Here is a 62,906-nt window from a genome sequence, read left to right on the forward strand (position 1 = left end):
TGGAGAGAGTACATAGTACACAACATTTAGCCCTGACACACATCCAGGGTCATTACTACAGTTACCGTAGTTTGGTTCTTTGGTAAATATTATTAAAACAATCTTCTGATGTTTAGCAGTGTAGTTGAGCTCCAGCGGAGCAGCAGCTGAGCCATAAAGAAGCTTCATGGCTCCGTTCATGGCCCTCAGTTCCCTCATCTCACAAAGCAAACACACCAAAGAAGTTATTCCCAGTGCCATCCTCCAGTTGCTGCAACATATTTTCCTCCATTTTTGTCTTCAGCCGATCTCCTCTCCTCAGGTTGAACACAGCTCCCATGTAAATGGCAGAGAACCATTTACCATCAGCATCCGGGTCAGTGCTGCCTGTCTTCTGGCAGGCGGTCCGGGTCGAGTGCAGGATGGGTATATAGGTTTTCTCATCATCGTACCCATACGAACTGGACCTGCGCAGCACTGTGTGGCTCAGGTTCACCATGGGCTTGGAGGCGGTGACATCAGCCTCGCTGCTGCTGCAGCTGACTCGGAAAGTTACTTGGCTGTAAACGAAGTAGAGGCCGTTGTGAGGAATTACAATCTCATTATCCTTGAGTTCCAGACCACCTTGGGAGTGGGACTGGTCCACCTGGTTCCGCCATTCCACTGAGTCACTGATGTGCTCGTTGTGTTCTCCTGTTGAACAGATCAAGATGAAAGTCACCATGAATACAACAATGATTTTAATGTCACTCATCTCTAAGCCCATTTTCCTTTTGATTTGGAGTGATCTCACATTCTTTAGTTTTTATTAAACTATTTTTTAAAGTAAAGTAGTCACCAAGGGGCCTTAATGGACCCTGAAAGTTAAAGTTTAAATCTCCTCAAAAAGCCCTGAAACTTCCCTCTGAGCTACTAAATTGCCCCAAAACTGCCTCAAAGTCCATTTTTCTCTGAAGCAATAGACCTGAAAGGTCAGAAATGAAGAATCAATCTGTCATTTTTTCCCACAACACATTGTTCATCCTAGCAGGAATTTAATATATATTTTACCTTCTAAATGAATGGCTGCTCTTATGTTTGAAATCTGCCTCAGTTTGTGATGAAGATCTGTAAAAAAAAAGGGAAGATAGAGGTTACAAAATGTGCTCCTGTTCTGTTCCTGACTTTTAGACAATATTAGATGCTACAAATGTTGATTTGCACACAACAGAACTTTTGAAATGATCAGGCAAGAGCTACTCACCAAAAGTGTTTTCATCTGGTTCTGGACCCTGTTTAAGAGAAGAGAGGATGCAGAGTGAGTTACAGGACATCTGGGTTCTGGTGAGCTGGACCATCTTGGCTCCTCTGATCTAAGACCTACCTTGGCATGTGTGTTGAAGATAAGGACAGCAGCAGCAGCAGCAAGGCAGAGCATGAATGCCAGAAGGATCGCGGTTAGCCTGGAGCTTTTAAATGTTTTCTGTTCAGCTTCAGTGTGAGGCTCCAGCGTTACTTTACATTCACCTTCCATCTTTCCAAATGAGCTCTTTCTGTCACTCCAAGTCAAGCTGAGCTCTTGACAGCGTTAATGAAAGTTAGTTCTTCTTCTGCTGTTTATAAACTGACACTGTGAGTGGCCCATTTAAACAGTTTCCTCTTATGGGGAAACTCCAGTGATGTCACTCAAAAAGGACCCAGATACTCAGAGAATCTCCCAAACCGCACACTCCTACATGCCTCCATGACATATCATAGTAACACACACCTGCTGAAGGTGTTTAAACTCCTTTCATAATTCCATAGAAAAACCAATGCAGACTTACACACATTCTGTTGGTCATATGACTGAAATCCAAAGATAAAATATACAGAAACACGTTCAGCAATTCGTTTTAAATACAGATGTGTTTTCATACATACCCTTTGTTAAGGTGTTTGTTTCTACTGTCGAAAAACCATAAATAGCCGCCAACAATAACTCTGGGTGCATGACACTGCACATAAAACGGAAGAAGGAGGTTCAGCTAATGTGTCAGTTCAAATATGTGCAGTCGCCTACAACATATCACTTCCTGTTTGTCTAAAAATAACATTTGAACATCTCCATATTCTCCATTATTATAGTCATCTTTAATAAATAGAAATAAATTAAAATAATACAAATAACTACAGAAGGACAAGTATGAAAATAAAAATCGGCAGAAATGTCAAAGCTCAGTCAGATTCGAGAGCTGGAGAGAAAATGGGTCTTTGTCATTTGCAATAATTTACAGTGTTCAGGTTAAAATTGTTGCAATGAAAAGCAACAGTGACATCAGCGAGTAACCATGAATATGATGTCAGCAGGAAGGAGTACATGGGGAGAGTTAGTCAGTTACCACTTGAATGAGGAACAATACTCATATGAATGTGTTCCTTTTAATCTAAACTAGGATTATCTGATCTTTCTGAGCTCTGCAACAATTTCAGTCAGTCTAAAACAAGGATGGGCAACCACTCCCTCCTCAAAGGTTGCAGTTCTGCAGGTTCAAGATGTTTCCCTGCTTCAACACACCCGATTTGAATTAAACTGCTCTCTTCAATACTTTATCAAGCTGTGCACCAAGCATGTTGACCTATTGATATGATTCAGGTGTCCTGCAGTAGGGAGCACGCAAAACCAGCAGGACTGGGACCCTTAAGAAACAACTTTGGCGATCCTTCGTTTAACCATATAGCATCTACCACCCTGTATTCACCACGCAACATCTACCACACTGCATACAACATTTTGCATCCACCACAATGTATCCACCACACTGCATCCACCATACTGCATCCACCATACTACATCCATCATACTGCATCCACCATACTGCATCCACCATACTACATCCATCATACTGGATCCATCATACTACATCCACCATACTGCATCCACCATACTGCATCCATCATACTGCATCCACCATATTGCATCCATCATACTGCATCCACCAAACTGCATCCACCACACTGCATCAACAATACTGCATCCACCATACTGCATCCATCATACTGCATCCACCACACTGCATCCATCTGACTGCATCCACCATACTGCATCCATCATACTACATCCACTATACTGCATCCACCATACTGCATCCACCATACTGCATCCATCATACTGCATCCACCATATTGCATCCATCATACTGCATCCACCATATTGCATCCACCATACTGCATCCACCAAACTGCATCCACCACACTGCATCAACAATACTGCATCCACCATACTGCATCCATCATACTGCATCCACCATACTGCATCCATCTGACTGCATCCACCATACTGCATGCACCAAACTGCATCCATCATACTACATCCACCATACTGCATCCACCATACTGCATCTATCATACTGCATCCACCATATTGCATCCCCCATACTGCATCCACCAAACTGCATCAACAATACTGCTTCCACCATACTGCATCCATCATACTGCATCCACCACACTGCATCCATCATACTACATCCACCATACTGCATCCACCATACTGCATCCACCATACTGCATCCACCATACTGCATCCATCATACTGCATCCATCATACTACATCCACCATACTGCATCCACCATACTGCATCCATCATACTGCATCCACTATGCTTCATCTTTCATCTGGCATCCACTGTGCTGCATCGACAATATTGTATCTTTCATGTGGCATCAACCATACTGCATCCATCATACTGCATCCATCATACTACATCCACCATACTGCATCCACCATACTGCATCCATCATACTGCATCCACCATATTGCATCCATCATACTGCATCCACCAAACTACATCCATCATACTGCATCAACAATACTGCATCCACCATACTGCATCCATCATACTGCATCCACCACACTGCATCCATCTGACTGCATCCACCATACTGCATCCACCAAACTGCATCCATCATACTACATCCACCATACTGCATCCACCATACTGCATCTATCATACTGCATCCACCATATTGCATCCATCATACTGCATCACCAAACTGCATCCACCACACTGCATCAACAATACTGCTTCCACCATACTGCATCCATCATACTGCATCCACCACACTGCATCCATCTGACTGCATCCACCATACTGCATCCATCATACTGCATCCACCATACTGCATCCACCATACTGCATCCATCATACTGCATCCATCATACTGCATCCACCATATTGCATCCATCATACTGCATCCACCATATTGCATCCACCATACTGCATCCACCAAACTGCATCCACCACACTGCATCAACAATACTGCATCCACCATACTGCATCCATCATACTGCATCCACCACACTGCATCCATCTGACTGCATCCACCATACTGCATCCACCAAACTGCATCCATCATACTACATCCACCATACTGCATCCACCATACTGCATCTATCATACTGCATCCACCATATTGCATCCATCATACTGCATCACCAAACTGCATCCACCACACTGCATCAACAATACTGCTTCCACCATACTGCATCCATCATACTGCATCCACCACACTGCATCCATCTGACTGCATCCACCATACTGCATCCATCATACTACATCCACCATACTGCATCCACCATACTACATCCATCATACTGCATCCACCATACTGCATCCACCATACTGCACCCATCATACTGCATCCATCATACTACATCCACCATACTGCATCCACCATACTGCATCCATCATATTGCATCCACTATGCTTCATCTTTCATCTGGCATCCACTGTGCTGCATCGACAATATTGTATCTTTCATGTGGCATCAACCATACTGCATCCATCATACTGCATCCATCCTACTACATCTACCATACTGCATCCACCATACTGCATCCATCATACTGCATCCACCAAACTGCATCCACCACACTGCATCAACAATACTGCAACCACCATACTGCATCCATCATACTGCATCCACCAAACTGCATCCACCACACTGCATCAACAATACTGCATCCATCATACTGCATCCATCATACTACATCCACCACACTGCATCCATCTGACTGCATCCACCATACTGCATCCATCATACTACATCCACCATACTGCATCCACCATACTGCATCCACCATATTGCATCCATCATACTGCATCCACCATATTGCATCCACCATACTGCATCCACCAAACTGCATCCACCACACTGCATCAACAATACTGCATCCACCATACTGCATCCATCATACTGCATCCACCACACTGCATCCATCTGACTGCATCCACCATACTGCATCCACCAAACTGCATCAATCATACTACATCCACCATACTGCATCCACCATACTGCATCTATCATACTGCATCCACCATATTGCATCCATCATACTGCATCACCAAACTGCATCCACCACACTGCATCAACAATACTGCTTCCACCATACTGCATCCATCATACTGCATCCACCACACTGCATCCATCTGACTGCATCCACCATACTGCGTCCATCATACTACATCCACCATACTGCATCCACCATACTACATCCATCATACTGCATCCACCATACTGCATCCACCATACTGCATCCATCATACTGCATCCATCATACTACATCCACCATACTGCATCCACCATACTGCATCCATCATACTGCATCCACTATGCTTCATCTTTCATCTGGCATCCACTGTGCTGCATCGACAATATTGTATCTTTCATGTGGCATCAACCATACTGCATCCACCATACTACATCCATCATACTGCATCCATCATACTACATCCACCATACTGCATCCACCATACTGCATCCATCATACTGCATCCACCATATTGCATCCATCATACTGCATCCACCACACTGCATCAACAATACTGCATCCACCATACTGCATCCACCATACTGCATCCATCATATCGTCCATCGGGCGGCAGTGGCTCAGGCGGTAGAGCAGATCGTCCAATGATCGGAAGGTCGGCGGTTCGATTCCCACTCCCGCAGTCATCTGTCGTTGTGTCCTTGGGCAAGACACTTAACCCTCCTTGCCTCCAGTGTTGGCATCGCTGGTGTATGAATGAGTGGACAAATGTTCGGTGATGGTCGGAGAGGCCGTGGGCGCAGACTGGCAGCCACGTTTCCGTCACCTTGCTCCAGGGCAGCTGTGGCTACACACATAGCTTACCATCACCAGGTATGAGAGAGGAGTGGATGAATAATGGATTCACAATGTAAAGCGCTTTGGGTGCCTTGAAAAGCGCTATATAAATCTAATCCATTATTATTATTATACTGCATCCACCATACAACATCCATCATACTGCATCCATCATACTACATCCACCATACTGCATCAACAATACTGCATCCACCATACTGCATCCATCATACTACATCCACCATACTGCGTCCACCATACTGCATCCACCATATTGCATCCATCATACTGCATCCACCACACTGCATCAACAATACTGCATCTACCATACTGCATCCACCATACTGCATCCATCATACTGCATCCATCATACTGCATCCACCATATTGCATCCATCATACTGCATCCACCACACTGCATCCACCACACTGCATCAACAATACTGCATCCACCATACTGCATCCACCATACTGCATCCACCACACTGCATCAACAATACTGCATCCACCATACTGCATCCATCATACTACATCCACCATACTGCGTCCACCATACTGCATCCACCACACTGCATCAACAATACTGCATCCACCATACTGCATCCATCATACTACATCCACCATACTGCGTCCACCATACTGCATCCACCATATTGCATCCATCATACTGCATCCACCACACTGCATCAACAATACTGCATCCACCATACTGCATCCACCATACTGCATCCATCATACTGCATCCATCATACTGCATCCACCATATTGCATCCATCATACTGCATCCACCACACTGCACCCACCACACTGCATCAACAATACTGCATCCACCATACTGCATCCACCATACTGCATCCACCACACTGCATCAACAATACTGCATCCACCATACTGCATCCATCATACTACATCCACCATACTGCGTCCACCATACTGCATCCACCATATTGCATCCATCATACTGCATCCACCACACTGCATCAACAATACTGCATCCACCATACTGCATCCATCATACTGCATCCATCATACTGCATCCATCATACTGCATCCATCATACTGCATCCACCATATTGCATCCATCATACTGCATCCACCACACTGCATCCACCACACTGCATCAACAATACTGCATCCACCATACTGCATCCATCATACTACATCCACCATACTGCATCCACCATACTGCATCCATCATACTGCATCCATCATACTGCATCCACCATACTGCATCCACCATACTACATCCATCATACTGCATCCACCATACTGCATCCACCATACTGCATCCATCATACTGCATCCACCATACTGCATCCACCATACTACATCCACCATATTGTATCCACTACAATGTATCCACCATGCAGACATGATAGTGTCTTCATGACAAACATAAAGTGGTTAGTTGTATGCATGGATGTGCACCTGCAGATAACAGTGTGCTTATACAATGCTTCAACAGTGGGGGTAAAACAAATGACTTAGAGAGCAGTCCAATCTGAGGTCAGGGGGACTTTTCATGATTTCTGTCTCTGCAGGTCAGAGGTTTTCTGTGAGAAAATATCTTCACAATTTTTAATTTCTCTATTTTATGCACAGGTCTTAAATGGGGCAGATTTCAGTAAATAGTAAAAAAGACTAATTTAGCTATTTATCTCAAAATGAAAACCTAACATTGCTGAATGCATGATAACAATTTGTAAGAGGTATTAGACTTCGTACTGGTTAAATAAAATTAACTGATAAATTTCAGTTTATCAATATAATAATGAGTGTTCCTCACACACCCGTGTAAGCCAAGGAGTTTCTCAAGGTTCTGTACTTGGACCTATTATTTCACAATGTATATGCTTTGTTTAGGTAATATTGTTAGAAAGGAAGGATGGCACAAATTACACAAATGGTACTCGGATATACTTCTCCATAAAGCCTATAGAAACCAATCGGTTTGTCAGATTACAAAGATGACTTAAAGACATGAAGACTTGGATGACTCAGAGATTTCTCCTTCTAATTTCAGACAAATGGAGGTACCTGACTTTGGACCTGAGAACCTCAAGAAGACACTGTTTATTTTCTCTTCGTTGACTCCCTCTTTATTCCAGAATAGAATTTAAAAATCCCCTCATATATAAAGCTCTGAGTGACCAAGCTCGATTTGATCTTAAAGATCTCAGAGCTTTACTCTCAGACTGCGGGTTTACTGGTGGTTCCTAGAGGTTCTCAAAGTAGAATGGGAAGCAGAACCGTCAGTTATCAGACCCCTCTTTGTGGAACCAGCTCCCAGTGGAACCACCTCCCTACCTTCAGATCATCTTCAAACTTTCCGTTCTGATTAATCTTATAGTAGGTCTGGCTTGATGACGTATATCTATCCCCTTAGTTCTGTTGCTATAGGCAGAGGCTGTTGGGGGACGTCCCATGACAGGGGCGGCATGGCTCAGTTGCCGTTTCGATCCTCCCCTGGTAAGGTCATGTTGAGGTGTCCCTGAGCAAGAACCCCTAATTGCTCCTGATGGGTTATGGTTCAGTGCCCTGCATGGCAGCTCTCGCCTTTGGTGTGTGAATGTGTGTGTCAATGGGTGAGTGAATGCAACATATATTGTAAAAAGCGCTTTTGGTAAAGGCGCTAAAAAAATACCATTTACCATAATTCACTGGGCTCCTCTCTGCTCTCTTTACTCGCCATGTATGGATTTATGACAATAATGACATTGTTAACTCATGTTTCCCTCCTCTGCTCTCAGTGCATGTCCATGGCTAAAAGTTATGGTGCCTGTTGACCCGTCTTTCCTGTCCTCTCCACCTCCACCTGATCCAGGCAGATGGCCATCCTTCCTGGTTCTGGTTCTGATGGAGTTTTTCCTCTCCCATGTCTCCTCATGCAGCTCGGGGTGGAGAATTGAATCAAAGACAAGATTTCATGCTGTTTGCCTTAGCTAGGTAATTATTTTATGACTATTATGATTGGTTTAGATGAACACAGTTATAAATTGAGCAAATGTGGATTTTTTAAGCTCGATCATAATGAATTGGTAAAAGTTCTTGAGTTTACTTTGTTGACAATTGGTGGCATACAAATAAAGCTGAATTTAATTTACTTTTGAAGCTGGAAGCTGAAATTCATGCAGAAAAAGCAGAAAAAGTACAAACCTGTAAAATTTTACCCATTATTTTAGAAGTGGCTGATTTTTGCCACCACAAGGTGACCTGGTATGGAGCAAGCTGAGAAGTGTGTGTGTGTGTGTGTGTGTGTGTGTGTGTGTGTGTGTGTGTGTGTGTGTGTGTGTGTGTGTGTGTGTGTGTGTGTGTGTAGATGTATAAAATATTTGGACTGCAGACCACATGAGGGACATTTTGTGAAAAAAAAAAACTTTTTCTTTTTCACATCCTTTTTTGGCTTGCTGTCAGGTAGACCCCCACCCTCTGCTGAAGTAAGTCCCCAGCTCTGGAAAATTTAGTCATCTTCACAGAATGACTAACATGCCCACTGAGACAAATATATAATAAATGTATGAGTAACAGAGTAACACTTCCCCGTTGGTAATACATTACAATGAGTGTTAAACACACTCACTCTGTTGTCTTTTTCAAGTGTGTTAGTGTGTGTCACTGCCAACTCAGTTTCATCCGTGGAGGTTAGAGCTGGTTTAGTGGTTTATGAGATTACCATGGATGAGGAGAGTCTGTGTCTACATGGTTGTTATCTGGTTTTGATCTGGATTTTAATGAAACAGAGTAATTGTAATGAAGAACTGAAATCTACTGATTACAGTGAGACACAATAACTGTACTAACACAAGTTGGACAGCTGAGGTTTTACTTTTGTAAAACTACTACTATGACATGTATGGTGGACTGGAGGCTTTCGTTCGTCTTTCTTTTGTATTTGTGTACAAGGTCAAATTTAAGATTTAATGATGCAATCTGATGATTTCAGTATTTTTCCAACACACATTTGTTCTGGTTCTCCACAACAAATGATCGGTGATAAGACGTAAAATATACGCCTGAGACCTCCAGACCTGAACCCAGACCTGAACCCAGACCTGAACCTAGACCTGAACCTGACAAACTGGAGTAAACCCAGACCATAGACTGCCCCTACAGGCTTGTACAGTGTTACTATGGTTGCATCCCTTCATCCTTCTCTAAAATTACCCTGATGCTCCATCACTCTGGACCAGGGTCAGTCTGTACTCATAGAACCACATGACCTTCTTCCATGGCTCCAGAGTCCAGTCTTTATGCTCCGTACCAAGTTGAAGCCTTAGTCTCACTGACTGGTGGTTTCTATGGCAACACTGATGTTCATTCTCCATCCCATGAGAGCACCGGTGTGTGGATGTGAACATGTTCTTAGTTGGGTTTTATAACTTGTTGCCTGCTGAAAGAAAACCGCCCATGCAGTAACTTTTCAATAGGAGGCTCCTGTGTTTGCTTAGTTAAAACCAGGTGGCGACTGTGTTTGTTTGTTTGTTTTGTTTGTTTGTTTGTTTGTTTGTTTGTTTGTTTGTTTGTTTTGTTTGTTTTGTTTGTTTGTTTGTTTGTTTGTTTGTTTGTTTGTTTGTTTGTTTGTTTGTTTGTTTGTTTGTTTGTTTGTTTGTTTGTTTTTGGTCAGGCAGTGTATCTCAACCACTTCACACCTGCTGTCACATATTTTGTGACAAACAACTTCTAACCTTCTTTTACTTTATTTCTCTTTATCAAACTAATTCATTTTATACATTTATTTATTTTATTTTTCACTCTCATTTATGTATTTATTTTTAGATTATTTATTTATCATCTATCTTTATCTATCAATGGTTATTCATTTATTTTATATTTAATTGTACTTATTTCTTTAAGTAAGAATAAAATGTACTTTATTCTTGTATTGGTCTTTTGTTTTGTTTTATCAGAGTTTTTCCTGTTTTAATTGTGTTTTATATAAATGTAAATAAATTCAGGTGTTAGCGGGTTAATGCCTTTCAACCTTCTTTTCTGTTCTTATGATTTTATTTGACTTTTTCTTTCTTCCTTTTCTACCAAACCCTTTTGGTAGAAAGAAGATTTTTGCAGATAGAAACTCGCAATAAAACTATAAACTAGTTCATAATCTACTCAGTCTGGTGTGAGACAGTATACTGTCCCAGACAAATAAACTATTAGAATAAAATAATATTTAATAAATAAAAAGAAAGCAAAACTGATGACCAGATCAAGAGAAAATATCTTTTCAAATGGACATAAATGTCCGTATCGATGCCTGAGGTTTAATGTGTTTTCAAAGCTGAGTTCCAGATACAAATCAAAATCAACAACATGTTTGTATTTAAACAAAATGACTTACAAAAACTACAAAAGACTTTAAAAAAAAAAAAAGCTATACACTGCGTCTAGCACCACATGACAGCACTGGTCCACCTGGTCCAACAGGACTCCAGCAGTCTGACTACCACTTCATGATGACGTCCATCTTATTTGAATTCATGCTTGTGTGGTTCTTACTCTCAAATGTAAGTCACTTTGGATAAAAGCGTCTGCTAAATGACTGTAGAATAGAATAGAATAGAATAGAATAGAATAGAATAGAATAGAATAGTATCACAAAATCACACGGCAGATGTAAAAGATAAATATTAACAAATCTACATCTGCATTAACAATGCCACCAATAGATAAATTAAGCAAACATTTAAAATGACCACTGCTCGTCCATATGTTGAGAGGATATGGTAGAAAATGATAAAATGTCCTGGATTACACAACGAGCAGGTCATTACTGATATTGCACATGCTGTGCAGTCACACTGACTCAGCTCATACGGAGCTGCTTGTGATTTCCAGCCTCTGATCCATCTGCTGCAGACGGATGAGCTGCTTGTTTTCCTGCAGCATCTCAGGGTCAGACATGCTGGTCCATCTCTGATTCCTCTCATTTTCTTCGGTTCAGCTCAGTCTGCTGGACGTAGTGTACCCTCTCAACTTTCAGCCCTGGTTCTCACTTTCCTCTGACCTCTTACAACCACTTCAGTTTTAAAATAGCTTGTCTGGTCACTGCACATAAGGAGGAATGTCTTATCATGGGAGGAATGAGCTGCGAGTCACCTTGGCTGATAAGAGCACCTGTTAGACCAGAAGCCAGTTCAGCATAGCTGGGAATGTTTCTGTGATGACATGACTTAACCAAACCTAACAACCACAACCAGGTTACCAGGTTATCCTCTTCAACCTGGTTAACCAACACAGGTGTGTTGACTCACTCAGTGTATCAGGAGGCAGAGCTGGCAGCAACAGAGACGGACCAATCACAAACATGGATCTGAATTTCCCCTCAGGAGGAGCAGCATACAGTCTAACCATCCCAAAATATCATACATTTACTTTATGGTACTTTTTCATCACTGATACGTTTTTCCGCTTAAAGGAAAGTCACATAATTGTTCAGTGTGCATTAATATCTTTATCATAATGGAAATATAAAATAGGAATAAAACTCATAAACATGAATGCTTGAAAGAAATTGTTATAAAATTATTATAAAAGATATTCTGTAAATCAAATAAAATAAATAAATGAAAATAAATATTTTTAAAATGATAAAATAATTATACTACAATAAATAATAAAAATTATTTATCAAAACTAAATAATATAAATTATTTAGATTTCCTAAAATGAATATAATAAAATATAATATATAACAGTAATAAAATAAATATAATCAAACATTGTGCTCAACAACCTGCATTAAACAAATAAAATGTTGAAACAACACCAGCAGCTGCATCATCATCATGGCATCTGATTGGCTACCGTGATCACGTGACACAGAAAACACAGAATACATCAGTAATCCAGAGTTTTAGTGTAAATGTGAAGTTTTATATAAACACCGTTGTTTCTTATATCTAGAAAAGTATTGAATGTGATATTTTGACCGGCGTACATCAAAGTATTGAGCGCAGACTGTTGATGAACCCATCCCTGCTGCCATCCTAAACAGATAGAATTCTGATTTGCTATTTCACAAGAATGAAGTGATGAAACTGTTCTGGGCTCCTGTAAGATGAAAGACCTGTATTTGCTCTGATAACTGATTTACGTCTGATGATGATCCTGCTGCTCTGAGTTGAGCAGAAGGTCAGCCTGTGTGTAGAAAAAGGGTCAGAAACCATTCAGTCACCAGTGTGTGAGGATGGATTTTTAGAAGCTCTGCCATAGCCCAAGTTTTAATAAAAAACACACATTTATCCTCTAAGAGTTTCAAATAGGACCATCATGCTTATCAGCAGAAATTTGGTTTGGTTGATCTTAATCTGACATTTCCAGATCCTCTATGTAATGTTCTGAAGCACATTTATCGTATTGCACCTGAACACAGCCTAAGCAAATACTGGATTGTGATTGGTAGTTGGTGTCCCGCACTCAAGAAAATGCATCACGGGATTTGTATGAAGCTTAAGGCCTTCTGTAAATGTAACCTGATTGCCTACGTTCCATTTAAAAGCTGATATCAAAACGTAGCACGTCCTGATCATTATTCCTGCACGTCTGCATAAAGGACAAACACGACACTCTGAATCTGTAGATGATGTTATTATGCTACATAGCAGACACATTTGGGCCTAATCTGGACTGCCTTTGGCACGCACAAGTGTCATGTGGGTCACACGTAGTCCAGATGTCAGTTGCTGGCCTGGGCCAGAAGTAGTACACAAATGAGGAGCTGTGCTGTACATAGGGTACATTCACTCCAGGAGGACTTTCATTGGGTTGGAAAGTCTGAGAAATGCCCCACCGTCCTTTGGTTTGACACTCAAGCAAACCAAACCTCCAACGTCATGCACTTGAAACAGCTGGTCACCAGCAGGCGACATTCCCTGACACAACCACTGCCAAAGAAGACAGAAGAAGCAAACCTGGCTCATTGATGGACCAGGCCCGAAAACATCTCGTTCAGCAACGTCAACAATGGAGCAACAGTATGAAGTCACCTTTAGTTTACAGCAATTTCCTTGTGGGCCACATCTGGTGGTCATGTGACTGAGTTTTGGCAGCCATACTCACAAGGACTCAACGCTTTGAGTCAAGGCCAAACGTGGGCCAAACAAAACTGCAGACTTGGGCCATAATTGGGCCGAACATTTCGACCTACCTGGTGATGGAAGATTAGACATTTTCACAGTTTTACACTCAGGAATATTTTTCTGACATTTATCCACAAGTTTTTTAAAGATAGAGATCCTTACTTCTGAGGGGGCTCTGCCTCTCTAAGGTGCTCTTTTTTACCTAATCATGTTACTGACCTGTTGATAATATATCTGATTAGCTATAACATGTTCCTCCAGATGTTTCTGTTTAAAACCATTTACTTTTCCAGACTTTACACAAATGTGTTGCTGCCATCAAATTCAAGATGAGCTGATAATTTCCATGAAATGGTAAAGTTTCTATCTTTTATGGTGGATAAAATGTTGGTTTGATATCTGCAGCTCATTGTACCACACTGTGAAACATCAGTGGTTCCACATAACGGAAATAATAAGATGTAACAAGCTTCTCATAGTTAATGGAACCTTCAGGTCTGCTGTCGGCCACAGAATCCGACCACATGGCTGCAATAGCTTGAACTACAACTACTCTTCCATAAAGTACATTTACATCAAAGCCAACCACATGAAAAGCAGGCAGAGGATGGTTTCAGGTTGTTGATGATGATGATAAAGGTTGTTTGAGGACAGTAGGGGAAACCCCATGATTACCCCAAGTAGTTTCTGTCATTCCTCTTTTTTAAAAAAAAAAATCTTCTTTTAAAGCTAAAAATGGCCTTTCACTTCTTTTTGTTTCTTCTTTCATACATAAAATTATCTGTTGTGGCTTTAGCTTTGAGAATTTACGTGTGGGATTAATAAACTCTTTTTCATTTCATTTTCACACCTGATGTCAGAGCTCTAAACACGTCCCATAAAATGCATATAAAGAACCTGACTCATCTGTTTTCCTGTGTTTTAATCTTATTCATAAAGGTGCATAAATATAAATCTTAGTCATGTCATATATTCTTATGAACCTGCTTGTAAAATGGAAAATATCTGTTGGCAGGAGCTGACGACCCCTCTCAGTGGAACCAGCTCTTCACCTTCAGATCATCTTCAAACTTTCCTTGCTGATAAACCTTCTAGCAGGTCTGGCTCGGGGGCCCTGATCCATCCCTTAGTCCTGCTGCTAGAGGCCGAGCTGCTGGGGGACGTCCCATGATGCACTGGGCTCCTCTCTGCTCTCCTGTCCATGTAGAAATATCTGACATGGTTTTGTTAATTGTGTTTTTCTTGTTCTTTCTCAGGAGGTATCCCTGGCTTAGAGTCATGCTGCTAGCTAATCCTCTTTCCTGTCCTCTCCATCCCCAACCGAGCTAGGCAGATGGACATCTGTCCTGGTTCTGGTTCTGGTGGAAGTTTTTCTCTCCACTGCTAGTTTTTAGATTCGACGGTCTTGTTTTCTTTCTTCCTGACAGATCACTGTTAATCTTGTTTCTATGAACTTAGATCCACTTTTTAAAAGTTCTTTTCTAACTTGTTGTGCAGCTCAGGATGGAGGATTGAATCAAAGAGGAGATTTGATTAGGTTTTAGGTTGATAGGTTTTGGGGAACAGCTAGGTGAAATGCTTGGTTACAATATCATTATTCATTCATTCTCTGAACCACTTGGTCCATTACGGGTCGCGGTGAGCTGGAGCCTATCCCAGCATTAACAGGTGAGAGGCAGGTACACCTGGACAGGTCACCAGTCCATCGCAGGGCCAACACACAGGGGACAAACAACTATTCACACACACACACACACTCCTAGGGAGAATTTAGAGTCATCAATTAACCTAACATGCATGTCTTTGGACGGTGGGAGGAAGCAGAAGTACCCGGAGAGAACCCATGCATACACGGGGAGAACATGCAAACTCCACACAGAAAGACCACCGCCCTCAAGGTTCGAACCTCCCCCCCAGCCGAGATTCGAACCGGCGGCCTTCTTGCTGTGAAGCTGCAGTGCCATCCACCACACCACCGTGCAGCCCGCACAGTATCATTAGTCATCCCAAAAAATGTAATTAAATCATATTTTACCATAAACATGTGTACAATAGCCAAACATTCCCATACAGAAGTAATGCTAGGCCACAAGTTAGTTATCTTCTTTCCAGACATTTGTAATCTGTGGCCATGACTTGAAAATGTGTGGCCATGTTATATCATCTCGTGGCCATGGGTTAACTTTTTCACTTGCTGTCAGTAGAAGGGCGACATGATGAACCTGTAAAAGGATTTACTGGACTTTGGTCAATTGTTGCTCTATAAATTAAGCTGCATTGAAAACTGAATAATGGGGAAATATTTATTCAGCTTTCACTCATTTGTCAATAAATACTGTTTTACTAATTTGATCTGGTTTTTTTGTTTGTTTGTTTGTTTGTTTTGTTTTTTGTTTTTTTTCTATCAACAGGAAAGGGAAAAAGTTTACAAGCTCTTTTGTTAATAAATAAAACCCACATCATATATCAGGAATACATTTTACATTCACAGTGACCCTGCTGACCTCAAGTAATAGAAATGAAAGCTCCAAATATTACACGTGTTTAACAAAGTCACAAGCACCAGGAGCCACATGAATCTGAGCTAATATGATGTGGTTTTTATGGGGAACAAAAGGAAACACCGGGATTGTGCAACTGAGGCTGAACCATGAGGCCACACCGGAGTCCTGTTTCATTTTCAGCTTTCTACCTGTCAGGGCGAAGCCAGCAGGGGCTCAGAGGGGGCATCCTCTCTGTAGTACTGTAGAGGTAGATGAAACCAAATAGAACGAAACTTGATATGAAAGTGGTGGTTTCCTGTCTCCTTTTCTGAAGTAAACCACTGAGCTGCGTCTTCATGCTTGTTCCTTTGCTACAACACTAGTACATTTTCCACATGGTTGGGTTTTTTTTTTTATTATTTCAGGGGTTCCAGCCACAGCTACAGGATTCCTACTCTGCTGGATGTAGGTGTATGAGAGTGTTGAACGGGCGATGTTGTCATTTGTAAACTTTAGAGCAGAAACTTGTGGGGTTGGTGTTAAAGTAGGAAATGACCAGGTGCAGAACAAGCCAGCGATGGGATGCCGGAATCTGTCCTATTTGACTAGGGATGGGCGTGTTGCTTCTCTGGAGTCAAAACTTTGATATCGGCCAGTCAAAATATCGGATTTAAAACTTTTTGGGGGTATGGAGATACCACTCTGCTGATATGTGCTGAGAGTTGAGAGTTTTAGGCCAAAAAAGCGTGCGAAGCCCAGCAACAGTGTGTTCCTTCTGAGTCACATGGTAGCCTCAGACACGTCAGAATCAGGCGTAATTTATGAATCCCAGACCGGGAATCTTCAGCCTGATGCTGTGATATCCTGATGATGCTGCTGTTAGTGATGACGAGGTTTCCCTTTGATATTTTTGTGGTTGAATACAGGTTATTGCACATTATGTTTTATTATATTTATCATATTACTATTACATTTTTTATATTTTCCATTTAACAAATGTGAATAATCTTATATTGATCTGTAGTTTAATTATGTTATCCTTTCAAAAAGATTTTTTTTTCTTATTTTTGTTTAATTTACTCATCAGTATAATTTATTAATGTTTTTAAAGCACGTTTTTGAGTTTATTTATATTTCATACTGCCTTTGCAATGGAGTTATTAATGTACACTGTACAATCGTGGTTTTTCTTAAAGTGCCAAGAAGTATTAATATCGATAGTGATGAAAAAGTACCATAAACTAATTTTGATATTGCCAAACATCATGTCTTCATGTGCACTAGTAGTACATGCGAAGCTCTGGTGCTGTACAGATCTGAATCGGGATGTTTATTCACGAAACAGCTTCTTCTTCACCTGTTTTTATACGTATATATGTACACATACATGATAAAATAGGGTAAATAGAACGTATTTTAATATTTTAATTTCACATTTAATTTTAGTTTATGAGACAAAAAAATCAACAATAAATGTTCATTATCAACTTATTTGCTGCCAAAATAAGTCAGACGTGGTGGTGGGTGTGCTGCATGACGCCACCTTTCAAACAGACTAAACCATCCCAACAACAAAAGCAAACAAATGTATAAACGTAAACGTAACACAGGAAGTAAAGCACATAACTCAGACTTATGTCTTCACAATCAAAAAAGGTTAAATTCCTGCTGAACATATTTCCCATGAGTCTCTGTGGTCTTTGAACCGTCTGACTGTCGAGTTGATCTAAATTAATAAATTAACTTTGGTAAACTTTATTTAATCATTTGTTACAAATGGAATCAGTTCATTTCAGCTGATTTTACAATTCTCTTGGTTTCAAGTTAACTGAATCAACAAAAGGACCCAAAGACTTATGTGTGACTCTTGTGGGAAAATGGTTTTGCTTCAATTACAAGCGAATATTCTTTTTATCTCTACACTGCTGTGTAGAGATGTCTGTATATTTTCAGACAGAGCTGATAAATGAAAATGATATTAAACTGTTCATGTTGACAGTGTGGTGTTTTGTTTGGAGGGACGTTCCTGCGGGGCCAGGCTGAAGAATACCTTTGTTTGCAGTGACACCATGTGGACATGTTAAACCACTGAAACATCAGCGCTTGTTCTAAAATTGAGCAGCAGGCAACAGAGACGTTATTAACATGTGGGAACAGCTGATTTAGCTTTCCAAAGCCCAAATAATGCACTGTTAGATTAATTAAATGTGTCATTAATGAAATAAAGCTAAGGATCTGTCTGGATCTCACCACAGAGATGGCCAAAAAATGTGCAGGATTTCAAGACATAAGGAGTAAACTGAAGGATGCAGGGGTAAGGCGTGGCATAATTCATCCATAATTACATTCAAATGGGAGTCTAAAAAGTTCACAGAGCACAGTGAGGCAGAAGTGTTTGCTAAGTGTGTATGATCAGTGCTGGATTGAACGTATGTGGCTACGATAAACAATAAGGAGAAGTGATAGCAGATAAACTGGACTATACAACACTGAGCTTAAAGTAACTTAACTAGCTGTAGGCAGGCAAGGTAAAAAGAAGTTTCACTTTGGATAAGCCTGTTACCATAAGTCTATGTTCTTGAATTTAAGACCACATAGCCACCATTCTGTTTAGGAGATGTTAACTGGTCATAAGCAGGTGTAGCTCCATCGATGTATTTTTTATTTCATCACAATGTTGAAGATATTATTGTGTATTAGTATGTGTATGTCTGTGATGTGTTCATGGTTGTCTGTTATATGTATACTAATGATAGCTGCAGGTAATATCATAAGCAAAAGTATGGTGATGGTTAAGTGTCAGATGGTGAAAAATATTTTTGAGGCACAAAGCAAGGGCTTTAAAATCACAAATATGAATATTTATAGTTTAAGGAATAAAATAAATGATACCTCAGAAAAATTGCAGAATCATAATGTGCAGATATTAACCATATAAAACACACTTAGATTCAACTATTAATAGTCCTGAGTCGAACACAGATGTTCTCATTTTTATAGGCACGGCAGAAACTTGCTATAGGGGGAACATAGGCATGTTCTGTTCAAAACAATATTCCAGTTAAAGTTAGAAGAGATCTTGCTGTTCCAGGAGTTGAATTTATAGGCTCCAGCTACAGTTTCCATGTGTAAGGCCTGTTCTTGTTGGATGATGTTATAGACCACTGAATGCCAACTTAATGTATTCAGCAACTCTTATTGATTTAATTTTTACTACTACTTCATCAATGACACGTTTAAGTAGTTATTGGTCAGTTTATTATTATTATTATTAGTATTAATAATAATTATTATTATTATTAATTAACATATATTATAATATAATGAATTGTTGTTATTATTATTAATAATAATAATAACAATAGTAATAATAATAATACATTTTATTTATAGGCGCATTTCTTGACACGCGCGGCTACCGTACCGATACAAACAAGGTACAAAATACAACATTTATCGTTGAATGTGTTTATTTTCCTAATTATACTAATGAGACATTTAATTCATTATTCCAGCTGTTTTTGGATTTCTTTGTGGCACTTCTCGCTCTTCATACCTTCCAGTCCAGTAGATGGTGGTAAATTCGTCTTTAAGCTGGTTTGTTAACCATAACAGAAGAAGTGACTCCGCACACAATGGAGCATCAGTGTAAATAACAGGCTCCCATTAATAAACTTAAAACTGGGCATTATATGGACGTTATCTCTCTGTGTTAGTGCAATGTGGAGGTCTGTAGTGTCCGGACTCCACCTGTTAGCTAACAGTTTGTAGCACTGAGGGGTTAGCCTGCTAGCTCAGGTAGCAGAACCGTTAGTCCGTTAGCTAAACACCGGCTGAGTCGGACCGGTTCGGTTTCTCCGCCTTATTTTCTGGCAGCCCTATCTGAACTATGGAGTTTCCTTTTGATATTAATCAGTTATTTACTGAGAGAATCTCCGTCTTGGACCAGAACCTTGTAGCAGGTTGGAAATCAGCTGTAAGGTGAGTTAAAGGATGCCGGTTTTACTGTTATTAGCATATTACATCTCACTAACATCCAGAATAAATCCAGCCAGCAGTTGATCGGATTCTCAAACTCAAACATCTCATTATTCAACACTGTGATGTCAGGATCAGACTGTTCCTGAGGAAAGACCTGCCGCTGAGTGCCATTTTAGTCCAGAGAGGAGTCTACAGAAAGCAGGACTCCCTCTACATCAACTGAACACACACACACATTGTTCTCTAGGGGCGTGAACGCAATGATTTCCAAATCTCATCATCCCATATTTTATTTCCAAAAGAAGATAAACGTACGAGATGTTAAAACTGAACATGTGAGCTGATGGCTGCAACGCATCTGTAAAAAAAAAAAAAAAAGAAGAAGAAAAGAAAAGTTCCAGGGTAACGTTCAGCACGGTGGAAAAAGTAGTTCCAGGATGATGTTCAGCATGGTGGAAAAAGTAGTTCCAGGATGATGTTCAGCATGGTGGAAAAAGTAGTTCCAGGATGATGTTCAGCACGGTGGAAAAAGTAGTTCCAGGATGATGTTCAGCACGGTGGAAAAAGTAGTTCCAGGGTGATGTTCAGCACGGTGGAAAAAGTAGTTCCAGGGTGGTGTTCAGCACGGTGGAAAAAGTAGTTCCAGGGTGAGGTTCAGCACGGTGGAAAAAGTAGTTCCAGGGTGATGTTCAGCACGGTGGAAAAAGTAGTTCCAGGGTGATGTTCAGCACGGTGGAAAAAGTAGTTCCAGGGTGGTGTTCAGCACGGTGGAAAAAGTAGTTCCAGGGTGATGTTCAGCACGGTGGAAAAAGTAGTTCCAGGGTGATGTTCAGCATGGTGTAAAAAGTAGTTCCAGGGTGATGTTCAGCATGGTGGAAAAAGTAGTTCCAGGGTGGTGTTCAGCACGGTAGAAAAAGTAGTTCCAGGGTGATGTTCAGCACGGTGTAAAAAGTAGTTCCAGGGTGGTGTTCAGCACGGTGTAAAAAGTAGTTCCAGGGTGGTGTTCAGCATGGTGTAAAAAGTAGTTCCAGGGTGATGTTCAGCATGGTGTAAAAAGTAGTTCCAGGGTGATGTTCAGCACGGTGTATCATCTCTTCTTCTAACATGTCTGGAAACATCTGGGAAGTGAGGAGACCAGTTGCTGGAGTTTTAGGAGAGGAATGTTGTCCCATTCTGGTCTGATGCAGGATTCTAGCTGCTCTACAGTCCTGGACCTCGGTTGCTGGATTCCTGCTTCCATGATGCTCCAGATGTTGTGTACTGGTGAAAGGTCTGGACTGCAGGCAGGCCAGTTCAGCATCCGGACTCTTCTCCTGTGAAGCCATGCTGCTGTGATGGATGCAGGATGTGGTTCAGCATCGTCTTGCTGAAATCTACAAGGTCTTCCCTGAAAGAGACGTTGTCTGGATGGAGCAGATGTTGCTCTAAAACCTCCATGTACTTTTCAGCATTGATGGAGCTTCACAGATGTGGAAGCTGCCCACACCATAGACACTAATGCAGCCCCATCCCATCAGAGATGCAGCTTTTCACCTGTCCACTGATAACAAGCTGGATGCTCCCTCTCCTCTTTAGTCTGCAGGACACGCCGTTCATGCAGAACTGTGTTCACTGCGATTTCTGGAAGTCTTCCTGAGTCCATGTAGTGGTTTCCAGTAGAGAATTGTGTCTAGTTTTAATACAGTGCTGCCTGAGGACCCCAAGATCAACATCATCCAGTCTTGTCCCATGCACACAGAGATTCCTTCTGTAGAATATTTGGATACTATTATACACTGTACATGGTGGGATCTACAAAGTCTTTACAAATTTATGTTGAGGAACATTTTTCTGGAATTGTTCCACAATTTCTAGGCCAACTTTGTCTCAGATTACATCTAAGAGACTCTGCCTCTCTGAAATGCTCCTTTTATACCCAGTCATGTTTCTGACCTGTTTCCACTTAACCTGATTAGTTGTCAAATGCTTCTCCAGTTGTCTTTTATTTGTACCAATTACTTTTCCAGCCTTTTTTCCCCTTGCTGCCATCAGATTCACTATCAGCTCATATTTTCCATTAAATGGTGAAAGTCTCAGTTTAAACATCTGATATGTTGTTAATGTTCTATGTTGTGTTTGAGAAATTTTTCCTAAACTTTCTAAATAAGAAGTGGGATTGTGTTGTGAATATTTTTGTTTTGTTTGTTTTGCTTTGTTTTTACCCATTGTCCTGTTGTAAAACACTGCAGCAGGGGTATCTGGAATAAATCAGTAAATAAAGAAATGATGTCGTCTATGGTCCATTGCTCTAATTAACTCTGTTATCCACTGCTCCCCGGATCCTGTTTGGTTCCGCTGTTCTGGATTTCAGGTCAGATCTTCAGGACCACGTAGCCACAGTTGTTGATGAACTTGGACGAGCTTCTGCAAAGGTGAGTGCGTTGATTTGTTCAGGACATTTATCCCTGATCACTTAGAGCCAGCAGTACCAGAGACAACAGATCTGCTCTGTGGCTAGTCGCTGTAGTTCTCTCCACTTTTTTTTTTATAATCTATACAAAGAATAAAGACAAATCTACATATAAAATGTAATGTTGATAATAATAGCTGACAGTCGACAGTTGTGAGCAGTAAACCAGAAAAATAAACATGTTACATCATATTTATTTAGCTTGATGTGTGTGTCGTCATCATGTTTTAGGATAGAAGGGTGCCAACAGCAGCAGCATGTAACAACCTCTCAGGGCTCGAAATACCACGTGCATGTGCACCTAAAATTGGAGTGGTGCACCTAATCTTCCACCATACATGTACCCTTGCAAGTATGAAGAAATACGGTAACTTATAGTAAAGCCAACTTAGCACCTTTGTTGCTATATTTAGTGAGTATTCAGACCCCTCCAATGATTTAAAAAAAAGAAAGGAAACAGACCGGAGCCGGAGTGGACCCCAACCACTACAGCACCACTGGTACGCAACTATTCCTGGAGCTTGATCATTTGACACGCTATAAAAGCACTCACTGGAGGCTGGTGTAGTCTTGAAATAAGTGCGCTAGCCATGTAACCATGAAACACACACTTTGGTAGGAGTGCTTATTTCAACACAACACCGGGCCTCTCGCAGTAGGAACACTTTTCTTGGAAAGCAGTGAGGAGGAACATTTGGTGGGGCCAGTTTGTTCAGGTTTAACTGGTGATGATCTCGTGTTCTAGGCTCAGCAGCTCTCAACTCCCATAACCAGTGCTTCCAAACTGCAGTCCCAGAAACATCAGCTATACCTGCTGAAGGATGGAGAGAGCAGCAGGTACATCTCAGGCTTCTCTCATGACACACAAACATCTTCCACTGAGTCCGGTGACTCCCGTTTCTTCTTGTGTCTTTTACAGAGGGCGTGGTGTAGCTGTGGGATTCCTTAAGGTCGGATACAAGAAGTTATTTCTGCTGGTGAGTCTGTTGTTTCCTTCACTCCTCTTCTCATTCATCTTCCGCGTGTTTGCATGACTGTGTGGACGACTTTCCTTCCAGGACCGACATGGAGTTCACATTGAGGCGGAGCCACTGTGTGTGTTGGACTTCTACGTTTCAGAAAACCTGCAGCGACATGGCTACGGGCTGGAGCTGTTTAAGTTTATGCTTCAGGTGAAGCTTGTTTTCCTTTGATGAAACCTAGAGTCAACTGGGAGTCTCCACGGGTAAACCTGGAACTGTAAACCTGTTTCAGGTGACTGTAAACCTGGAACTGTAAACCTATTCCAGTTTCCTCTAGGACCTTGCAACTCTTCCTAGAGTGCAGGAAAAACGTTCGTTAACTTAAAAATTAGTTAGTTTAAACCGGTCAGTCCACTAGCCTCAAACAGTTGTTTCTGATCTGTGCACACCTTCATTCACCTGCATGTGTGATAATCAGGTCTGTGTGGGAGCAGTAACACATTTCTTCTGCAGCTAAATCAGGCAAACACACAGAAGTACTGCTGGAATGTTCTGCCACACTTCCTATGTATAACAAAAATAAACTGACAAGTGGAGTGATTTGTTGCCTTGGAAACAGAGACTTATCACATCCATCCAGACATTTGACATGTGCGCTGTCATCAATGTCACTTTTTTCTTTCCTGACTCTAGCACAAGAACGTGGATCCGGTTCTGATGGCGTATGACAGACCCTCACCTAAATTCCTCTCCTTCCTGGCGAAGCATTACTGCCTGACCCAAAGCGTTCCTCAGGTACCATCTCACCATCACCGCATCCATATGAGCGGTTCTGTTCATCTGTTCTGGTTGTTCCTTCTCATGAGAACACAAACTGATGTGGATCTTTTTCCCATGTGACTTTCTGACTAGTTGACCAGTTTATATTTAGACACCACTTTTACTTCCATTCTGGGCATTTCAAAGGGTTGTCTCATGAATATTCATAAAGTGTATCCGGCATGGTAGTAATAAGATAATTTCACCTGAAGTCACACATGAAGTCGAGGAAACATGATCAACCCTAAACATTAACGCAGCACCATAAAACTGAGAACAGTCCAACTGAGTCCAACTACTTGTAGTCCAAAAATAATCCAATTAGTTCAATTTCTAATAACTGTTTTCATAAAAACTAGTTTTTAAAATTATTACCAAGCTAAGGACACCAAAGGATTGCATTAAATCTTCTTTATGATTCAACCCTCCATTATGAGCTGCACGAGGAGACAGTAGTGAGGAAAACCATCAGAACCAGGAAGGAAAACCTCCATCAGATCCAGAACCAGGGAGGAGAACGTCCATCAGAACCAGAACCAGGGAGGAAAATCTCCATCAGAACCAGAACCAGGAAGGAAAACCTCCATCAGAACCAGGGAGGGGAACTTCCATCAGAACCAGAACCAGGGAGGAAAACCTCCATCAGCACCAGAACCAAGGAGGAAAACTTCCATCAAAACCAGAACCAGGGAGGAAAACCTCCATCACAACCAGAACCAGGGAGGAGAACTTTCATCAGAACCAAGGAGGAGAACTTCCATCAAAACCAGAACCAGGGAGGAAAATCTCCATCAAAACCAGAACCAGGGAGGAGAACTTTCATCAGAACCAGAACCAAGGAGGAGAACTTCTATCAAAACCAGAACCAGAACCAGGGAGGAAAACTTTCATCAGAACCAGAACCAGGGAGGAGAACTTCCATCAGAACCAGATCCAAGGAGGAGAACTTCCATCAGAACCAGAACCAAGGAGGAGAACTTCCATCAGAACCAGATCCAAGGAGGAGAACTTCCATCAGAACCAGAACCAGGGAGGAGAACTTCCATCAGAACCAGAACAAGGGAGGAGAACTTCCATCAGAGCCAGAACCAGGGAGGAGAACTTCCATCAGAACCAGATCCAAGGAGAAGAACGTCCATCAAAACCAGAACCAGGGAGGAGAACTTCCATCAAAACCACAACCAGAGAGGAAAACCTCTATCAGAACCAGAACCAGGGAGGAAAACCTCCATCCGAACCAGAATCAGGAAGGAAAATCTCCATCAGATCCAGAACCAGGGAGGAGAACGTCCATCAGAACCAGAACCAGGGAGGAAAATCTCCATCAGAACCAGAACCAGGAAGGAAAACCTCCATCAGAACCAGGGAGGGGAACTTCCATCAGAACCAGAACCAGGGAGGAAAACCTCCATCAGCACCAGAACCAAGGAGGAAAACTTCCATCAAAACCAGAACCAGGGAGGAAAACCTCCATCACAACCAGAACCAGGGAGGAGAACTTTCATCAGAACCAAGGAGGAGAACTTCCATCAAAACCAGAACCAGGGAGGAAAATCTCCATCAAAACCAGAACCAGGGAGGAGAACTTTCATCAGAACCAGAACCAAGGAGGAGAACTTCTATCAAAACCAGAACCAGAACCAGGGAGGAAAACTTTCATCAGAACCAGAACCAGGGAGGAGAACTTCCATCAGAACCAGATCCAAGGAGGAGAACTTCCATCAGAACCAGAACCAAGGAGGAGAACTTCCATCAGAACCAGATCCAAGGAGGAGAACTTCCATCAGAACCAGAACCAGGGAGGAGAACTTCCATCAGAACCAGAACAAGGGAGGAGAACTTCCATCAGAGCCAGAACCAGGGAGGAGAACTTTCATCAGAACCAGATCCAAGGAGAAGAACGTCCATCAAAACCAGAACCAGGGAGGAGAACTTCCATCAAAACCACAACCAGAGAGGAAAACCTCTATCAGAACCAGAACCAGGGAGGAAAACCTCCATCCGAACCAGAATCAGGAAGGAAAATCTCCATCAGATCCAGAACCAGGGAGGAGAACGTCCATCAGAACCAGAACCAGGGAGGAAAATCTCCATCAGAACCAGAACCAGGAAGGAAAACCTCCATCAGAACCAGGGAGGGGAACTTCCATCAGAACCAGAACCAGGGAGGAAAACCTCCATCAGCACCAGAACCAAGGAGGAAAACTTCCATCAAAACCAGAACCAGGGAGGAAAACCTCCATCACAACCAGAACCAGGGAGGAGAACTTTCATCAGAACCAAGGAGGAGAACTTCCATCAAAACCAGAACCAGGGAGGAAAATCTCCATCAAAACCAGAACCAGGGAGGAGAACTTTCATCAGAACCAGAACCAAGGAGGAGAACTTCTATCAAAACCAGAACCAGAACCAGGGAGGAAAACTTTCATCAGAACCAGAACCAGGGAGGAGAACTTCCATCAGAACCAGATCCAAGGAGGAGAACTTCCATCAGAACCAAAACCAAGGAGGATAACTTCCATCAGAACCAGATCCAAGGAGGAGAACTTCCATCAGAACCAGAACCAGGGAGGAGAACTTCCATCAGAACCAGAACAAGGGAGGAGACCTTCCATCAGAGCCAGAACCAGGGAGGAGAACTTCCATCAGAACCAGATCCAAGGAGGAGAACGTCCATCAAAACCAGAACCAGGGAGGAGAACTTCCATCAGAACCAGATCCAAGGAGGAGAACTTCCATCAGAACCAGAACCAGGGAGGAGAACTTCCATCAGAACCAGAACCAAGGAGGAGAGATGTTCACCTGATCAGCTGACCGTCCTCTGCTTTATGAGGTCATGAGACTGCAGCAGTTTAAACTAATCTTGACAGCTGATAGACCCATGTTTCTGGTTCTGACTTGTATTGCCATCTTAGTGTCAGAACCGGGCACTTTCAGACATGATGCCATCTTTTCTGGAAAGGCAGACATTGGGAACAGATCTATAACTGCAGCTCCTTACCTGTGAACATGACGTATCCATGGAGATCATCAGCTGGGAAGAAAGCCAGAGAAGCCCTTCACAGTGGGTAAATATGTTGTGGGAAGCCATTGGTCGACCAGGTGAACTTTCTGAGATCACCAAAGAGACGACTATCTGTACTGTTATTATAACCATTTCTGGTTAACTTTTAACCCTAAAAACTCAATTTTCCCATTTTTGATCCACCTGTTTTTTGGGGGTTTTTTGGTTTTATGTAAAAATGTTCAACCCTTTTAATCCCAGTTAATTGTTATTTTGTTAATCAAATTATGAAGCTTAAATGATTTAAAATGAATGTTTTAATAGATATAGCAGCATAAAGGCCATTCAACACAACTAAACAGAATTTCGTAGTAATAACACAGATTAACAGTGACCAAGCCTTTTCTCATCTGCACATCATTGTCTCAGGCTTGGCTGTCAGGATAGATCTGTATACATGTGTGTGTACACTGTGTGCAGAATTATTAGGCAAATGAGTATTTTGATCACATCATCCTCTTTATGCATGTTGTTCTACTCCAACCGGTACAGGCTTGAAAGCCTACTACCAATTAAGCATATCAGGTGATGTGCATCTCTGTAATGAGAAGGGGTGTGGTGTAATGACATCAACACCCTGTATCAGGTGTGCATAATTATTAGGCAACTTCCATTATTTTGGCAAAATGGGTCAGAAGAGAGATTTGACGGACTCTGAAAAGTCAAAAATAGTGAGATGTCTTGCAGAGGGATGCAGCACTCTTAAAATTGCCAAGCTTTGAGGCGTGATCATCGAACAATCAAGCGTTTCATTCAAAATAGTCAACATGGTCGCAAGAAGCGTGTTGAAAAAACAAGGCGCAAAATAACTGCCCATGAACTGAGGAAAATCAAGCGTGAAGCTGCCAAGATGCCATTGGCCACCAGTTTTGCCATATTTCAGAGCTGCAACATCACTGGAGTGCCAAGAAGCACAAGGTGTGCAATACTCAGGGACATGGCCAAGGTAAGGAAGGCTGAAAAACGACCACCACTGAACAAGACACACAAGATAAAATGTCAAGACTGGGCCAAGAAATATCATAAGACTGATTTTTCTAAGGTTTTATGGACTGATGAAATGAGAGTGAGTCTTGGTGGGCCAGATGGATGGGCCCGTGGCTGGATCAGTACAGGGCAGAGAGCTCCACTCCGACTCAGACGCCAGCAAGGTGGAGGTGGGATACTGGTATGGGCTGGTATCATCAAAGATGAGCTTGTGGGACCTTTTCGGGTTGAAGATGAAGTCAAGCTCAACTCCCAGTCCTACTGCCAGTTTCTGGAAGACACCTTCTTCAAGCAGTGGTACAGGAAGAAGTCAGCATCGTTCACGAAGAACATGATTTTCATGCAGGACAATGCTCCATCACACGCATCCAAGTACTCCACTGGGTGGCTGGCCAGAAAAGGTCTAAAAGAAGAAAAAATAATGACATGGCCTCCTTGTTCACCTGATCTTAACCCCATAGAGAACCTGTGGTCCCTCATCAAATGTGAGATCTACAGGGAGGGAAAACAGTACACCTCTCTGAACAGGGTCTGGGAGGCTGTGGTTGCTGCTGCACGCAATGTTGATCGTGAACAGATCAAGACACTGACAGAATCTATGGATGGCAGGCTTTTGAGTGTCCTCGCAAAGAAAGGTGGTTATATTGGTCACTGATTTGTTTTGTTTTGTTTTTGAATGCCAGAAATGTATATTTGTAAATTTTGAGTTGTTATATTGGTTTCCCTGGTGAAAATAAATAAGTGAAATGGGTATAAATTTGGTTTTTGTTAAGTTGCCTAATAATTATGCACAGTAATAGTCACCTGCACACACAGATATCCTCCTAAGATACTAAAACTAAAAAGCCCCACTCCAACTTCCAAACATATTCAGCTTTGATATTTATGAGTCTTTTGTGTTCATTGCGAACATAGTTGTTGTTCTATAATAAAATTAATCCTCAAAAATACAACTTGCCTAATAATTCTGCACACCCTGTGTATATATATATATATATATATATAAATATATATATATATATATATATGTATATATATATATATATATATATATATATATATATATATATATATATATAAGCTATTTATATAAGCTATATAAATGAGCTGTTATTTGTGTAATATGTGTTTCATATTCCTCCTCCTCCTTGACCCGCCACCTTATCGTGGTGGAGGAGTTTGTGCATCCTGGCGATCCTAGCGGCTATGTTGTCGGGGGCTCATGCCCCTGGTAGGGTCACCCGTGGTAAACAGGTGTCTAGGGGACGGACCAGACGAAGTGCGGCTCAAATCACCCCTATGATGATGAGAAAGCAAGGACCAAGGTTTCCCTTGCCTGGACGCGAGGCCCCCCTCTGGAGCCAGGCCTGGAGGTGGGGCACAGAGGCGAGCGCCTGGTGGCCAGGCCTTTGCCCATGGGGCCCGGTCGGGCTCAGCCCGAAAGGGTGACATGGGCCTCCCCTCCCGTGGGCTCACCACCTGCAGGAGGGGCCATAGGTGGGTTGCGTGCATTGTGAGCTGGGTGGCTGCCAGAGGCAGGGACCCTGGCAACCTGATCCTCGGCTGCAAAAGCTAGCTATAGGGACGTGAAATGTCACCTCTCTGGCGGGGAAGGAGCCTGAGCTGGTGCGAGAGGTTGAACGGTTCCGGCTAGATATAGTTGGACTCACTTCGACGTACGGCTTGAGCTCAGGAACAACTGTCCTTGAGAGGGGTTGGACCTTCCGCCATTTTGGAGTTGCTCCCGGTGAGAGGTGCCGAGCAGGTGCGGGCATGCTCATTGCCCCCCAACTTGGCGCCTATATGTTGGGGTTTACCCCAGTGGATGAAAGGGTAGCCTTCCTCCGCCTTCGGGTGGGGGGACGGGTCCCCACTGTTGTTTGTGCTTATACACCAAATAGCAGTTCAGAGTACCCACCATTTTTGGAGTCCTTGGAGAGGGTGTTGGCGCACTCCTTCCAGGGACTCCCTCGTTTTGCTAGGGGACTTCAGTGCTCACGTGGGCAATGACAGCGAGACCTGGAGGGACTTGATGGAGCCTCCCTGATCTAAATCTGAGTGGTGTTTTGTTGTTGGACTTCTGTGCTCATCATGGACTGTCCATAACGAACACCCCGGTGAACAAAAGGGTAGCTTCATGAACGAACTCACATTTGTCACTTGGAATGTGCGTGGAGCTGGCACAGGGGAAAAGAGGTTAAACATTTTCAATCGTTTGCAAGAAATGAAAGCAGATATAATATTACTCCAAGAGACTCATTTATCAAACTCAACAATAGATCTTCTCTCAACAACCCAGTTTCCACACGTGTATTCAGCTTGTTATAATTCTAGGCAGAGAGGAGTAGCAACTCTTATTAATAGAAGGTTAAATTTTGATATAGATAATACAATCATAGATCCAGAAGGCAGATTTATAATAGTTACATTATCTATTAAGAATGTTAAGTTATGTATCGCAAATATATATGGTCCAAATGTAGATGATCCTCCTTCTTTCACTCCCTCTTCGCCTCTATGGTCACTCAGATAACACACTAATTGTAGGAGGTGATTTTAACATTATATTGGAGAAAAAAAGTACCACAGGAGCTCATCAAGTCTGGAAATCCTCAGAAACTGTAAAACAGTACATGAAGGATTTTGGTCTCTGTGATGCTTGGCGCTCTCACCATCCCACACTAAGAGAATACACCTTCTTCTCTTCAGTTCACCATTCCTATTCTAGATTAGATTATTTCTTAACTAGCAGCTCGCTGATGAATGACATGTCAGAAATCAAAATCCATCCTATTAGCAATAGTGATTACGCACCAGTATCATTCACTCTGAGAAGTAAGAGCAATAAACCAGCAACTAGAAACTGGAGATTTAATACGTCATTACTTAAAGATCCTGAGTTTATCAGCTACTTCAAAAGAGAATGGTCCTTATATCTAGAAAATAACGACTTGCCAGAAACTTCAGCAAGTGTTCTTTGGGAAGCAGGAAAAGCAGTAATGAGAGGGAAAATTATTTCCTTTTCTTCTCATAAGAAAAAGAAGGAAACTTTGAGAATTTCAGAGTTAGAACTCAAAATTAAATCCTTAGAGGAGCTTACCATGTCTCCCTAGAAGAACACATACTAAATGCTATAAGGAAAGCTAAACTTGAACTTAATGAAATAATAGATAAAAAGACGCTATTCTTGGTGCAAAGACTTCGCTTGGAGAATTTTGAGCATGGCAACAAATCCGGAAGGTTCTTGGCTAATCAGTTCAAAACAAATAAGGAGAAAACAACCATCTACTCTGTCAGAGATCCAGAAGGAAACATCAGCCACGACCCTGACAAGATAAATAACACTTTCAAAGAATTCTATAAAACATTATATACATCACAACTAACTACAACAGATGACAATATTGATAAATTTCTTAGTAACATTAATCTTCCACAATTAAAACATGAAGATAAAATGGTCTTGGATTCCCCCCTTTCAGTCGGCGAACTCCATGAAGCTCTCCAGCATATGCCCAACAATAAAGCCCCAGGTCCTGATGGTTACCCAGCAGAATTCTACAAAGAATTCTGGACAACGTTGGCACCCACTTTCTACAATATGATATTAGAAATAAAGGAAAAACAAAAAATACCTTCAAATATGAACCTAGCCAATATTACTCTACTAATAAAACCAGGTAAGGACCCGACACTTCCATCCAGTTACCGTCCAATTTCATTAATAAATGTAGATCTCAAAATAATTAGCAAAGCTTTGGCCAGAAGAATAGAAAAAATAACCCCTCTAATAATACATCCTGACCAAACAGGCTTTATTAAAGGTAGACATTCCTCTACTAACATGCGTAGATTAATTAACATCATAGATTATTCTACTCTGCATAATCTGGAATCCACAGTAATTTCTTTAGACGCAGAAAAAGCATTTGACCGAGTAAACTGGAAATTTTTATTTGCAACGTTAAACAAATTTGGGTTTGGGTCATCTTACATAGATTGGATAAAAATATTATATAACAACCCAAATGCATGTGTGAAGACCAATGATCAAACCTCTCCAAGCTTCTGTTTGCAGAGAGGCACCAGACAGGGCTGCCCGCTTTCTCCATCACTCTTTGCTATTTTTATTGAACCCCTAGCTGCTGCCATAAGACAAAATAAAGAGATTAAAGGAATCCATGCCAAAAAGATAGAACACAAGATAAGTCTTTATGCTGATGACGTATTACTTTTCCTCCAGAACTCACCAACATCTCTCCCCCAGACAATCACACTTATTAACACATTCTCATCAATATCTGAATACTCTATTAACTGGTCTAAGACTATTATTATGCCCATCAACTGTGACCTACAAAACATACCCAATACTACAATACAGTCTGGAAACATTAGATATCTAGGCATAAACATTTCCCCCAGGTTATCAGAACTAACAAAGCTAAATTATGTCCAGCTACTTAAAGCAATGGAGGATGATCTCTCACGGTGGAGGCGCTTACCCATATCACTCATGGGGAGGGTTGCCACAGTTAAAATGATGGTTCTATCTAAAGTAAACTACCTGTTTTCAATGATACCCACTAAACCATCCTCCAGTTGGTTTAAGTCACTGGACTCACATATATCTAAATTTTTATGGAAAAATAAGCCATCACGTATCAGTCTAAAAACTTTACAACAGACTAAAGATAGAGGCGGATTGGAGCTACCCGACTTTAATCATGTTTTCTTAGCTAACAAGCTGCAGTATGTCTCCAAATGGCTTAAACCTAGCAGTCTGGATGAAACATGGTTAGATGTAGAGCAAGCATTGTGTGAGGATGTGTTTATCTCTGATCTGCCATTCATCAGCTCAACCATCAAAACACATAAGTGTTTTAAAAGCATCAATATCAGTTCCTCCTTAGTGGCTTGGTGGGATTTTCTAAAAATAACCAAATCCTCACTTTTTCCATGTAAGTTTACACCCCTCTGGAACAACCCTGACATCCTGCAAAACAAAAAGCTTATCAATTTTACTCAATGGAAAAATAAAGGAATAAAACAGTATAATAGAAAATGGAAACTTCTTATCATTTAATATTCTCACTTCACAATATGGAATCAGTAGCAAAACATTTTTAGAATATCACCAGCTTAAAAATATTATATGTAAAAAATATACCATTAATCAATTAAACTTACAGCTACCTATTAGGGTGGCAGAATTCATGAATCTCAATGCCCCAAAGCTATTATCAAAAACATATAGACTATTATCTAAACTAGAAGACTCAATCTGTCTTCCAACTTCAAAATGGGAGGGTGACTTATCCAGTAACTTTAATAAAGATAAATGGTCACAAATATGTTTAAACACCTTTAAAATGACTAAAAATTCAAATATGCAACTAATACAATTCAAAATTCTGCATAGAACTCATTATACAGGACAAAGGATGTTCAGGATGGGTCTGTCACAATCAAACATCTGCACACACTGCAATGAAAACACACCAGATAACTACCTCCATGCCTTGTGGTCCTGCACACCTGTCCACAGGTTCTGGCTTCAGGTATGTGTGGACATGTCAACATGGTTTAAATGTAATATTCCTACAATCCCCGCACTATGTCTACTAGGTGACTTGGGTGACATTAATATGGCAATTAACTCTGCACACATGATACGCACAGCATTATGCATCGCAAAGAAAACTATCCTTGTAAACTGGAAAAACAAAAATAATCTGTGTATTCAGCAGTTTAGGAATCTCTTAGTTGACCACATCAGTAATGAGACAATGTCTGCCTCCTTAAAGAACTATTCGGCTGAATCTCATTCCTTCTGGTCCCCTGTGCTTAGTTCCATCACTTAGTGTAGGTGGAGGACTGTGACCTCGTTGCTATGGGGGTTTGAGAAAGGGCCAAGAGTGACTGGCGGTTGCGGGTTCTTTGTGGTTGCCCGTGATGCGGGACCGGGCTGCTCTGCGGTGGGGGTGGCTCTGAGTCTGGCCCCGTTGGGGGCTGTGGGGGCCAGCGGTTGGAGTCGCCTCGTGGCGGGGGGTGAGGCCACTGGTGGTGCCTGGGTTGGTGGGCGTCGGTCCTGAGCCGGGTGGCCGGGCTATTCTGGGGCGGGCTGAGCGGGGGTTCTGGGCTCTGGTGCCTGGGGGTGGTCCTCCTCCCTCCGGGGTGGTGGGCTCCGTATGTGCCTGGGGTCTGGGCCTGCCCAGATGTGCTGCCATGGTGTGGGTTGGTGCATGCCCTGGTGTCTGGTTGACACCCTGGGACCCAGGGTATGGCCCGGGGGCAGGGGGGGGTGTAGGGGTTTGAAGGAGGGCTGAGTGGGATTTGGGGGATTATAGGGGGAGGTGCTGGGGTGTGAGACAGGGATGCTTGTATGTTGTGTGTGTGTCTATACTTTGGATGTTTGTGTGAATGGGGGGGTATGTTTGTGTGCGTGCGTATGCATGTTTTAGGATGAGTGGGGGTGTGTCTGGGGAGTGAGAGTGGGAGGGTTGGATGCTGTGCGAGTGCTTATATTTTTTGGGTGGGGCTGAGAGGGCATATGTGAGTTATGAGTGTGCAAGGAAATAGGTGTGTGCATGTGTTTCTGTGTGTGGTTGGGGCGGGGTTAAGTGCACTTGTGGGGGGGGGCTTGGGCAGGCCTGGGGGTGGTGGGCCGTGGGTCTGCCGCTGTCCCCATCCTCTCATTCCCCGTTAGGGGTGTGGGAGGGTGGAACTTTCTGGGGTGGGTGGCGGCTCACTGGCTGCGGTCCCTGAATGGCCCGGTCGTGGGGGGCGGCCTCTCCTGGCCTGTCTTGCCCTGGGGGGCCTCCTGGGGAGCAGGGGTGCCTAATGCCACTAAAGGCTCATCATCCAGAGGGAAGTTTGCTTCTGTTTGCTCTGGACGTACATCCCCGGACCCCTCTTACTTCCCGCTCTCTCTGTCTCACACACACACACACGTAGGGAGTTGGGAGGCGTGGGGCCATGAGGGGTGGAACGGAGGAGACCATTCAGTGGTCTCCTTGGATGCACCCCGTGGCTGCTCGCCTCTCAGTTTTAATTGCACCAAGACACCAAAACACAAGAAACACAACTCACAAACAACACCTGGGGGGCATGGTATGTGGTGCATGGCGGGCGGGGCCACTTAGGTGGCCCGGCTCGCGGCTCATTGCAGTCACTGCCCCTCAATTTTAATTGCACACAACACACACTACATAAACAGTCAGGAGCGGGGAGGGAGAGGGTATTGGGGACCTCTTACGCCCCTGCTCCTCCTGTGTGTGGCTGGGGGGCGGGCGGGGGGGGGTTGCCCCGGGGCCGGGTCCCGGGATGGCTGCGCTGGTGGGCTGCTGGCTCTATGGGGGTTGGGGCCCGCTGTCCGCTGGTCCGCCTGGGGTGTCCCCCACGGGGCATGGTGGGAGGGTTGTGTGTGGCGTGATTGTGTGGTGGTGAGCGATTGTGGGTGCGGCACGGGGGAGGGTGTGAGTGTGGGGTTATATGGGGTGCAGGTTGAAGTAGATGGGGAGTGGGGGGAGGGGGCCGATAGCACCCTGGTTCCCGGGGTGTGCGGCTGGAACATCGGGGTGTGTGCTGGCCTACGCCGGGTGGCTGTCTGGGGGGGCCTGGTCCTCCTAGGCATGTTGCGGGCCCTCTGCCTTTGGGGGGTGGGGCGGCCGCCTCTGGGCTCCCGGGGTCCTGGGCCCTTCGCTTGGGCTGCCCTGGTGGGCCGGTCCCTGGCGGGGCCGGCGGCTGCTGATCTTGGCCCACTGGGGCCTGTGCCCCGGGACCGTGGGCTCTCCTCTGCCGCCCTTCGGGTGGGGCTGGAGTTGTCTTTGTGGTGGGGTGGCATGGGTTGGTGCTCCGGGTCTGCTGCTGAGGGCCCGGCCCAGGCCCAGGCCCTGGTCTGCCTCTGGCCTCCGTGGAGGCGAGGTCGCATTTGCATGATCTCACTCACCACTCTTCATCACTGATCACTCCTTGTTTCTCATGCTCTGCATGCTGACACAGTCACTGAGTTGTCTAGTGGGTTTTTAATATTAAGCGATAATTATTAAAGAAGGAAAGAGAGGAGAAAGGAAAAGAAAGGAAAAAAAAAGAAAAAAAAAAAAAAATTTGTATTTTTCCTGTGAGTTAGTATCTGGTTGCTGTTATGTCTTTTTGATTTGATTTGGTTATTATTTAAGAACTCTTAATGACTGGCAGCCCTGTTTTTTTTTTTTTTTTTCTGTGTGTGTGTTTCTGCTTTTGTAAAAGTTGTAGGAAATTTTCTGGTGTGTTCATGTACAGGTGTAGCAGTTTGTTGTCTGGTGATGGTGTGGATTGTAGGGTCGTTTTCCTTCTGTCTGTGATCTTTTTGTCTCCTTTCTTCTTTCCCTTTTGCTATTTTTTTGCTATTTTCCATCTTTTTCTGTCCCCTCCGGTCAGGTCCAGCAAGATTACATAGATTCCGTGATTCAAAGTAAATAAATAAATAAATTAATCACATTATCAAGAGGAGCCTTATCCATAGGCCTCCCCTTGGCAGAGCAAATTTGTTCAGCACGATACAGCAACCAGATTATCATTTTGCTGCTATGATGCTGGACAGGACAAGTTAAAAGAAAAAAAAAAAAAAGAAAAAAGAACAAAAGGGTAGCCTCCCTCTGCCTTCGGGTGGGGGGGCGGGTCTTAATTGTTGTTTGGGCTTATGCACCGAACAACAGTTCAAAAGTACCCAACCTTTTTGTGGTCCTTGGATGGGGTGTTGGAAAGCACTCCTTCTGGGGGCTCTCTCGTTCTGCTGGGGAACTTCAGTGTGCACGAGGGTAATGACAGCAAGACCTGGAGGGGCATGATTAGGAGGAAAGGCCCGCTGATCTGAATCAGAGTGGTGTTTTCTTATTGGAGTAATGTTCTCATCTTCTGTGCTGTGGAATGTCCATAACGAACAAGATGTTCAGACATAAGTGTGTCCACATGTGCACTTGGCACCAGGACACTGTAGTCCGCAGTTCGATGATCGACTTTGTAGTTGTGTCATCGGACTTGCGGCCGCATGTTCTGGATACGCGGGTGAGGAGAGGGGCGGAGCTGTCAACTGATCACCACCTGGTGGTGAGTTAGCTCAGATGGTGGGGAGGATGCCAGTCAGGCCAGGCAAACCCAAGCGTGTTGTGAGGGTCTGCTGGGAACGTCCCCTATCAGAAGGAGTTTCAACCATGTCCCGGGTGAGGCAGGGGACATTGAGTCCAAATGGGCTGTGTTCCGTGCCTCTATTGTTGAGGCGGCCAGCCGCAGCTGTGGCCACAAGGTCATCGGTGCCTGTCGTGGCGGTAACCCCCGAACTCGTTGGTAGACACCAGCATTAAGTGATGCCGTCAAGCTGAAGAAGGAGTCCTATCGGGCCTTTTTGGCCTGTGGGTCTCCAGAGGCAGCGGAGCGCAGCTTCGGCGGTCGCTAAGGCAAAAACTCAGGCATGGGAGGAGTTTGGAGAGGCCATGGAGAATGACTTCCGGACGGCTTCGAGGAGATTCTGGTTCACCATCCGGCAGCTCAGGAGGGGAAAGCAGTGCTCCGTCAACACTGTGTACAGTGGTGATGGGGGGCTGCTGACCTCGACTCGGGACGTTGTGAGGCGGTGGAGGGAATACTTAGAAGACCTTCTCAATCCCACCAACACTTCTTCCAATGAGGAAGTAGAGCCTCAGGACCCTGGTGTTGGCTCTCCCATCTCTGGGGCTGAGGTTGCTGAGGTGGTTAAAAAGCTCCTTGGTGGCAAGGCCTCGGTGGCAAGGCCCCGGGGGTGTGTAATGTGTGATTTTTAGAGGTTCGTGGTGGTCGGCAGATGAAACACACAAAGTCAGAGTGCTAGAATAAATGTGTCAGGTTTATTCCCCGCAGCTCATGACACTCATCATTACATCTCAATGGGTTCAGCCTTATAAGCATAGCATAGCTTGCCCTACCTTTGACACGGACTGGAGAGCCAACAATCCCGGTAGAGTGGCTTAGAAAACCCCGGCTGGGCGTTCGTACTTAACCCGCAGCAGACTCTACCGAGATGTGGGATTTCCCCGTCTTTATACTTATTTAGAAAAAACACAACATCGCATGAGAGAGAGGATGGCCGGTCCTTCCCACAGGCGAGGATGAGTCCTGAGATCCTGTCTTGTAAACATATTTACAAGACACCCTTTTCTCACCCTTCCAAAGATAGGCAGTTACACAGTTCCCAAAACAAGCAGAATAATATAACATGCAGGTGGTCACTTGGGAACAAGCAGTTATATAACACCAATAGTATACAGATGGTCATTTTAGGACACAAATTAGATATTCCCATATCATTCCACCTCTGGCCTAAAATGGCCTTAATTCATAAAACCTTCACCTTCCCAGATAACATCATCATCTTCAGTATGGCCAGGAGCATGTTGATACTCCTGGCAGATAGTATTGACCCAATGACACACGAAATCTAACAACTCCATTCGCGTGGCATATACATCATTGTGCACCCATCGATCTTGATTACTCCAGTGCATATAAGTGAACTGATCTACATCAGTATCTGTATCCACAGTTACATGATAACACATCGTTCCATAAGGTCCATCTTCTGCTAAAATATGTATGTGCATCATCTTAAGGCAGTGTGATATATGGTCCTAGACAATCGTTGTTTAATCCGGCGTATATAAAGACATGTTAATACATTGCATAGCGTCAACACACATAAAATAGCCACAAGAATCAATAATGGTGGAGCTACATATGTTCTAGCGGTGACAGACATTCCTGAAAAAATGTCCCACCAGTGATGAGCACTGTCCATCTCCACCATCCTTGCTGCATGCAAAACCTGTTCCCGGTTAACTAGAGTTGTTGCTAAGGCACGGGTAACATTGTTACATTGTACCAATTCCATAGGTGTAAACCTTTTAAACAACCTGAGAACGGTACAGTAGGCAACTGAGTATGGTTGTGAGTAGTAGCTACGCAAAGGGTGTTGGGGCCCACTTGCCATAGCATGTCGCTAGCTGGTTCTATAAACCATTCACACAGTGCCGTGTCTCCTGTAAAGCATGGATTTCTATACCCTTTAGATAAGAGGCAGGCTTGGCCTCGATCAGTAGTTTCACAGTCCGTCAGGTCATACGTGTGATTGGTTTGGGGACTAAACCATTCACCGTGAGTTCTCAAAAACATATACTTATTATGTACGATCAATGGTAATACCTGAAACTTACAGATGGTGATTACTTGAGTAACATTCCACTGTATCCAACTTACTGTACACATGGTCATATTACATCGAGTCTGTTCAGGTTTTATTTGTAACCATAAAGCATCAGATATATCAAACAATCGTCTCCATTCATTTGGGTTAGGTGTAGTTATTACCCGTACAAACCTCTCCTCCTGTAGTCGGGAATATATCACCTGTAAACCACACACAGTTGCATCAATAGCTTTGGTTACATTTATTAAAACATCGGCAGTGTCATTAAACAATCTAGTTTGCCATTTCAACTGTTGTTGTAAAATGATTGCAGTCTCTTTTTGGGGTCCTATAGGGACCGGCATCCAGTTCCCCAGGCGATGAACGGCCTGGCTAGCTTTATTTCCAGTGTTGGGCAACATTGTCCAAGTGATTTCTCCTGTTCGAACCACAGCGTGTGCTTTTTCCTGGCAGGTCGTCACCAGTGGAGCTGTATGATTTTTAATTACTAGTTCCTTTGGCAATGCGTCCACTGGGTAAATAAAAGGGTTAGTCCGATTATCTATGGTTGTAGCATTTCTTAACTGATAAATTGGCAATGTAACAGGCCTCATTGTTGTTGCGTTCCTCCAGCCCATTCGAAACTGAACCACTTCCTCCATCGACTGGTGGGGGGTCATCGCAGTGACAGTGAGGGCAGCTAGCAGCATGCCCCAGCAGGCAGCACCACCAAGTCTCAGGCGGGCCCTAGCGAGGATCCTTCTGCGTCCCCTCCTTATTGGATCTTCCGATCAACCTCCTCCACTCCCACTCAGACATCCACCAGGCACACCAGGCTGAAAGAGACACATGACTTCAGAAGAATATAGCACACAGCATTAGTCTTTTAAATCCAAATCCCCCTTGACCTCTAGTAGTAAACACCTGTGGTGTTGTTATTTCTTGCACCATTGTCATATTACATGGTTTTATTACCAGCTGAGCTATTTTGTCACCTTTAGTGACCACAAACGGTTCAGCAGCTATATTTACTTGTCAGGTCCAAAACCTGCTGAGCCGTGGCTCGCAGTGGAATTTAGCATCATTTTGTTTTTTCCACATTTTAACACTTTCGCACCATGACCATTTGAGTGAGTGGTGTCACTCCTTCTGCAAGGGGTCTGTTATTAATTTGTTTAACCACCTCTGGTAAATTGCGCTTCCAATTATCTAAACTATTATCACCTGAGGCTTTCCTCAGTGAGGATTTTAATAATCCATTTAGTCTTTCAATTAACTCATAACTCATCTACCTCTGCCAGAGCCACGATCACACAACTGGACTAAGTCAACCACTTACTGCAACCTATAACTGTCGCTCTGATACTATATATCATATAATTATACAATATTTGTATCCTTTGCACATCATTCAACATTCTGTATCATCTTTGCACATCCTTTATTTACATAGTCATCATCTTGCCACTGCACTTTATCTGCCAATCCACTCTGGATTTCTATCTTTATTTTATTTCTATTTTTATTCCACTTTTACTTCTATTTTTTATTCTGTCTAACCCTGCTGCTTGTGGGTGATATGGAATGTGATAAATCCATTCTACATGGTTTTCCCATAACGTTGCCTTTTGATTACTAAATTTACAGGGGTGAACTATCAATACTCCAGAATAAGTATCTACAGCAGTACATGCATATTTACAGTTCTGTGAGACTGGCAATGGTCCAGTAAAATCCATCTGCCAGATTTTCTAATTCTCTTATCATCCCTTGTACAGCAGAAGCAGGTCTGTCTACAGCATTTAACATTAATGTCAACACCAGGGGTCTGTAATGTGGAGGACTGGTTTCTATCAGCTGATCCCGTACTGATTTGGGCACATTCATATCAGCCCATGCATCAGCCGTTCCCAGAAACACTCCTGCCCTCATCATTAACTGAGCCATATCCTCAGTCTGGCGACGACGGGTCACTGGTTTTGCCTGATACCAGTCTAACCCTTCAGCCTCGTCCCAGACATCCTCATCCCACTTCATGGGATCCCAACTAGCATCCTCCCGTACCCGTGCAGCCACGGTACGGACTTTGGCAGGGTCAGTACGGCGGGGCGGTCTCCTCCGCATTTGCCACCGAGTCTGAGCCAATCCCACCAAAGCTTTGTTCAAACAGTGATTCAGTGCGTCTTTCTCTGCCTGCATTTTCATTACTTCTTGCCTGGCTAAAGACAGCTGTGTTTCCAACTGTTCTTTTTCATCAGTTAACTTTTTACACTTCTCCTGCGATCCACGCCATGCTGATGCACAAAACCACGCACGCCTCTGAACCCCCCCCAACGGGGATGTCGGAGGAACAACAATTTCTTTTAGCGCAGGCAATGCAGCCGCTAGAGAGCCGTCCTTTACAGCATCTCCCCACGGCTCGGGACGACCACCGCCGTCCCGCAGACAGAGCGCAACTTCACTCCATTCGCCAGTCCAACCTGGCACATCAGATTGCTCCACGGCGGGAGGCTTCTTATTATGTTTCATAAACATTTCTGCAGCCACCAAATAACATCAATTACAATGTATTAATTGTTCGTGACGCCAATAATGTAATATGTGATTTTAGAGGTTCGTGGTGGTCGGCAGATGAAACACACAAAGTCAGAGTGCTAGAATAAATGTGTCAGGTTTATTCCCCGCAGCTCATGACACTCATCATTACATCTCAATGGGTTCAGCCTTATAAGCATAGCATAGCTTGCCCTACCTTTGACACGGACTGGAGAGCCAACAGTCCCGGTAGAGTGGCTTAGAAAACCCCGGCTGGGCGTTCGTACGTAACCCGCAGCAGACTCTACCGAGATGTGGGATTTCCCCGTCTTTATACTTATTTAGAAAAAACACAACATCGCATGAGAGAGAGGATGGCCGGTCCTTCCCACAGGCGAGGATGAGTCCTGAGATCCTGTCTTGTAAACATATTTACAAGACACCCTTTTCTCACCCTTCCAAAGATAGGCAGTTACACAGTTCCCAAAACAAGCAGAATAATATAACATGCAGGTGGTCACTTGGGAACAAGCAGTTATATAACACCAATAGTATACAGATGGTCATTTTAGGACACAAATTAGATATTCCCATATCAGGGTGGATGAGGTCCGTCCAGAGTTCCTTAAGGCTCTAGATGCTGTAGGGCTGTCTTGGCTGACACTCCTCTGCAGCATCGCGTGGACATCGGGGACAGTTCCCCTGGACTGGCAGACTGGGGTGGTGGTCCCCCTCTTCGAAAAGGAGAGTGTGGAGGGTGTGCTCCAACTACAGGGGGATCACACTCCTCAGCCTCCCCGGTAAGGTCTATTCAGGAGTGCTGGAGAGGAGGCTTCCGTCGGATAGTCGAACCTCAGATTGAGGAGGAGCAGTGTGGTTTACGTCCTGGTCATGGAACAGTGGACCAGCTCTACACTCTTTTCAGGGTCTTTGTGGAGGCATGGGAGTTTGCCTACCCAATCTACATGTGCTTTGTGGACTTGGAGAAGGCATTCGACCGTGTCCCCTGGGGACTCCTGTGGGGGGTACTCCGGGAGTATGGAGTGCCGGACCCCCTTGTACGAGCTGTCTGGTCCCTGTACAACCGGTGTCAGAGCTTGGTCCGCATTGCCGGCAGTAAATCAGAATTGTTTCCAGTGCGGGTTGGACTCCGCCAAGGCTGCCCTTTGTCACCGATTCTGTTCATAACTTTTATGGACAGAATTTCTAGGCGCAGCCGAGGTGTTGAGGGGATCCGGTTCGGTGGCCTTAGGATTGGGTCTCTGCTCTTTGTGGATGAAGTGGTTCTGTTGGCTTTATCGGACCGTGATCTTCAGCTCTCACTGGAGCAATTCACAGCCGAGTGTGAAGCGACTGGGATGAGAATCAACACCTCCAAATCCGAGACCATGGTCCTCAGCTGGGAAAAGGGTGGAGTGCTCTCTCCAGTTCTGCAATAGGGTCCTGCCCCACGTGGAGGAGTTTACGTATCTTGGGGTCTTGTTCACGAGTGAGGGAAGGATGGAGCGGGAAATAGATAGGCGGATCGGTGGGGCGTCTGCAGTGATGCAGACTCTGCATCGGTCTGTCGTGGTGAAAAAGGAGCTGAGCCAAAAGGCAAAGCTCTTAATTTACCGGTCGATCTACGTTCCTACACTCACCTATGGTGACGAGATGTGGGTAGTGACCAAAAGAACAAGATCACGAGTACAAGCAGCCGAAATGAGTTTCCTCCGCAGGGTGGCTGGGCTCTCCCTTAGAGATAGGGTGAGAAGCTCGGTGATCTGGGAGGGGCTCAGAGTAGAGCCGCTGCTCCTCCACATCGAGAGGAGCCAGATGAGGTGGCTCGGGCATCTGGTTAGGATGCCTCCTGGACACCTCCCTGGTGAGGTGTTCTGGGCACGTCCCACCAGAAAGAGGCCCCGGGGAAGACCCAGGACATGCTGGAGGGACTACATCTCTCAGCTGGCCTGGGAACGCCTCGGGATTGCACCCGGATGAGCTGGTGAATGTGGCCGGGGAGAGGGAAGTCTGGGTTTTCCTGCTTAGGCAGCTGCCCCTTGACCCAGGTGGATGGATGGAAGGATGGATGGATGTGTTTTATACACAAGTTTATTTATTTACTTATTTTGTTCTTATATTTTTAGCATTTCTGACACAAGTTAGCATGGGCTCTAGTTTCCTTCATTGCAAGTAGATGAGAAAGTCGGTCAAGACACCTTGGGAATTAATCTAGTCTGTGCTCATGAGTCAACTTCTTTGCTGGATAACTGCAATGTTTTGCGTAGTCTTCACATTTTACCTCCGGAGGTTGCTGCTTGGTAGCAAAGCAGACCACAGGTGGTGTACGTAGGAGACGCACCAAAACCTTCAGATTTATAAAAGCATAAAAATGCACATCCCACACCTGACCATTTATAACCAAAATCAACTCTAAAGTGGTCACATGTAAGGGGGTGCCTTGCCCCGCCCACATGGTGGTTATAAATGGTCAGGTGGACACCCTAATGCATATTCATCACACATCGTTTCCATGATGGCTCGGGAAGGAAAAAGAAGGAAGAAGCAGATTTTTTTCGGAATGTGAGACTGAGATCCTGATGGACTGTGTTGAAAAACGTAAAAAGGTCGAGACAGTGTGGGCATTACTGGTGTCAGAAAGGCAGAATAGTGGCAGCAGGTGGAGATGCTGTCAATGTCGTGTCAAAAGGGAAGACACGCTAGAGGCATCGAGACATGCAGCTGGGTATCTCAGTCGGTAGAGCATCCGTCTGCCATGCGGGAGATCGAAGTTCGATTCCCACAGGGGTGAACAGTAACACCTTCCAGTTGAGGCCTTAGGCAAGACGCTGCAGCCCACAGTAGATCGTTCTGGAGAAAAGCTGCTAGATTGCAGCAGTGATGCCAGTAATGTAGTCTTTTGTTTTATTTATAAAATAAATATGTACAGATACACCTGAGACTGGTAGCAGTTTATTTAGTGCTGAATAATATTTCTTTATGGACGGGGTTGCAGCTGGTGGGCGGGGCTGCAGTTGTAGTTGGAGGCCAGAGACTCCACCCAGCACCACAGCAACCGTGTCCACAGAGGAAGTCCAGCAGGTGCAGAGGGACACCATCACTGCTATTAACCAGGTGGACTTGCAGGAGTTGCAGGAAATAAAGAGCGTGTGGACAGAAATTAGGACAACAATAAAAACATTGTGTAAGAATAAATGAATAAAAGAAAATCCTCCTCTTGTGTGTTTTAATTAGCGTAGCATCACTTTCAGACCTCCAGCCTCCAGTCTGGTCCCAATCTGCTGGGTCTTAGAATGAATGACCAAAGCTTACTTCTTGCATTGTCTTTTACTGGCCGAGTACATGTTGGATGCAGACTGTCCACATCATTATTTCCTTGATTTTATTCTGGACCGTTGGTGTGGCAGTTTCCCATTTTCTCAAATTTTGTGTATATGCCAGGGTCAGAGTTGCCATGGAGATAGGAACATTCTCCCGCCAAGTTTGGTTTTTATAAATTCGAACTATTAACTACAATTGGTGTACGCCGGTTTTTGATTCTTACGGCAGCTTGATAAATGAGGCCCCTGGTCTGTTGCCTCCACTATCGGTGAAAACTCCCAACAGAAACAGCTGTTAAACTTTCTACCTCCACATCAAGATGAGGAGGCTGAGAAAAGGTGATTATTCCTGAGTAAAGAAGCAGTTAGCTTCAGGGTTAGCTCTCGTTACTTTACCCAGCAGCAGCTAACTGCAGCTAGCTTCAGGGTTAGCTCTTGTTACTTTACCCAGCAGCAGCTAACTGCAGCTAGCTTCAGGGTTAGCTCTCGTTACTTTACCCAGCAGCAGCTAACTGCAGCTAGCTTCAGGGTTAGCTCTCGCTACTTTACCCAGCAGCAGCTAACTGCAGCTAGCTTCAGGGTTAGCTCTCGCTACTTTACCCAGCAGCAGCTAACTGCAGCTAGCTTCAGGGTTAGCTCTCGTTACTTTACCCAGCAGCAGCTAACTGCAGCTAGCTTCAGGGTTAGCTCTCGCTACTTTACCCAGCAGCAGCTAACTGCAGCTAGCTTCAGGGTTAGCTCTCGTTACTTTACCCAGCAGCAGCTAACTGCAGCTAGCTTCAGGGTTAGCTTCCTTCACTTTACCCAGCTGTGGTGAAGTAGACACAGGACTCTGCTGTAACTAGCAGAGTTTTGTGGCGTCTATTGTTAAACCTTGTAGCAAAACATTCACCATCAAACAGAAGTTTCTCACAGTGACTTTCTCTGCTCTGACATATATAATGTACCTTTAAGGGCCCATTTATGCATAAAGTTTAGTTCTTCTGCGTCGATTCCGCATGTAATTTGGTCCTTTTTCAGGTAGCTTAGCTATCCATTGCTAGATGCAGAAGACGGCGCAGAAGAAGAATGAAGACGAGCACAACAACTGTAGAAGTTGCGCAAGCTTTTGACTATATGCAAATGTTTAGGGCGTGTTGGCTGGTTGGAAACAACTTCATAGCGATGCATTACCGTTGCCAAACCGTGTCTGAAAGTGACATTTGCTCGCAAAAGTGAACTCTGAACCTAGCACTGCCTACTAGTGGAGGAATTGACTTAAAAACTATGGCGACGCAAAACATGCATGGAAGTATGAGGATGGCAATGTAAATGGGCCACATTGTTCTTTTAACACAGCGCTGTAAACACCATCATGTCTCTGCCCATTAGCTGTGTTTCCATTACCCCTAGAAATGTGCAAAATCTAAACATCACAATAAAAACTGGTCATGGAAACCCCTACATATCAAAAAAGTTGTTAAAATGTTTTAACACTAATGAGGTTGTTTTTCCAGACGTGTAATGGAAACACTTTCTTCACATTTACACATCCCTGGACGTGTTGAGGAGGTCACTTGACCAGTTCATTTCAAATAAAGATGGGACGGTATGTCTGGGCGGAGGAGATAGAAATCTTTTTTACAAATAATTAAAAAAATTAAAAAGAGTTTTACAAGGAATTAGAAATCTCCATTCTCCTGAAAGTGGAGTGTCGCAGGACGAGACTTTTCATGAGAACTACGGCTTATGTGCTAAACACCGTTCAGTGGAAACACCTGCACACGGCAGTTGTACTTTGTCAAAGTTTTAAAAATATTGTTTTTATTTTGTGAAAAACTGTAATGGAAACGCAGCTTGTGTTTTTTGTTTTTTTTTTTTTGTTTTTTTTTTTTTTTTACTCACCAAAATTAATTTTGGTGTTCCTCAAGGTTTGATTTTAGGTCTTATTCATCTTAATATGTTTCCCTGGAAGATGTCATCAGGAAACCAAAATATCCGGTTTTGCTGATGATACACAACTTTGCATGGCCATGTCTCATGATGACTGATTGGTTCCCTTTTAAAGTCAATATCTGATATAAAACAATGAATATCATAAAGCTTTTTACAGCTTAACCAGGACAAAACTGTGGTTTTAATTATTAGTGATGAAACTCAAAGAGAGAAACTGTCCGTACATCTGCAGGTACTCTAAAGCTGTAAAGAATGTTGTTTTTTTTTACCCAGATCTTACTTTTTAGTAACATGTTGGAGATGTTACTCTGACCGGTTTTTATCATATCATCCCCAGAATATGACTCTTTGTGTCTTTTTTCTGGTCCTCCAAAGAAAACTACTGATGACTCTCATCATCATCCTGTCTTGATTCTGTGCAGGTCAATAACTTTGTGGTGTTTGAGGGCTTCTTCCTCAACAGAGCAGGTAACTTTTTTTTTACCCATAATTCCTTGCTTTGTTGTGATTTGTGATAACATGGTCTCCGAGGTGTTCACATAGGAGTTCTTCTCACCGCCAAGCCTAAGTTTAACATTCTTGGTACTTCTCTATCACCTCTGGATCAGTTAATCTTGGCATCACCATGACGACCACATACCGGTTTAACTGCATATCGGGTCATGCATTCTTCAGCCTGACACTGAGCTTTTGTTTTGTGTGTGAGTGACTGAAAACAGTTCTCCATAGAGATGTAAGCTCATCAGACCACTCGAGTTTCTTTTCCTCCTGTTCAGAAATCTTTTCTTTCATCGACCTTTTCGCAGGCTCCCCATCTGCTCCTCTGACGGATCAGAGGATGTACGGCTTTTTGTAAGAAATTTTCTATCTTTCTTTTCTCATCCCTCCCCCTCCTCTGCCCCATCCTTATCTCCACATTATCAGTTTTATTTTCCTCCACATCAGCTTCAGTCCCTCTCCCTGTAACCTTCACTTATCTGTCTTTGTAGGTTTAATATATGTAACGCATTATTGCTGGTGTCATGTATTAAACCTACCATCCGTGGTGTCAGAGGACCCACTTTAACCCACTCAGATCCCCTCAGAGCCCCTGACTGACAGGAAACCCCCTGCCTGCCTCCACAGAACCAGTGAAAGGTTTTTGACGCCATCATAGAAGTACAGAGATGTCAGTCTGGATGGTTTCAGACTGGAACAGATCAGAGGTTCAGCAGAACATCCACAAGTTTAACTCACTAAAACAGGAATGCCCAGTTCCATTTTTCACTTGCTTGAGTGAAGCCACTTCTGATCTGAACTTAGTTTAGGACTTTCTGTTCCACTGGAAGTCTCTGGATGTGAATGCATCATGTCGGCTGGCTTGACTTTTATTTACGTGTCAAACACACAGTAAACCCATCCTGTAGATCAGGAATATCAGGGATTTTTTAACATGTTTAATTTCAGATCAAGCAAATCGCTAAATGTTTAATCCAAGGTATCTGGTCTTTAAAAAATCCAGTTTTTGACCTAGTGATCACAATAAATTTTTCGTTTCTAGAAGTCATTTTAAATACACGTACATGTACATTTACAAATGTGTGCAGTAATCCTGACTTGAACTGACTCGCCTTATAATACAAACTGAAGTCAGATCTATTAAGAAAGATAGAAAATATTGAACAAGTTATCCCCCTGCCTTGGAAATATTTTACATTTAAACATAAATTGTGGGCAAATTAGGAATTACAGTTATTTTTTTGATTATATAAAAGTAAATATTTTCTATGTAATTTTCGCTTTTACCAAATTCATCCTGGGGGCCAGGTTGGACCCTCTCGAAGACCAATTTTGTCCCTCAGGCCATATGTTTGACACCCTGGGTATAGATGATAAGACGTCAGAACAGAATTTTCCTGATGGACTGTGGTTGTCTGGATGAGGATGCTGGGCCAGACTGTGAATCCTGTTTTGGTGTGGATCCTCCTGCTACAGAAGAAGCTTGGTAGACTGTAACGGACGCTGTGTTTCACTTTGGTAGAGGCAAGTTTTCATTCTGTTGCTGGATCTGTCCTGAATGTGTTTTCTCCCACAGCGGTCCAGCTGAGAAAGACTCCCCTAAGAAAGCCAGACGGAGAGATCAAGCCTTACTCTTTGATGGAGAGAGAAGGTAAACACTCATTTAACTTCACCTTAAATTCAGACTGTGAACAGATGAATGACAGTGTTGTGTTAACCTGATTCATGCTGAGGAAAGAAACAGTGAAAAAAATAAAATCTGAAGATCCAGTGGAGCTTAGTTACTAAGAGCTTTATATGTGAGAGGAGGAATTTTAAATTCTACTCTGAATTTAACTGGGATTCGATGAAAAGAAGATAAAACTGGATAAATATGATCTCTGATGATAATTCTAAACAGAACCGTCGCTGCAGCATTTTGGATCAAACGGAGGCTTTTCAGAACATTTCTGGGACAAAACAATAATCAGGAATTACAGTCTGGAAGCAACAAGTCCATGGACTGGTTTTCCTGCATCACTCTAAGACAGGATCTCCTTGTTCTGGAAATATTACGTAGGTGGAAGAAGGAGGTCCTAGAAACCTGTTTTATGTGTGAGTCAAAGAGCTGTAGTGCTGGAAGGCAAGGTGATACCATCCAGAGTAATTCCAAAGCTGGACGGCCTTCCTGAGGTCCTCAAGTCCAAAGACAGCAACCTCAGTCTGTCTGAAGTTAAAAAGCGCTTAAAAATTCTTTTCTGAGTCTTGAGAGCATGACGTTAAGAGCTGAATAAAGATGAAACTGGGAAAAGTTAAAGCAGCTAAAAGGTTCAGAGACTAAATTGTCTTCTGTAGCCTCTCCATCCTGTCCAGGGTGGTGGGGGTCTGGATTATGTCCACTTAACCCAGCATGGGTGTCTTCGGGCTGTGGAAATTAATCATCTGGGAGGCAATAAACAAAGATTATGATGATGAAATTAATCAGCAACTGTAATACGATGTTCCAGATATCTAGTAACCATCCGAGATATTCTTGATGTTTGGAGAAAACCAGAAATATGAAGCCCCTGATCTGTTAATGCTGTGGAATAAAGTGCTGGATGGTAAACTGTAAAGTCCTGTTTAGACCAGGAACAAGGTTCCAGACATCAATAACGTTTTTAGGCTTCACCTCGTGATGACCTGGATGCAGAAACGCTGCTCAGACAAACCAACCTGATTCCCTGCATCCAGACAGTTTTCTGGCTGTTACTGGAGGGAAATAACCTGCAGCTTAAATAACTTGTGATCCAGAAATGATCCAGAAATGCATGAAGAGCTGAATTCATCTTTAAATTTCATCATTTATGTGCAGCGGTTCGTCAGGAGCAGAGGACACCTCCATGGCCGTTTGCTCCTCCCGCCTCCCCTCAGCGGTCGGTATCCTACCAGCTCTCCCATCCTCCCAGCCTGGGATCCTCCCCCATCAGACTGCACCCCCAAGCCACCCCCACATCTTCCCCTGGGCCCAACAAAGACCAGATCCCAGAGTCTCCGCTGATCGAGCGCTGCAGGACAAGACGCAGCAGGTGAGATCTGACAGGTCTGCTGGGATGTGAACATTTCGTGTTTCTCTAGTCAGATGTTATCTGATCATCTAGAAAAACGTCATTTTATTTAAACAGGTTTTTTAAAGAACTTAAATTAGGGAAATAATTTGATCCCCTGCTGATCATGTAAGTTTACGCCCTCATAAAGACATGGTCACTCCATCATTTTTATGGTTATTTTAACAGATAAAAACAGAATCTAAATGACAGAAAAAACATTGAATAAAGGTCAAATATCAGCTTTGTTCCTGTAGCTGCCTGCTTTTTAAATACGACTTTATGCACTTTCTAATCGTTTACTGAAGTCAACCATTTATTATCGTCTGTTCTCATTTATTACAGTCTGACTCCTTTGTTCTTCTGTCTTAGGCTTTTAACCTGTTGTGACTGGGTTTTTCTATATTGGGCTTTCATTCTTATGGTTATTCAAATCTAGGCTTTAGACAAGTACCCACTTTTCGTGTTTGTGTAATTTCTATTGTGTTTTGTTTTCTGTACAAAGGATGGCCTGTCCTATTTTTACTACTGCAAAAGAAATCTACCTTTAGGTATTAATAAAGTTAGCTCAACCTTGATCTTAAAGGTTATAAATAAATTTGTTTTGTTTGAGAGAAATAATGATGGATCCCCTACAAACCCTCAGGAATTCTACCACCCAGACTGGTTTTAGGTTCATGAGATGCGCACATTTGTCCAAATCTGTCCGGTTTTTGGTCCCAAAAACAGAGCATTTGTTCTTAGAAATGGTCCTACGTGTTTGAAAATGATTGTGTATTTTGTATATAACAATAAATATCTGTGGATAGTGAAATACACTGCCAAAAAAACTTACCACCAAAAGAAAGTTCACACACTAATAGTTGGTTGGATCGCCTTTAGCTTTGATTCCAGTAGCATTTGCTGTGGCGATGAGCTTCTGCAATGTCACAACATTTATTTCCATCCAGTGTTGTATTCATTTTAAGGGTAAGCTTACCCAGGCAATGTATTTGTTTAACATTTTCTATGCGTAACAAATAATTAAGTCCAAGAGAACCGTTATACAGCCCATTTATTGTCATGTTGTCCACCCAAACTACAAAAAAAAAGGTTGGGACTCTTAGTAAAATGTAAATAAAAACAGAATGCAATGATTCATGAATCACATTACCACATATTGTATTCCCAGTAGAACATAAACAACATATCAGATGTTGAAACTAAGACATTTTACCATTTAATGGAAAATATGAGCTGATTGTGAATTTGATGATCTGATGGAGCTTCACAGATGTGGAAGCTGCCCACGCCATAGACACTAATGCAGCCCCATCCCATCAGAGATGCAGCTTTTCACCTGTCCACTGATAACAAGCTGGATGCTCCCTCTCCTCTTTAGTCTGCAGGACACGCCGTCCATGCTATCCACAAACTAGTTCACATCTTCATCCAGGTTTCCACTTTGCCTCAGACCATTTTAAATGAACTTTGGTCCAGAGAAGATGGAAGAAGCTGGTTCTGGATCCTGTTCACATCTGGCTTCTTCTCTGCATGATGGAGCTTTAACCTGCATTTGTGGGTTTCAGGGTGAACTGTGTTCACAGACAGTGGTTTTTGGACGTCTTCCTGAGTCCATGCAGTGGTTTCCAGTAGAGAATCATGTCTGCTTTTAATACAGTGCGACTTGTTGACCCCGAGATTTACCTTTAGTCTTGTCCCATGCACACAGAGATTCCTTCTGCTTCTCTAAATCTCATGATGACATTATACAATGTAGATGGAGGAAACTTAAATCAAATTTACATTGAGGAGAAATATTTAGACCCAGTTTGTCTCAGATTGGTGAACCTCTGTCCATCTCTCCACCTGAGAGACTCTGCCTCTGAAATGCTCCATTTGTTTACCTAATATAGTTGTCAAATGTTCCTCCAGTTGTTTTTTCATTTTTACCAGTTAATTTTCCAGCCTTTTGTTGATCTTGTTCCAACTTTTTACAGCTCTGTTGCCATCAGATTCTAAATGAGCTAATATTTGTTCAATTTTGTTGTATGTCTGTACAATGACAATAAAGCTTCTATCTATCCATCCATCCATCTATCCCACACACACACACTGTCTGATGTCTCCGTTTTATCATCTAATATGTCTTTGTTAATGTTCTGTTGGGATTAAAATATGTGTTGATGAGATGTGGGAAGCATTGACTGACATTTGACAGAGAGACCTGGCTTTCTTTGGGTTTTACACTATGACACTCTCATACAGAGTCTCTGAATCAGTCTTTTATCAGGCACAGCATTGTTCACACTGACGTTTTCAGGACATGATAACCGGTAGCGTTCAGATGGAGGAATATTTAAGCTGAAAAGAAGACCAGTTTCTTTTATCAGAGATGATGGCAGACACAAGAAAAACAATAAAAATAGAAAATTAAAAGACAGATTTTTCATACAGCTGCTCTGAGATGATTTGTTAACGTCATCCTGTCACATCTAACCCACTTCCTGGTCATGTGATGTCATGATTGAAACAGCGTCATAGATTAAGAGAATCTCTTTACATCATCAGGATAAAACTAACTGCTTTCTAAACTCTCTCTTTTTCTCTGTCATTTTCACCCATTGCTCCTTTTATCTTTTGTTTTGGATAACTTTCTCCTCCCACTGTCATCACCATGTGCTGACCCATCAAATAGTTCCCTTAACAGATCCTAGTTGGCCTCAGTAGACCAGCCTGGTTCTGGTTCCGGTTCTACTGCCTCTTACCTCTGAAGGGACAGTGGTCTGGAGTGGTCTGGTTGAATCCGGTCTGATCTGGTCCTGGTTTTGTTAGTGCGGCTGTTCCTGTTTGCCTTTTTAAAACCCATTAAATTATCTGTCAAAAACCTGACGTCTAGTTGTTTTTAATCTTCGACTGTCTCTCAGATGAAGACTCCTCATCCTCGTCCTCATTTTTATTTTTGGTTTACAGAATGTTTTTTTCCTAAGTTGCTTTGATTTGTTGTTTATTTTTCTTGTTTTTGTTCATTTACTTCATCTCCTTGTGTTCTGCATCACCCCTACTGTTCCCCACTTTTTCTGTTCTCCCTCACCCTCCTCGTCCTTTTCATCCTCCCCACCCCCCCGTACCCCTTTTTCCTCCTCTTCCTTCTTATCCAACTCTTCCCCCTCCTTTCATCATCCCCTCATCCTTGTCCTCCTCACTGGTTGATGTCTCTGGTAGCCTCCGGGGTCTAGCTGCCAGGTCCAGCCTGTACAGTCGACACCTGGGCATTGGAGATGTTGGACTGATGGACAGACACCTGGCAGGTGAGACTTGAACCCTTTTCATGATCATTTCTTCTTTCAGAACTGTAGCTTCAGATTGTGTAATACTGGGATTTTTATATGCTGAGTAAACAGTTTCACTCAGGTGTTGTCATTTATTCCCAAATAAAGTTCAGCAGCAAAACAACCCCAAACTCATATGAGAAGGCTCCGGAGTCCACCCACACATGGTGGTCAGATTGTTTGGACCAGAACAGTCCCAAAGACCTGCTGAACAATGAGGTTATCAGCATGTGACCAAAGACCAGCCTCTGAGCCACTGCTCCAGGTGTTATTAACATCTGGGTCTGATAAACAACTCAGTACATTTATTTATAACACAACACAAAATTTTTGGGTGAGAAATACTATTGCAACATGTGACTGACAGGTGTATCCTATAACCGATCATCCAAACAATCAATAGAGCTGAATGTCTGCTCTAAGTTAGGTTTAATCTGTGCAGAATGCATCTAATGTTAAAGGTGTAAACAACATGAAAACAAGAAGATATCTCTCTGTGGGGAAAACATGACACTGTGAAGCTGAGAGAAGTTGGAAAATCAATCGGAGCCCTTTCACAAACACTGACCATGTAAGTAGCACCATTTGGGATGTTCTGAAGAAGAAAGACTCTGCCTGAGCCACCAACTTACCGTGGCTGGGCAGTATGCGTGTCCTGAAGATCCTAGGGAGCTATGTTGTCAGGGGCTTTATGGCCTTGGTAGGGTCACTCATGGCAAACAGGTCTCTAGGAGAGGGAGCAGACAGACCCCTATGATAAGTCAAATCAATGGAGCCAGGTTTCCCCTGCCTGGACATGGGTCACCAGGGCCCCCCTCTGGAGCCAGGCCTAGAGGTGGGGCATGGAAGTGAGTGCCTGGTCGAGAAGGGCTGGACCCTCCTCCAATCTGGAGTTGCTTCCGGTGAGAGGCACCAAGCAAGTGTGAGCATATTCATTGCCCCCCCCGAACTGTAGCTGTACATTGGGGTTTACCCCGGTGGACAAAAGGGTAGCCTCCCTCTGCCTTCGGGTGGGGGGGCGGGTCTTAATTGTTGTTTGGGCTTATGCACCGAACAACAGTTCAAAAGTACCCACCCTTTTTGTGGTCCTTGGATGGGGTGTTGGAAAGCACTCCTTCCGGGGGCTCTCTCGTTCTGCTGGGGAACTTCAGTGTGCACGAGGGTAATGACAGCAAGACCTGGAGGGGCATGATTAGGAGGAAAGGCCAGCTGATCTGAATCAGAGTGGTGTTTTCTTATTGGAGTAATGTTCTCATCTTCTGTGCTGTGGAATGTCCATAACGAACAAGATGTTCAGGCATAAGAGTGTCCACATATGTGCGCTTGGCACCAGGACACTGTAGGCCGCAGTTTGATGATCGACTTAGTAATCGTATCATCCGACTTGCAGCCGCATGTCTTGGACACTCGGGTGAGAGGGGCGGAGCTGTCAACTGATCACCTGGTGGTGAGTTGGCTCATGGTGAGGGAGGATGCCGGTCAGACCTGGCAGACCTGAACTCGTTGGATTGACACCAGCAATGGGGGATCCCTTCGAGCTGAAGAACGAGTCCTTTCAGACCTTTTTGGCCTGTGGGACTCCTGAGGAAGTTGATAAGTATCTAGAGGCTACTAGGAACACAGCTTTAGTGGTTGCTAAGGCAAAAACTTGGGTATGGGAGGAGTTTAGAGAGGTCACGGAGAATGACTTCTGGATGGTTTTGAGGAAATTCTGGTTCCTCATCTTGGGGGATGAGAAACCAGAAGGGGAAGCAGTACTCCATCACCACTGTGTACAGTGGAGATGGGGGGGGCTGCTGACCTTGACTTAGGATGTTGTGAGTCAGTGGAGGAAACTTCAATGACCTCCTTAATCCCACCGACACATCTTCCGACAAGGAAGCAGAGTCTGGGGGCCCTGGCGTGGGCTCTCCTATCTCTGGGGCTGAGGTCGCTGAGGTGGTTAAAAAGCTCTCAGTGGCAGTGCCCTGGGGGTGGATGAGATCTGCCTAGAGTTCCTTAAGGCTCTGGATGCTGTAGGGCTATCTTGGTTGACACGCCTCTGCAGCATTGTGTGGACAGCTCCCTCTGGACTGGCAGACTGGGGTGGTGGTCTTCCTCTTCAAAAATGGGGACCGGAGGGTTAGCTCCAACTACAAGGGGATCACACTCCTCAGCCTCCCTGGTAAGGTCTCCTCAGGGGTCCTAGAGAAGAGGGTCCGTCAGATAGTCAAACCTTGGATTGAGGAAGAGCGGTGTGGTTTTCGTCGTGGAACAGTGGACCAAATCTACATCGTCTTTAGGGTCTTGGAGGGGCTATGGGAGTTTGCTCAACCAGTCTTCATGTGCTTTGTGGACTTTGAGAAGGCATTTGACCGTGTCCCCCGGGGACTCTTGTGGGAGGTGCTATGGGAGCACAGAGTGCCGGACCCCCTTGAATGAGCTGTCTGGTCCCTGTACGACTGGTGCCAGAGCCCGGTCTGAATTTCTGGCAGTAAATTAGATTCGTTTGCAGTGCGGGTTGGACTCTGCCAAGGCTGCCCTTTGTCACCGATTCTGTTCAGAACTTTTATGGACAAAATTACTAGATACAGGCAAGGTGTTGAGGGGATCTGGTTTGTTTTCCTCAGGATTGGGTCTCTGCTTTTTGCAGATGATGTGGGTCTGTTGGCTTCTTTGGGATGTGATATTTAGTTTTCACTGGAGCGATTCGCAGCCAAGTGTGAAGCGGCAGGGATAAAAATAAGGAATAAGCACCGCCAAGACCATGATCCTCAGCTGAAACAGGCGGATCGGTGCAGCGACTGTAGTGATGTGGACTCTGCATTGGTCAGTCATGGGGGAGGAGACCCCGGGGAAGACCCAGGACACGCTGGGGGGGCTACATCTCTCGGCTGTCTTGGGAACACCTCAGGATCCCCCCTGGACGAACTGGCAAATGTGGCTGGAGAGAGGGATGTCTTGGTTTCCTTGCTTAGGCAGCTGCCCCCGTGACCCAAACCTGGATAAGTGGTAGAGGATGAATGGAAGAAAGGAAGGAAGGAAGGAAAAGAAAAGAAAAGAAAAGAAAAGAAAAGAAACCACTGGTGTGCCAAGTAACAAATGAAGAACAGGTAGGGCAGAGTGAAGGTATGACAGTCTACTGTTGGCAGAAGATTTTTATGAACAAAAGTACAGATGCAGCATCAGAAGATGCAAAACAAACAAGGGAGACAGGAAGGACAGACTGGAATTAGATAAAAAAAAAAGAGATGAGCATCAAATATTCTGGGACAAAATATATGACCTCTCGCTCCAATGGGATGAAATACTTGTCAGTTTTTTGTCAGTGGCTGCCATGGTAACTCCAGGTGTTGGAGCTCCATTAATGATGTACTTTTATTGTGGTTCCTGACTCAATAATACTCAGAGTTGATGGAACCAGCTCAGAACACCTAATCTGGAAGCAGAAACAGAGTTAGTTGGACGTCTTTCTGAAACAAACTGCTGATGGTGTTCTTGCTCATGTTGATATTATTTTTGTTTCTTGATGTTAATATTTGTTCTGTGTTTTAGTTTACAACATTGTGTGTTTAACATGATACTTTGGTCCTGTGTAAACAAAGGAGCAGCAGTCAGCAGTAGTGAGGCTCTGTACTACTGAAATGTCCTTATGTTTCAGTACCTTGTTCCTCCACAGGTCTGACAGCAGTGGGGGATCAGAATTACATACTGGGACACACAGCTAAACACAGACTGGCCAGTATTCACACTACACAAAGCAGGTATTCACACTGGCACGCTCCACACATCCATTAAACACTGACTCACTGTGTGCACCTGGAATAAGAAGCAGCAGTTATTCCAGGTCAACAGGAAGCTGGATCTCAGCCCAGGACCAACACAAGTTCTTTATATGCCACACCAGCGGGTTTAATGTGCTGGTTTTACTGGACAGAACCAGGTTTAAGACAAGTTACAGACTGGACATTTGGTTTCAAAACAGCAGCACACTGTTAGGGTAGAATCATCAGACCCCAGACCCAGACTCAAACCCAGATCCAGAACCTGAACTAACATCACCGCAGCCTCTACCAGAAACAGCACAAACCTGCTGAACCAGACCCAGATCCGGACCCAGACTAAATCCAGACCTAGCACTAACATTATTGCAGCTTACATCAGTAACAGCACAGACCTGCTGACCCAGAATTAGATTTCGACTCGGATCCAGACCCTGACTCTGACTCTTACCCAGATCCAGACCCTGAACTAGCATTACTGCAATCTCTATCATTTCTGCTAACCCAGAACCAGACCTAGAACCTGACCCGACCAGGTGTCTGATGTTTCCACAAACATCTTTTTTATAATAAAACCACCTACAGTTCATCAGGTGGACTATGGTGTTAAGAGTTGAGACAGTTTTAGTTGTCTGAACTAGTTGTCTGATAAATTGGTGATAAATTATTTCAATCAATCAATCAATCAACCTTTATTTCTATAGCACCTTCTCATACCCCAGGGTACCCAAAGTGCTGTACAGATAAAATGACAACAAATAAAACATCAAATCATAATAAAACAAGCAGTTTAAAACAGTAAAACAGACAGATAAAAATATAATTAAATTAAAAGACCTAGCCTAATGATCCTGCTCTCTAGGGTTAAAAGCCAAAGTAAAGAGATAAGTTTTCAAAAGACATTTAAAATTATTCAAATCTTTGGCAGACCTCACAGAGAGAGGAAGTCCATTCCAAAGTTTTGGAGCCACCACGGAAAAAGCTCTGTCTCCCCGAGTGACTAACCGAGTCCTCGGGACTACTAACCTGAATTGATTTTCCGACCTCAGTGCCCTACCAGGACGGTGGTGGTGAAGCAACTCGGACAGATAAGGAGGTGCTAGACCATGTAAACATTTAAAAGTCAAGAGTAAGAGTTTAAAAGAAATTCTAAAAGCAACAGGCAGCCAGTGAAGGGATCGCAGCACTGGCGTAATGTGCTCCCGCCGTCTAGTCCCCGTTAGTAAGCGGGCAGCTGAGTTTTAAATCAGCTGAAGACGGCGCAGAAGACATTGATCAATCCCAGAATAAAGGGAGTTACAGTAGTCCAGTCTAGAGAAAATGAAAGCGTGAATAACCCTTTCTAGGGCATCACGGGGAAGGTAAGGCTTAATTCTGCTGATAAGCCTCAGCTGATAAAAGCTAGACTTTCCTTGTGGATATCAGGGTCTTTCTGGAGGGTCCATGTTAGGAGTTTCCGGCTCTGATAAAATGTTTAACTTCCTGTTTCCATCTCTGCTCCTCCATCCATGAACCAACCCGATTCACTAGGTCCCAGCCTCTCTGGTTTCCATCATCTCCACCTTCATCTGAGAGCGATGCTACATCCATACAGACATCCGTGGACAGCAGAGACATACCTGTTGAAGACCTCCACCTGCTGAAGGAGACAACTCAAGGCTGGTCCTGGACTGTTGGAGAGAACTGCTCCTCTTCCCAGTGGGTGAAGCAGAAGCAGTTCTACAGGAGCACCCGCCCATGGTGATCAGACCCAGCTCTGTGGCATGTGTCAGGTGTAAGACGGTCCAGGTGAGTTTCTCAACTGCTGGGAGGCTCATGTGGTTCTGCTTTGTCTAAGCAAACTTGAGGAACTGACAGATCTGATCAGTGTTGGATCAGAGTGACCAGAGTGGGACCTGAGATCGGTCAGGACTCGAACCCAGCAGCTGCTGTCTGATGCTGCTGTCAACCATGGATCCATGAGTTGGTCGGCTGAGTTTACAGGACCAGTTCTGTTGGTTATGGATCAGTTGTTCAATGATCACATGTTGCCAATAAAGATTAATTCAAAAACACTTCCTGTGTGTGTTTGGACTTTCCGACGCTGGCATCCAGGGGAGTGGTTCTTTTCTGAGTTAACTAATACCTGCTGCTCATAGTCTCTGGTTTGATTTGGTTCTGAGCCTTTCCTCTGACTCACTGGTTTTGGACTGGTTCTGTTCACCAGGATGAGATGGCGGCTGAAGGGAGCAACATGCACCTGTTCCTGGAGCAATCCCTGGTAAACCCGGTTCTGAATGAATGGCCTCAGAGCGGCTGCACTACAGCTCAAAGTTTGGATCACTTGGAATTTCCATTGAAACACAAGAAATTAGCTCAAATAAGCAGAACATGCCGACATTGTCCGAGTTAGAAATTTTAATGCAAATGAATAATCTGTTCTTAAAATGTCCCCTTGATTTAAAAACTGAAACACCTTTTGCAGCGACCACCGGCAGACCTTTAGTCTTCTGTCAGTTTTTCATGGTGATCTGTTTCATTCGTCCTGGAAAATCTCCACATGTTTGCTTGATGGCGTTTTCCTACACATCAGTCAACTTTCTGCCACAGCATTTCAGTGCAGCTCAGACTCCATCACTGGTTGCTAATTTCTTAAAAATGGCAGACACATTTTGGAGTGTTTAGGGTCATTATCCAGACTAAATCAGCCCTAATCAAACATTATCAACAGTGTAAGGCATGGTGGTGTAATATTCTGTGATAGTTTTCCTTCCTCAAGGTCTCTTCCACTCTTAACCTTTTACCATCACGCTGCCTCCACCAAGCTTCACGGGTGGTATTAAGCTCTGTTTTTGCATCTTTTCTTTTGTGTCTAATAAATGTTCTGTTTGATCCAAACAACTTAAACATGGACCTGTCCACCTTCTCCCTGTCTTCCAGGGTCTAATGGCTAATGTCTTATAGTCTTTCAGTACAATGAGAGACTTTCTAAAAAAAACTTGTTTTTTATGGACATTTTTAGCCTGTAAAACAATAAACTGCTGATCTTTCATACGCTAAACTAACCTAAAGAAAGCAAAGTTTCCTCCCTGATTACAGTTTTTCTGGATTGATAAGACATTCCACTGACTGCACACTGCTACCAGTTGATTGCACGTATTTCTCAAAAACAGGACTCTGCTGTCAAAACCTTGAACACTTCATGATTTGCACACAGTTACCAAAAGTTTTGCACTCTAAAAAAAAAAAAAAAGACTGGACACATTTTTTTGCTCACTTAAACATACTTACAGTTCACACACTATTCAAAAAGTGAACACTAGGAAACACAGCTGTCACAATTAGGACACAACAGGTCAAAGCTTAAAACACGGTTTACTAATGAACTGCTAGGAGGAGGAGAAGAGTCAACATCCCAGGTCAGATGTAGATGTACTTCGCAAGGCCGACTTGCATGGGCACAGCAGGGCGCTGTGCAAGAAGACACTTTTTGTGGTTTGGAACAATGTTCGTTTTCATAGAGGGTTATTGATTTGGGAATGGTTCAACATGAATGTTCAATTCATTGTGCTTTTCTGCCGCCACATTCTCCCGTTCTGAACCCCGTAGAAGAAGAATTCTCTGCATGGAGCTGGATGGAAACGAGCAGCAGCCATACATTTGGGAAAATCTCTTGCAGTCAATGGCCTTAGCTTGTGATGATGCTACTGCTGATGCATGTCAGGGCTGGATCCGACACTCTAGGGCTTTCTTTCCATGTTGCCTGGCCAGAGAAAACTAAGCTTGTGGTGCTGACGACATCTGTGGCCTGACCAGGAACAAAGACTTGATGCAGACGAGGTGTAAAACGTTTGTATATACTGTGTACAATACATAGATGTAGAGATGACTGTAATCGTCGACTGGACTGGGTTGATAGAGTTGAGGATGTTTCGCCACTTACTGGACTTACAATCCAGTAATGTAATTTTTGTGTAAGATTATTTTCATTTTGTGTTGTGCAGTCATGGTCCTCTCTGCTCATTTGATACGGTGTATTTGTGTTTGAGCTGTTTTATGAAAACTGTACCATGTTTTTAATTAATGTGAAAACAGTGAGAGAGGAGTGTTTTGTATTTTGAAGTGCAATGTGCTTATTTTGGAAACAGAAAATGTAGGTCATTCTTTAAAAAAACATGACTGTAATAGTTTGTGAAATGGATTCTAATATTTGTAAAAGGAATTCATGTTTGTGCATTGCATGAAAATGTGTTTTCCACTGGAAAACAAAGAAGTTTGCAAGTGATCCCAAATTTGTGAGCATTATAGTTTTAATAAAAATATATTAGTATACAATTATTTATTTGCGATTAAGAAGCTCGCCTCTGCATTTAAACCATC

At 43.4% G+C, this 62,906-nt stretch overlaps 2 protein-coding genes across 5 annotated transcripts in view; one reads left to right on the forward strand and one right to left on the reverse strand.

Annotated features, from left to right (window-relative positions):
- The window catches only part of tnfa (tumor necrosis factor a (TNF superfamily, member 2)), a 1,775-nt gene extending 174 nt beyond the window's left edge, over positions 1-1,601 (reverse strand). Inside the window, exons 1-4 of the mRNA XM_042012341.1 lie at positions 1,343-1,601; positions 1,223-1,250; positions 1,030-1,086; positions 1-672 (exon numbers count right to left, since the gene is read on the reverse strand). The exon at positions 1-672 is cut by the window's left edge and continues 174 nt beyond it. Of these exons, the coding sequence (XP_041868275.1) occupies positions 200-672; positions 1,030-1,086; positions 1,223-1,250; positions 1,343-1,492 (708 nt within the window). The 5' untranslated portion in view covers positions 1,493-1,601 and the 3' untranslated portion in view covers positions 1-199. The remainder of the gene's footprint in view (positions 673-1,029; positions 1,087-1,222; positions 1,251-1,342) is intronic.
- An 18,655-nt stretch (positions 1,602-20,256) lies between these two features.
- On the forward strand, positions 20,257-60,601 carry atat1 (alpha tubulin acetyltransferase 1). 4 transcript variants are annotated; one of them, XM_042012284.1, is made up of 13 exons: positions 20,257-20,644; positions 22,995-23,055; positions 23,839-23,930; positions 24,013-24,070; positions 24,152-24,265; positions 24,749-24,850; positions 48,335-48,380; positions 48,719-48,764; positions 49,987-50,061; positions 51,244-51,457; positions 54,680-54,765; positions 58,445-58,529; positions 60,078-60,212. In XM_042012284.1, the coding sequence occupies exons 1-12, from the start codon at positions 20,553-20,555 to the stop codon at positions 58,491-58,493; spliced, it is 1,035 nt and encodes a 344-aa protein (XP_041868218.1). In that variant the 5' UTR covers positions 20,257-20,552; the 3' UTR covers positions 58,494-58,529; positions 60,078-60,212. The 4 variants fall into 4 exon arrangements, with proteins under 4 accessions (XP_041868218.1, XP_041868215.1, XP_041868216.1 ...); XM_042012281.1 differs by lacking the exon at positions 48,719-48,764 and having other exon boundaries at positions 58,427-58,529; positions 60,078-60,601; XM_042012282.1 differs by lacking the exon at positions 48,719-48,764 and having other exon boundaries at positions 60,078-60,601.
- Positions 60,602-62,906: the final 2,305 nt, after the last annotated feature.

The sequence above is a fragment of the Melanotaenia boesemani genome, chromosome 17 (genome assembly GCF_017639745.1).
Source record: "Melanotaenia boesemani isolate fMelBoe1 chromosome 17, fMelBoe1.pri, whole genome shotgun sequence".
Taxonomy (NCBI): Eukaryota; Metazoa; Chordata; class Actinopteri; order Atheriniformes; family Melanotaeniidae; genus Melanotaenia; species Melanotaenia boesemani.

Coding starts and splice junctions, on each gene's coding strand:
- atat1 (XM_042012281.1), top strand. CDS start 20,553: ATGGAGTTTCCTTTTGATATTAATCAGTTATTTACTGAGAGAATCTCC. Junction 24,266..24,748: donor TGTTTAAGTTTATGCTTCAG/GTGAAGCTTGTT, acceptor TCCTGACTCTAG/CACAAGAACGTGGATCCGGT. Junction 54,766..58,426: donor GATGGACAGACACCTGGCAG/GTGAGACTTGAA, acceptor CTTATGTTTCAG/TACCTTGTTCCTCCACAGGT.